Below are 70,581 nucleotides of genomic sequence, written 5' to 3'. Positions count from 1 at the left end.
TCCTGCTCCTTCATTCTTTAGAAAGAACCCAAGGTCCTTCAGGACCCCAGGGGGAGAGCCTCGGTGCAGGCAGGAAGGTCGTTCCAGGAGTGGGCCATGGCAGGGCCCTTCCAGGGAGCAAGGTTCCAGCTGAACCAAGGGCAAAGGTGTCTCCATGAAGAAGGAAAATGGAGTCCTTGTGTTAGTCAGGGTTCCCCAGGGAAACAGAGCCAGTAGGAGACAGATAAATAGATGATAAATTAGATAGATAGGTAGGTAGGTAGATAGACAGACAGACAGACAGACAAAGAGACAAAGAGACAGAGAGAGACACAGAGATTTGTGGCGAGGAATTGGCTCCTGTGATTCCAGGGGAGCAGAAGTCCCGCGATCTGCTGTCTGCACGCTGGAGACCCAGGAAAGACGCAGCCACGTAATTCAGTCCAAGTCCGAAGGCCTGCAAGCCACGGGAGCCGAGGAGGGAAGAGCTGAGACCTCTGCTCCGCAGTGAGGCAGAGAAGCAGGAAGCCTTCCTCCTCCCTCCTCCCGTGTGGGCTCAGGCCCTCCCCGCACCAGCAGGCGCCCACCTACCCGGAGGAGGGTGGTGGCCTTTACTGAGTCGGCCACTGCAGACCCTCATCTCATCGGAAGCACCCTCAGACACACCCAGAAAGAATGTTTAGTCCAGGGACCCGTGGCCAGTCACCATGACACATGAAATTAACCATCACTGCCCCTGAAGGGAAGCCTCGGGCTCCCGCGTATGAATTCCACCACCTCACAACTTTTGCAAAAGGGCTCTTAGAACGTGACGTTGAAACCATGCAAACAGAGGCTGGTGACTAACAGCAGTTCCTGAGCTGGCCTCACGCCGCGTTATAAGCCCCTCCTGCCGCCTCGTCGCCTGCCTGCGCTGCCTTAGCTATTTTGTTGCAAGTTGCATGTGCTTTCCACGCAGCCCAAACAGTAAGATGCTTGCGGGAGTTGCTGGCCAAGGACTTGGAACCAGCTGTGTCTAGTCTGAGCTCAAGCTGGCTGAGACCGGTTGGGACCACTGACCCTCAGGTGGGCCTGAGCAGCTGTCAGTGAATGACCTTTTGATGTCAGAGGACCAAACACTCCACCGTCCGGTCATGCCGAGCACCCCCATTTCTGAACAGACCTCCCATATTTGGGGGGAGGGGTTTTTTATTCAGACGTGAAATTTTCCTTCCTTCTCATTTAACTTTCCTAATCAAAATACTCATCCTAGTAGTCACCACAAAAAAGTAACCTAGAAAATTGTATGTACAGGGGAGAGGGTTTAGCTCAGCAGTAGAGTGTGTGCTTAGCATGCACGAGGTCCTGGGTTCAATCCCCAAGGCCTCCCTTAAAAAAACTTTTTTTAATTGTATTTACCTTTCGGGGCCAAATACAAATGAAGAACAAGATGATGAAAGCATGCAATTCATACACACCTGCTTGGAACACCGACTACCTCACCTTTCCCTGACCTCTGATCACCTTTCCCCACATCTAAGATCATCCTGCTTATTTAACCCCAAAACATCTCAGACCCCTGGCCTTTGAGCAGGCAGGGTGGAGACTGGCCCTCGCTCGGCTAGCCTCATGAATGAACCCTTTCTCTGCTGCAAACATCCCCGTCTCCGCATTCGGCTTGCTGCCTGTCGAGTAAACAATCTTGGTCCAGTAACAATGTCACCAGAAAAGAGGACTTCAGTTTCTTTTTTTAATTGAAGTGTGGTTGATTCCATGTTGCATTAGTTCCTGGTGCACAGCATAGTGATTCAATTATACGTATATATATTCTTTTTCATATTGTTTTTCATTATAGGCTATTACAAGACACTGACTATAGTTCCCTGTGCTAATATACATACAATGGAATACTACTCAGCCATGAAAAGGAATGAAATAATGTCATTTGCAGCAACATGGACGGACCTAGAGATGATCATACTAAGTGAAGTCAGACAGAGAAAGACAAATAATATATGACATCACTTATACGTGGAATCTAAAAACTGACACAAATGAACTTATTTACAAAATAGAGACAGACGGATAGACATAGAGGACACCATTTTTGAGGGCTTAGGACACAGAATTGGTCTCTGTCCTTTAAGGACACACATCCTCCCAAACAACACGACAAGGTCGACATCAACACACCCTCACCTGGCAGGTAAGGAAACCGAGCTGTGCGCTCACCTGGGCTGGCAGCTCTGTTGTGGCCCCAGTGATCTGCCCCTGTGACCATGCCCTCTGGTGGTCCCTCCCCCGGAGCGTGGGCAGCTGGTGACTTGCTCCTAGTGACGGACTATGACGAGGCGATGGGTTATCACTTCTGCGACTGGCTCACAGGGACCTTTGCTTCTGCCTTGCTGGCTCCCCTCTCTCTCCCTCGTACCTGCTTAGCTTTGACACACCTGTGCTGTGAACCACGGGGAGCCCGACAGCCAGCGAGGAACCCTGGCCCTTCGTGCAAGTCTCGAGGCCTCAGTGCCGAATGCGGCTGGAAGTGGACACCCACCTCCAGGCAGGCCTCCAGGTCAGACCCCAGCCTTGTACAACATCTATTTTTTTTAAATTGAAGTGCCGTCAGTTACAATGTGTCAGTTTCTGGTGTCTGGCACACTGTCTCAGTCATGCATACACACACATATATACATTTTCATATTTTTTTCATTCAAGGTTATTACAAGACATTGAACATAAATCCCTGTTCTATACAGAAGAAACTTTTTTAAAATCTATTTTTATATATAGTGGCTGACATTTGTAAATGTCAAGCTTCCAAACGTATCCCTTCCCCCACTTCCCCCAATAACCGTGAGGAAGAATCAGATGTCCAAGTACAGGAAGCACAGAGAGTCCCCAACAAGAAGCACCCAAACAGACCTACACTTGGACATCTTGACCGTGGCTGGTGAGAGACCCTGGAACGGGAGCCAGCTGCCCCAGGCCTGAACTCCTGACCTCAAACACAGCACCAGGACAAAGCTTGCGTGACCTTCGGGGGACCTGCTGCCCGGCTACAGTGCCCGACTCACGACCTGGGGCTACAGTCCACGTGGCCTGGCTCCAAAGCCACTTTCCTCGCGGTGCCCTCCCCACCTCCGCACCCTCAGAAACGCCCCAGTAAGTCCAAGAAGGCAGGTTACTGAGGGAAACCCGCACAGCCTCGGCCTGAAGTTCTGAGCGAGCTGGGACCACGTCCAACTTCTCACCCAGTGCGGGGCCCGGCTCGAGGTGAGGGCTCAGCAGAGGACCTGGACCTCCCGTGACGAACGCGAGCATGCAGTGATGCCACGTACCTGTAGACACTCTCCTTCCCAGAGGCCCAGGGTACACAGGCGCTATTAGCCTCTTCGTTCATTCATTTCTTCATTCGTTCCCTTAAAACGTGTTTTTCGGCACCTACTACTTGCTCATTATGAAGCACCGTGGCTGTGAGTCACTTCATTTCCGTCGGGTGAAGGATGTGAACTTGAAACAGTCCTGGAAGCGACCACAGGTGACCCACGTGCTCCTGTCCGCAGGAACAGGGGAGCTCGACGTCCAGGGGAGCTGCCTCGCTCAGGCCTCCCACCCGGGGCCAGGCTCCCGCTGCGGCCGCCGCCTCGGCCCCGCCCGCAGCAGCCTGCCCGGAAACGGGCCAGAGCTTTGCGTGGGGACGCGTCCGCTCCGAGCCCATTACTCACATTCAGTAACCAAATTATTTCTCTTTGGAGGCATTAAGGGTAAATAAAGGCTTAATGAATCAAGCCTTCGGAACTGCTGTTGCCGCTTTAATTTGTGGTTTACAAGGTTCCTGTAAATTAAAAATGGGAAAAGAAATCCCTTCCCCATCCCGCGTGCACCTCCTCGGGGCAGGAGCGATTTGGCTGCTTTGGTTTTCATGTCCCTGTGGCCCTTATCTCTTTGAAAAATTATTCCTTAATTTTTATGAGGTTGCCAGTAAGATGGGCGAAGTTGAGTGATGGTTCCATACCTCGCTCCCCGTCTCCTCCGGCTCGTGAGCGTGGTTATTGCTCCCTGGGTGGGAAGAAAGGTGGAGCGCTCACTTTTAATTTACTGTTTGCAATAAGCGGGGCTTTATCAACATCCCTCCAATCAATTATTTTTATTGCCCGCCTCATATTGCCGGGAGCAGGGGCCATGAAAACACTGGTACAAGGAAAACACAATCCCAGCAGCTTCCGCCGCAAGCCAGCAGGGACCGGTCAGGTGGGCGCGGAAGGAGGTGCTGGGTCTGGGGCGGGAGCCTTGGGGAGGAAGGACGGTGAGTCCTGTCGGCTTGCAGGCAGGAGGGAGGGAGCCAGCTGAGTGCAGCTCAGCCAAGCGGGCACCTGTCTGACCAGGGCTCACACGGCCTTGGAACCGCCCGCCTTCTGCCCTCTTGGTCTCAGTGTGGGATAAGTGCGCCAGGCCCTGTAAATCAGGACCCTCCCAAGCCAGGAGGACTCTGCGTCTTGTAAGTCAGCATGTGAATGCTCCACCCTCCCGAGCCTGCAAGTCACCATGGTGGGAAATTCTAGCAAAGTGATTAGCCCCCGTCTCTCGCTCTCCCTCCCTGTCTCTCTCTCTGGCACATCAGCCACTTAATAGAAGAGTCCGGGGTGAACACCACAGGAAAGCGACCCCACATTTTGAGCCTCTGGAATTGTTGCATCGAGAGTTGGGAGAGGAGACCTGCTCCCTCGCCAGGAAGGGGGCCCGGGAGCTCTGCTTTGTCCTGTGGTCTTCAGGGGGGTCCCGGGGAAGCGCCTTCTCCTCCTCCCAGACTGTGTGTGGCTGAGAACTTTCATATCAAGACCCAGCGTTGGCCGGGAGCCCCACACTGCACACCTCTGCTGTCCCCCGTGGTCTCGATTGGTTGAGAAGCATCTGCCACCCCAGAGGTGATGGGCCAGAGCGAACGGTTCGCACCAGCAGCATTCCTGTGACTCTCCCACGGTCAACAGTGGGCTTTGCTTTGAGAACACATCCACCAGGATCTCGCGTCTCCTCACTGGGTGGACGCAGTTCATCACCTGCTGAGTCATCGGGCTGATTAACATCACGTGAGGTGAGGTCCCTCAGGAGTGCGCTCACCCTGTTGACAGTGACATTTCTCCAGCCTCTCTGGAAGGGACCCCGTAACTGGTCCTCAGGCAGCGCCCCAGGCTAACCCTGCATCAGGCTCACCTGGTGGCACCTTAACACAAAGAGAGACGCCCGTCCCTGAGCAAGTGTGCTCCTGGGAACATGCTGTGGGACGGGCAGCCCTCGTCTCACCCCAGACGGCACGTTCCAGGCATGGAGCAGCCCAGCCCCGCAGGGGTGCCGGCACCTGCTGGCGCACAGTAGGTGCTCAACCGCTCTTCTTGAACGCAGCAGAAGCTGACCCCCGGGAGAGCGACTGTCTCTTTCCTGCAGGAAGCACAGTATTTACTCCATAAAGCGGGGAGGGAAAGAGGGTGTGGGAGTAACTCAGGATGCAGGGAGAGTCCCCCTTCGTCCTTGGTGCACGTGAAGGGCAGCATTGCTAAGGAATCTCCTGGGCCTGTCCCGGGAGGCGGCGAATGTGATGGGGGCTGGAATTGCAAAGCAGAGCCCGGGCGCGCATCACCACAGCCCCTGCCCCCCGCCTGCGGGCAGGTGCCAGCAGCGCGGCCACCCAGGGAGGCCGGACAGAGGGGACGCGGCCGCCTGCCCCCGTCCGAGCCCCCATGTCTGTTTACTCACTTTTGCGCTCGGTCCTCCCGCCCTCCTCCTGCTGCTCTGCAGTCAGTACCACACTGACTGTGACCACCACCTCGCGTCCAGCATGCCCTAGGGGAGGTTTTACAATGAGAAACCAAGGCTCAGACAGCACCACCTGCCCACGTCTACCTGGCGAGTGGGGGTCAGCCCCATCCGAAGCAGACACTCTGACCCCAGGGCCCCCCCCACCATGTGTCACATCACTTCATCACCCCCAGCAAAGAGGGATGCCCCGGCCTCATGGGCCCCTTCTGCAGGGGACAGAGCAAACCCCGGCCAGTCTTCCCCAACGCTCTGTGTCTTCCTGCCACCTTCTGTTCAGTGCCTCGTGGTGCCTCCTTCTGCTGGTGACATCACTTTCTTGGCACACACGGGGATACAGCACAGTGTTTGGCTTCCGGCCTCTCTTCTCAGTCCAGGAGCCCAGCTGTGAGAGTGTCTGTTCCTTCCTGACCTTCCAGTCTTGGGAAATCCTCCCCTCCCATCCAGCCAGGAGCTCCCACACATGGAAACAGCACAGGCATCGTTCACAAGGGCCTCACCTGTCTGCAAGACCACTGGTCCCCGAGGCTGTCACTGGGGCACAGGGTCCTCACAGGGCTGGGCTGGGCTTCTTCCCCCACTGGAGGGGCTCCGAGTGTCCCACAGGGGCCGGCCAGCCCTGGAGAGCCCCAGGCAGGCGCTCTGCCCTCGGGGACCCGGCGTCTGACCTTCTCCGGCTCAGAATGGCTGCAGAAGGGAGACGTCCCACTCTCATGCCCTCACACACACCTGCGCCCTCTGCATGCCGTCTCCAGAGCAGGGTAGAATGCCAGCCCCGCTGGTGACCAGCCTGAGGCCCTCGACACCTCCTCCCTGAGCCTCACTCTCCCTCCAGCTGCGAAGCTGAGAAGTGGCCCGTACCCATGGGACTGTGCTAAGGGAAGGGCCAAGGGAGCAGGCGTTAAACGTGCCAGGTGCCCGGCGAGGACTCAGCGGCGTCAGCGGTGAATACCATCAGCACCATCAGCACCGTCTGTGTTCTGAAGTTGGGCAAAGGCTCCCACAAGACCATCTCTCTGAAAATACGCCAACATTCCCCTGCGGTTCCACCCTCCCCCGTGGATACGCGGCCCCGTCCCTGCTGGGAACAGGGCTGGTTTGTGGGAAGCACATGCTGGAAGCGGGGAGGCTTCACAGCAACGCCTGTGTTGTGGTGGGCAGGGGGGCGGTGTCTGACAAGGACCAATGAGGAAGGTCTGCGTCCAGCTCATCATCAGCGGAACAGCTGGAGCCAGACCCCGGGACGGTCCCAACCTTCCTGCGCTCAGAGAATTCACGGGCTCAGCTGGTTACCCTCGAGGTGGCCAGATGGAGGAGTGCCCTGCAGCCTGCAGGAGCGCTGCTTCCTGAGATGGCAGCTGCGTCTCCCCAGCTCCATCCAGACCTGAGTGGGGCAGAGGGAGCCACAGAGACACCAAGACAATCAGGAGAAATGGTGAGAAAGGATTGAAATGTCAACCCAAAGAGCCAAGACTGAATTCACCTGCTACAAGCAGAAGGTCACCCACGAGCCAGAGTGAATGGTCACCTCCAGGCTGTCCCTGGTCCGGCGGACACTGCTGGAGGAGGTGCTGTCCAGAAGAGGCCATTGGAAGCACGTGGAGCCGGCTGGCGCTCTCTGAAGCCGCTCTGATGTCCATAAGGCCCCCACTCCTGGGCGCTCCGTGCGCCTGGAGCCGGCTGGCACCCTAAACCCCCACCCCCCACTTCAGGATAAAAACGTCTTCCCCGGATGTGTGTTTGCCATGACAAAACTAACTGCCCCCAGGAGATGGCTCATCTCCCAACACCCTGGGCAGCGGGCAGGCGTCACTGCAGCCCTGGGGGTGCTGTAAAGCCATCATTCTGTGAGCTGTCTGACCAGGACTCCAGAAACACTGTCACCAAGGTCACCAAGAACAAGGGAAGTCCGACAACCCGTCACAGCCAAGAGGACCCCAAGGAGATGTGATGACTAAATGGGGTCCTGGTTGGGGCCCTAGGACAGAAGAAGACATTAGGGGAAAACTAAAGAACATTTAAAAATGTCTATATAATGGACTTGAGTTAAAAATAGAGTATCTTTCTTGGCTCATTAATTGAGACAAATGCACCACAGTAACGTTGCTGACGGGGGAGCCGGGTGTGGGGTCAATGGGAACCCTCTGTACCATCTTCACAAGTTCTCTGTAAACCTAAACCTAATTTTAAATTTAAAATATATTAATCAAAGTGAAAATTTACTTGCGGATGTGGTCTAGGAGTGAAAAAAAAGAAGTGTGAAATGAGAAGCAGTGGCCCCAGCTCCAGGGTGGAACACAGGGAGGCCCGGCGGCCGCGGGGGGTCAGCGCTCCTGCGAGGGTGCCGCCCTCTCACTGGAGATTCTAGAGAAAGTCTCCTTTGAAAGAGTTCTTTGTTTTTAATAAAGCTCCAGAGACTTGTTCATCTTACAGAGATGCTGGAAATACTGGAGATTATATTAATAATAGGTGATAGAGGAGAAAAAGAAAGGAAATAAGAATCTCCAGGAAAAAAGAAATTGGTACAAAAAAGAGACTGCGATCGTAGCACTCCGTGCGGCTGTGCAGCAAGCAGGGCGCGCGGTTCCGACAGCGCGAACACGCTCACTGGCTTTTCCGCCTTTTAGGACGGACGCCCAGATGCGCTTGAAGACTCGGCTGTGGTTCGGGTGGATGTGCTGCGATGCGGGTCCTAGGAAGCCCTCTCGCAGCTGCAAGTTACTGGCGGGGGAAGAGCCTGGCTGCTTCCGCACTCGCCGCCCCCCGGGTGCCCAGTGGCTCTGCAGGGGGTGGAATGAGCCTGCAGGGAGCAGGGCTCTGACGTCTGCCAGTCCCCCCGACTCCTGGCTCTGATGCTTGCCCGGGGTGGGAGACCGAGCAAACATTCAGCTCCTCTCTGCCTGAAATGGCTCGTCTGCGCATCGCCCGGCTCGGACGCAGCAAGGGGCGAGACAGAACGTATCTGCCCAAGAGCACAGCGTCCAGACGCGGTAAACGCACGGCATAGACTAGCTGCCGCTGCCACCTCGTAAACTAAAAGGCGAAGGCAGTGCCTTCTTCTTTGCTAGGAGGCCAGGAGAAGGAAAAAACACCACTGGACATGCAATTCTTCAACCCAACCCAACAAGTTAAAAAAAAAACCAAACCAGCAATGCCTCTGAGGTTTGGCCACACTCAGGAGGGGGCGGGAAGCCTCCCCCTTGCACGATCCCCTCCCCTTACAGGGTGGCCGCCTTCTCGCTCCCAGAGCTTTGTGTGTCTGTTAGCTACAGGGCCGCAAAGACATCAGTGCCCACCTGGCACCTCTGCAGACCTCGGGGGGGATCACCCCTGCAGAGGGGCAGGAGGGGGGCTCCTGCCAGCACACACGGGACCGGCTTTCATTAAATCCGGAGACGGTACATCCAGCCTGAGCTCCACGGACAAACAGACACTCGAGGGGCCCAGAAACCCCTCCTGCGCCCACTGCAGGCGGGAAGCCCCGGGGTACACCCTGATGACTGATGGACATTGAATCATAAAATTAAGTGATTATTTGTGCCCGGCAAAATAATGCGGGAATGAGTTTTCATTAATTATAGCAACCGGAGAGCCGGGGCCCGGTCTGAGGTAGGGAAGTGTGGACGTCTCGGCAGCCTGGACCCGATGCACTCGGATAATTAGCTCATCCATAATTGAACGTCTCTGCCTGCCCGAAGTTTGTGCTCATTAGTCAAAATCACATCTTTCAGGACTCCACAGGTTGCTTTCCAACAAATTGGTTTTTTGCTCAAAGCTTTGTTTTCGTTTAAAAACATGTCTTTACACAACATGTCAGGGACAGGGACACTTTCAGTGAGATAAACAGAGCTGCTCTGTTTCTCCTTTTGAAGATTTGCAGCCTGTCTTCCCAGCACAAAGTGTCAGCAGCACCTTCCCTCCTTGGCAGACCCAAGGTCAAGGGTTCTCACTGGTCCTGCCGGGAAAGACCCCCATGGGTTCCCTGGGCACAGCCACCATCCAGAACCCCACGTGCTGGTGGAACCTCCAGCCTCCAGACTCTGCACCTGGTCCCTGTTTCCAAGCTTCAGAAAGGGCATGTTCCAGCCTGTCTGAGTCAGTTCAGGCTGCGTAACAAAACACCAGAGACTGAGGAGCTTGCACAGAAAACAGTTTGGAGTCTGGGAGGTCTGAGGTTGAGGTGTTGGCAGATTCGGTGTCCAGTGATGCCCTGCTTCCCTGCGATGTGTTCATGCGGCCCTTCCCAGGTACATGCATGTAGGAGGTGGGGGGGGAGATCTCCGGTCTCCCCTCTTCTTATAAAAGCATGGATCCCACCATGATGGCCCCACCCCATGACCTAATCACCCCCAAAGGTCCCACCTCCAACCAAGTGCCCGCACATTGTGGGTGAGAGCTTCAACGTGAATTTGAGGGGACAAGGTCAGTTCATAACACACCCCCTTCCTTGATATTACATCTTGCAGCTTAATATTCCTGTAACAGGATGGCTTCTTGGGGTCTATGTTTTTCTTGCTCTGCCTAAATGTTTCTCACTGGGTACAGAGGCCTGGGGTTGTGCTACGTGACGCCTTCTGGCCCAGCAGCCACGGGGCTGACACATGTTGGCCATGACCAGCAATGCCTCTCAACTCCTATTGTTGTTACTGGCCACACTTTCTGAATCCCTGAGTCCTCACCTAGCACCACGATGACCACCAGGCCACTGTGTGAACACACGAGCAGGATACCTGCCACCAACGAGGCTCCAGGACACCCCACGGTCCTGGAGGGCAGGCACCTTCGTCTCAAGACAGACATCCCCCTGAGCGATCGTCCATCAGTGCACGTCGACCATTCCCCTTCTGCCCCAGGCTCCCCCCAGCCTCTGCCCACGTGACATTTTTATATTGAAATATATAGTTGATTTACCATGTTGTGTGAGTTTCTGGCACGCAGCATAGTGATTCAGTTATACATATATACATTCTTTTTCATTATAGGTTATTACAAGATCCTGGCTGTAATTCCCTGTAGTAAACAGCGGGACCTTATTGTTTATCTACTTTATATGTAGTAGTTTGTATCTGTTAATCCCAAACCCCAGATTTATCCCTTCCCCTGCCGCCTGCTTTCCTCTTTGGTAACCAGAAGTTTGTTTTCTATGCCTGTAAGTCTGTTTCTGTTTTGTAAATAAGTTCATTTGTAACTTTTTCTTAGATTCCACATATGAGCGATCTCATATGGTTTTTTTTCTTTCTCTTTCTGGCTCACTTTGCTTAGAATGACATTCTCCAAGAACAGCCATGTTGCTGCAAATGGCATTATTTCGTTATTTTTTATGGCTGAGTAGTATTCCATGGTATATATACACCACATCTTCTTTCTCCAGCCATCTGTTGATGGACATGTTGCTTCAATGTTTTGGTGATTGTAAACAGTGCTGCTGTGAACAATTCAAATCTTTTTGAATCAGAGTTTTCTCCAGATAAATGCCCAGGAGTGGGACTGCTAGATCTCAGGGTAACTCTATTTTTAGGAAAACCTATTTTTCTATTTTTTAAGGCACCTCTGTACTGTTTTCCACAGTGGCTGCTCCAGACTACACCCCCACCAGCAGTGCAGGAGGGCTCCCTTTCCGCCACACCCTCTGCAGCATTTACCGTTTGTGGACTTTTGAATCATGGCCACTCTGACCGAGGTGAGGTGATGCCTCTTTGCAGTTTGAATTGCATTTCTCTGGTAATCAGCGATGTTGAGCGCCTTTCATGTGCCATTTCTGCCCGCATGACTTGATGCCCCCGGGAGCACACCCCTCCACACCCCTCTGCTGAACAAGCGATGGGTGACGGAGTGTGCGGGCGGCCCCGGCGGCCCTCCCAGGGTCTCTGCCTGCTCCGCTTGAGCGGCGCCCTCACTTCTTCCTCAGGAAACAGCGCCTCGAACTTCCTCACGCGGAACCATTCTTCCCCGTTTCGTGCAGCTGTCGGCCCGGTTGGTGAGGAGTGGCCTGGGCCGGCTCAGCCAGCCTGTCCCCGCCCGGGATTTGGACCTTGAGTAGAGGATGCCTGAAGCCAGTGCCCCTGGAGGCTGCTGCCCGGCCCACAGGGTCCCAGTCCTTCCTCTCTGCGGCCCCGTCCTTCCGCTGGCTCTTCCCTCCCCAAAGCCAGCCTGTCCTGCCAGTCAGTCCTGCCCACGCCCCCTCATGTCCTCAGCTGGTGACTAGCAGACATTGCTCCGATACAGGCGTACAGACAGCCAGAAAGTGCACAAAGAGATGCCCAATATAGGCCCCTGCGGGGGGCACAGCACTGCCCACCCCTCCTCCCACCACATCAGCCCCTCTGAACACGGGGCTGACGGGCCCGCTCCGGACCGGAACCCAAAACGGCCGTGCCCAGGGCCGAGGGACACGGCCCCCACAGCCGGCACGGCCCCGTCACCCTCAGCCCGGATTTCTGGGGAAAGGCCCCAAGTGCCCCAAAAGTGTCAAGCACCCACCGAGGAGAAGAGAAACAGCCCCATGGTGGTCCTTTCAATTCAGAGGGTGACGCTGAGGGAGCAATGCGCTTCTCCCGCCCCACGTGATTCATAGGGACGGCTCGGCAACCAGAAGCACAGTGTCTATTTTCAGCACCGGATTCTAACGAGTGAATATATTGCAATAACTTTATTAAAAAAAATCAATGCACATCAATTCAATTTCCAAGTTAATTGCCTTGCGAACGCAGCGGCGGGAGGGCCCTGGCAGCCACAATACGCCGCTGATTTATGCAGAGCGAGCAGCAAATAACTCACCCGCCACTTTGTTGCTTTCGGCCAGAAAGTGGCGGAAGTTGGGAGCAAGCGCCTCCCTGCCCAGCGCACCTGCCCGGCAACAGGTGAGGGCGGCCCCGGGCAGGGCCGGGGGCGCTCGGGGAGCAGGATGCTCGTCAGGGCGAGGACAGGTGCGGGGGTGCTCGCCGGACCACAGTGAGCGGGGGCGGAGTGGCCCTGAGGCCAGGGGCAGTGCCGGCCCTCTGCAGCCCCAGTGTCCCCACCTCCCAGGCGAGCGGTGACAACCCCAGGGCGCAGGTGTCCGTGCGGACCCACGACGCCTCACGTCACCATCATTGTCCTTGTCATCTCATTGTCACTGTCACTACATCGCCCTTGTTACAATCCCTAAGTAATTACAGCCCTTCTTCTGCCAAGGAGTCGTGAGATTCAGATGCAGTAATGTGCAACACTCAGCGAGGCGCTGAGAATTTACGCCCACAAGTCACCGCGTCCCCCCAGCGCTGCCAGGCGGGAGGGAAAAGTGCTCCTGACGAACGCTCCCTGAGAACCAGGCTCGCCCAGCAGGACAGGTGCCCCTCCTCTCCTGGAAACAGCGCACCCGCCTGTCTCCCCAGCACACGAGGGCTCGCAGCCCTGCCGGGCCAGAAGGGACAGGAGAGAGTCTCCCGCTGCCACAGCCTCGGGCTCCTCCACACCCCTGTCCTGACCGGGGCCCCCCCAGGACCGGGCTGCCCCCCCCCCACCTGCCAGCAAACCCTGTCTCCACAGCGAAGCTCCCTGGGTTCGGTCGGCGGTGCAGGAGCTGCTCAGCGCCCCGGTGTTGAGCCTTCGTTCCAGGGCCGATGTGAGGGGAGCGATGGGCTTTTTCCTAACTGTCTTACATCTGACAGGTTAATTATTTACTAAGGGACAGTGAGGTTTAATCTGAACAGGTACTTCCCACTGGAAACATGGAAGTCAGCTCAGCTGCCGCAGCGCCGTGCGCCCGGCCGGGCTCCAAGCCTGACCCTTCCTGCCGGCAGGAACTGGCCGGGAACAGGAGAGAGAGAGAACTACGCAGGGAGGGACCACCTTCACCATCCCGGGCCCTCATTGTGAGGCCCCAGATCCCGGGGGGTGGGCGTGTTCATCAGCCCCATTTACAGAAGGCGTGGTCAGCTCTGCTGTCAAACTGCAGACTCACAGAGGCTGGTGCAGGGGGGACCTTCCCAGCTCGCCCAGGTGCACCTTCATGGCTTCCAAGAGCATCACCCAGCCCTGCATCTCCAGGTCCCTGCCGTGGGTGCCCACAGCCCAGTGGGAAATACAGGGGTCTGTGCCGCTGTGGGGCTCCGGGACAGCGAATTCAAATGCCTCCTGTGCGCCTGGAGCCTGGACCGGACACGGATGGTGATTCCTCCTGTCCTCAGCGTTGTTATCAGCGATGATGTCAGTGCTCACCTGGCGGGAACAGACGGGTGAGGAGGAAACCGAGGTCCCACATGATAAACCCCAGGGTGGGGCACAGGCGGGGGCTGCAGAGTCCAACCCACGCAGGGGAGTCAGGGACGTCTTCCCAAGGCAAGGGTTTTCCATCTAAAACTTAAAAGATGTGCAGGAGTTGGCCAGGCAGGGCTGCCTGGGGAGTCCGGGAGGTGGGGGGAGGTGTGATAGGCAACAGCCAAAGGTTTGTTGTTCGGAACACAGAGGTGGGGGGGACAGAGGGTGAAGGCTCAGAGTGTGGAAGATGGGGACGGCATGACCAACAGGAGCCATGCTAAGAAATTTGCCCTGTTTCCTGAGAGCAATAGGGTTTAAAACCAGAAGTGATATTATTACAGCGGAGGCATTTTAAAAAGGTTTTGAAGAATGACTAGGAGTTCACAAGAAGTATTCCAGGAAGAGGAGGCAGAATGCACAAAGATGGAGGTTTATGAAAGATCATGAGAGCTTTATCGGGGCTGAGGTTGGGGGAGGGGGTCAGATCACAGAGAACTGCCAGGAAAACATCTGAGATGAAGGCAGGGGAGCGAGGGGCACGGAGCACCGGGCTCTGGAGCTCAGGGCTCTGCCCCAAGGAAGTGGGAGGTGAGCAGACGGGTTTGTGGGGTGCAGCTTTACTCCGCCAGGGTTAGATGCTCACCTTTGTGCATTAAAAAGTCGAAGCTGGTGGCCCCGTGGGAAATGACCTTGACATTGGCAAGTGGGGGTTGCACAATAGTCTAGAAGAGATGAAAAGGCCCTGAGAACAAATTTGCATTTAAATGTGCATCTTTAGGGGAGGAGGGTGTAGCCCAGGGGTAGAGCGCCTGCCTAGCACGCACCAGGTCCTGCGTTCAATCCCCAACACCTCCATTAAATAAGTAAATAAATGAACCTAATTACCTCCTCCCCGATAAAAAAGTAAAAAAAAATTAAATACCCTTTAAATGTGTATCTCTGTATTTATTGATTTTTTCCTTAATCACCAAAGCAGCACAGAAAGCAGCACAGAAGAAAACCAAAATTCCCCGTAATTCCACCACCAAGATGTCGCGGCTGCTGGCTTCTTGCTGTTTATCCTTCCAGGCTTCGGTCCTACGGGAAATTGCACAGCTTTCTAAAACTGGGATCCTTTTGAACCAGAATGTGTCCTCACCTGTGTGTTCACTGAATGCATTCTGAAACTGTGACGACCACCTCCCCCCGTAATCCCTCATGGAAACACCTGATGTTCTCAAGGAGTTTTAGACGTTACGCTGAGCGCCCTGGCTCTGAGATCCTGCTGCACATCCCAGACGATTTCTCAGAATGAGATCCCTGGACAGCAGATTGCTGGGTTCTGGGGGAAGGACGCGGGCAGCTTCTGATCCTGGCCACTGAGCTGTCTGGGAAGGCTGCCCCGTCACCCCACCCGCAGTCTGGAGCTGCCTGTTCCCAGCCCCTGTGACCTGGGCATCCTTGCTGCCTGTTGGCGGCCGATTTGGGAAACAACAAGCCGCGCCCCGTCCCAATCCGCATTTCTCCAGACGGCGAGCTCGCCCCTCTCTCGTAGCTCCTTGGCCGGCTGTATTCCCAGGTTTGCCAATCAGCCCTTCGTCCCTTTGTGCCTCAGGGCCCCCCACAGGCTGTTCCCCGCCTGGCACACTTGTCCCTGTCCCGTCACAGGGCTGGAGAGACAACCCCAGCCATTCCAGCTGTGCGGGCTCCCTGCCAACCCCCCCTCCCCCGTGCCAGCACCTCCCACCCCCACCCAGACCGTGAGCTCCAGGGGGTCCTACACCAGGGCACATGGCAGGTGCGCAGGAGAGATTTTGGAGGGAGATGGTAGAGCCAGCGAGTGAACGACATGGGGATTTGGCTTTTTGCTTTCTGATTTTAAAGACCTCTCTCTGTTGACTCTGCATTTTTAAGAAAAGCTAGTCTGTCTCATCGGTCTGCCTTCCTGGAGCGGCCGACCTGTGAGACACCCCCCGCCCCCACGTCCCCACCCTGCTGTCTGCTGTCTCCCCCCACCTTTCTGTCTATCTCTGTATCTCTCTCTGTCTGTCTCTGTCTCTCTCTCCCTCTCTTTCTCTCTTTCTGTCTCTCTCTGTCTCCCTCCCTCCCTTCCTGTCTCCCTCTCTCTGTCTCTCTCTATCTATCTCTGTCTCTGTCTCTCTCTGTCTCTGCCTCTCTCTGTCTCTCTGTCTCCTTCCCTGTCTCCCTCTCTCTCTGTCTCTGTCTCCCTCCCTCTCTCAGTCTCCCTCTTCCTTTTCTCCTATTTTCCCCTTTCCCACCCTGCTGCCCGTTCCCCCCTCCACAAGGCCCGACCCCCTTCTGGAGGCTCTGCCCAGAGCCCGCCCTGTGAGCAGGGGTCCCAGCCCCCAAGGCTCAGCTAAGGCCGCAGCAGCCCAGCCGGGGCACCGCCATTCTCTAGACGCTGTAGCCCGACCACTGCCCCAGCCAGTCACCCGCAAGCCGGTTCCCTCGAGCCCTACCTGAAAGGGTGGCCGGCCAGGCACTGACTAGAAACCAAGCTCCTCCGAGAAACCAGTGTGATTAGTGATTTGGCCCAAACCCCGCACTTTAACTGTGGGCCCAGCGTGGTACGATTATGAAATGATAGTGCGTCCACGAGCAATTAACTTCAGTAATCGTCTTTAAAGCAAAGGAGACGGAAATTCCTCTATGTGCGATGAACGCTCCCAGAGGAGAAGGGCCCCGCTTCCCGGCGCAGCAGCAGACGGGCCCGGGGCTCCGAGCGGCTGGAACGCTTGCCAGAGGCGCCCGCGAGGCCGTCCGCACACAGGGGCCGTTCCTGTGCGCTCTCAGCAAAGATCTTTGACCAGAAAACCTGTTCCAAGCGCTGGCCGGCTCCGGGGGACACCTGAGCCCAGAAGACAGGAAGGTGAGGGGGGCGCTCCCCTCTGTCCTGGAGACGCGGCAGGAGCGCCAGCAGCCGGAGGGAAGTAGGAGTCCTGTAGGTTTGTCACACTCTGAACAGTCACCTCGGGCCGCCTGCTCCCGGCCATCACCAGAGGCACGTAGTCCCCTGGCCCCGACCCTCGGCCTCACCACAGCCACCTGGGGAGGCCCAGGGAGGCCAGGACAGTGTTCTCCTTTTTCCCTGGAAAAGTCGAAAGTCACCCTCTGACCCCCAGCAGACTTGCCCCTGCAGCTTTGCAGGAAGTCCCAGCAGCCAGCTGTTCTGGAACGTGCTACGACAGTCGATACGGGAAAGGGACAAGCTGGAGCGGGCCCTGCCTGAAGCCGAGGCTGCCGGCACAGGAGGCGCTGCCTGGCCACCTCCCCGCGGTGGCCTGGATGCTGCCTGGGCCCCTAGAGCGTGTCACAACCCCCACTGGCTCCTTCCATGAAGTGTGTGGACACGTGTCCCCACCTCCCCACCCACAGAAGGGAAGCGAGGCTACCCCGGAGGCTGCTGTCAGTCTCGCCTGGCCTCCCCGCCTCTCTCCAGATGCCTGGTGGGCTACTGGCACGGAGAAAACCCAGATGCGATCCGATAGGTGAGGCTGCACGCGGCTGCGCGCCCACGAGTTTCTGCTTCAAAGAAGCCTTGCAGTCCGTTCGCCCGCCCAGCTCAGGAAGGGCCCTTGGGGCGGCCGCCCATTTGCAGCAAAATGCAGTTTCCTGGTTTGGAGGCTCGAGCCCCAGAACTGAACAGTTGTCTTGGGCACCTTGTGAGGCCGAGAATGGCTGAGCCAAGCTGACTGCCTCCAGGTAACCTCAGGCAGCACCGGTCTTGGTGGGAACCTGCCTGCAGCGGCGCTGAGGGCAGGGCTGGGCTTGAGGACACTCAGGAAACCCCACCAGGCCCTCCACTGCCGCCGTCCTTCCTGCAGGGGTCCTTCGTGCAGGGGTCCTTCCCAGGCTGGCTCCTGCCCCTCGGATCCTCCCCAGCCCTGTCTGTACCCCTTGGTGATGCTTGGAGAAGGAGAACTAAACCCGCATTAGCTTAATTCATCATAATGAGGAAGGCGGATCTGCTGCAAACGTGACCATGAGATTCATTTCAAGTCCAGATACAACTGGCTTTTGGATGACCCACTGTTTGGGATTATCCAAGCCACTGCCTTCCTCCCGCCATGTGGATCGTTCAGCCCCTGGAATGAGGCCCCATCTCCTGGCGGCTCCCTCGCCCTCCTACTGCAGAGGCACGTCTCCCCATTTTCTCCCCAGCTGCTCCAGTCTCTCTCTGCCTCCCCTCCCCCCTCCTCCCCCCTCCTCCTCCCCTCCCCGCCCCCACCTTGGTCCAGATCCTGATTCAGGAAACACACCCACCTCAAAATCTTCATGCTCCAGCCCTACCCTGGCCCAGGCTCCGCGCAGGGAGAGAAACCAGGCTCTGAGCATGGACGTGGCGGGGCTCTGAGTCTGTGCCCCTGAGCCCAGCGCCCCCTGCCCGGCTCCTGGCCCAAGGTACTAGCTGGGAGGGGCTAACGCACACCCGCCCTGAATGGGTTTGATGTAAAACTTCTCTTTCGATCTTGAGCTCGTGAAGAATTAAGAACCCAGCAAGGGCCGTGTACAGTACTGGGAGGGGTCCAGCTGAGGCGGGTGGGGGGGACTGATGGGCAGATGGAGAGCATCACCTGTATGCAGAGCCACACCTGAGATGAACCGTCTGCAGCCCCTTGTGGGGGGGGACAAGGAGCTGCCCCTCATGGTCCTAGAAGCCTGGTGCCCGGAGTAGGGGCGGGAGGGAGGCTCCCACACATGGCCTCGGCCACTCAGGAACCGCCGGTTCTGTGGCTGCAACTCAGAGGCCAGCCGGGGCCTCCTTGCCCTTTTAGGTGCAGACAAAGTGAACGTGAGGCCCTCGTCACGCTTCCGGGAAACTCCTTGCCCTCAAGTTCCTGCCGTGCCAGAGAGGCCCACCTGCTCGGACCTCGGAGCCACAAGAGGCCTGCACCCCCGAGTCCCTCCGTGGAGCAGAGCCGCCCTGGGCAGTCACCTGGGTCCATGGCCAGCCAATGTGCATGAGAAGTAAACCGTAGCTGCGTTAAACCCCTAGGATGTGGGGATCATTTGTCACTGCAGCACAGTGGGTTCATACAGACTAACACGTGTCAGGCTTGGGTCCCTGGGCTGAGCTAGTCCTGGCCCAAGAGAGAATTTGGCTCCCATTGCGTCTCAGACAGAGCAGCAGTGAGCGAGGGAAAGCCGGGGAGCCTGGGGTGGGCTGGGGAGGGGGCTTTTGTCCCAGGCCTCGTGGACAGGGGTGGGCAGGCTCCTCAGTATGGGGTCCCCACAGGGGCCCTGCTCACCAGGTTAGAGGTGACACCAAACATGTGCTCCATTAAAAAAACAATCAATGAACTGGGCTTCATCAAAATCGAAGCCTTTGCTCTCTAAAAGGTGCTTTTGAGAGAATAAAGAAAGAAGCCACAAAAAAAATAAATACAGTGCAAGGGGAAATCTTGAAACACTTGAAAAAAAAAAAAAGAAGCCACAGACTGGGAGGAAATATTTATAAATCACAAATCCAGCAAAACGTTTGTATCCAAAATATATAAAGAACCTCAAAACATGGGCGACTGTCTTACACACATATTTCACCAAGGAGGCCGCCTGGGAGGCAAGCAAGTGTAGGAAGAGGTGCTCGGCGTCATTCGTCACTAGGAAAATGCAAGTTAAAGCCCCAGTGAGATGCCACTGCACACCTGCCGGAAGGGCCAAAGCGAAAACACGGGCAACAAGAAACGGTCACGGGGACGCGGGGCAGCCGGCCCCCACGTGCGTTGTTGTGGGGATGCAAGATGGCACCGCCACTCAGGAAGACAGCGTGGCGGTTTCTTATGAAGTTAAGCAAGCGCTTACATTAGGACCCAGCCACCGCTCTCCTGGGCACGTACCCTGGGGAAGCAAACATTCAGGCTCACGCGAAGACCTGCACACAGATATTCAGGCAGCTCTCCTTAAAACCCAGATGCCCTTCGCCAGGTGAATGGCTGACTGTGGCTTAGCCACCCCGTGGAGGACTGGTCAGCGGTGAAAAGGAGTGAACGGCTGTCACACAAAGCAGCTTGGCTGGATCTCAAAGTCACTCAAAGTCAGTGAAAGAAGCCAGTCTCCGGGGGCCGCAGACTGCTGGACTCCGTTTCCATAATAATCCCCCAGAGAGGCCAGATCGGTGGGGACCTGGGGTGGGCGCGGTGAGGGGGGCACCACGCAAGGGTGGCATGCCTTCTGTGTCCTACTCAAGGTGGTGGTTGCATGAACTTACACGTGTGTAAAAATTCATGGGTCGGTTCACCAGAAAGAAGTGTCAGAAACAAAATTAAGGCACTTTAGTAACGAGTTTGACGTCCTTTATTCAAAGAGAAACAGTCCTTGGGTTGGGGGTGCTGAGCTCCGGGAGCAGCGAGACCCTCCCGGGGGAGCGTGGGCGACAGCCGCTTCTGTAGAGGGTCCAAGGGGCACCTCGGGGCAGGACGCGGCTGGCCGGAGGCCGGGGTCGGCCCGTCAGCTGCGGGACCTGATCAGCAGGTCAGGTGAGCCAGCTAAGCGGAGCTGGAGGACTGCTGCGGGCGTGTCCCTAAGCGCAGGCTGATTAAGTTTAGATTTTTGACAGTCTGGGCCGCAGGGGTGGCCTCCGCCTTGCAGGTCCCAATCTAGGAATTAAGTCTATTTTGCTATGTTAATTTTAAAATAGTTTCTTATTAAAGAAGGGATGAATTAAACATTTTTTTCTCTCCTGTAAGAAAAACCCCACCTCCAGAGTTTGGACACTTTCCTCCCATCTCACTGGCTCGTCCTTTGGGCACCTGCACGGGCCCTCGGCCAGTCCGGAGGAGGACGCCCAGTGCCCCAACGGTCAGCTGGGACCAATGTCAGACAGGGGTCCTTCACCGGTTCACAGGCTGGCTTGGGGACGGGAGGGGCTCACCTCATTGGAACCTTCGAGGTCGACCTTCCGGAGCTGCTGCTGTTCCTGGAGAGACAGCAGTGAAGTCGGCTCTTGCCCCTAATGTGGGAGGGCACGTGGCCCACGGCCTTGGCCAGGTTGATGGAGAGACATTTCAGGCCAGGCCAGGGGGAAGGGCTGCCTCAGGATGGGCCCCGGGGCCGGGAGGAAGATGAACAAACCGACTGCCCAGACCAGCCACCCACCCTCATCCAAGCCCCAGGCGGGCTCTCCAGGCACACGGCACGTGGTCAGGTCGACACACCGCGGGACGGGGGTCCCCTGTGGACGCGCGTGCCCGGGCCCAGGACGCTGCGCCAGCTCCACCGACACCCTAAGGTACGGTCCTTCTAGGCTAAGTTCGCCTCACCCTCGGGCACTCCTGGAGGTGCGGTATGGATGGGGGTCCCCAGAGCATCCACAAGCCCTTTGGAAAGACCTGTGGGGCATAAACACGGCAGGGAGGTAAAAACCAGGAGCTAAACCGGCTGAACCTTGCCCTGCCTCTTCGCCACCGGCCCAAGCCCTCCAGGCGGCGCGGGGCCGCGTCCTCTCCAGGCCGCGCCTGAAGGGCCCCCGTCGGCTGTCCCCAAGGCCAGGCTCCAGTCTGATTAAGCTCCTTTCTCATACTTTCTTCTCTGCCCAAGCCCGTCTCGCTGAGGCAACGGAATAAAGGACAGGATGCAGGTTCGTTCACTCGCAGGGAAACGATTTTCCCAACAAGGGCTGAGGGCGATTTCCCTTCACAAGGTCCCCGATCCCACTTGCTGGACTTCGGAGGGTTTTTCAGAGACTCAGCGGAGGTGTCTCGGATGTGCGGCGCTCCAGCTGTGTGTGTTACGACAGCAAGCGAGAGTGTGACGGGTTTCTGTCTCCGTGGGGAACAGGAGGCACGTGCCGCTCCTCCCCGGAGCCCTGCAGACTTAAACGCATCAGGGGCGACAGCAAGACGTGGGCTCACACCTGGACGACAGCCAGGGCCAGGGCGCCAGGGCCAGGGCGACCCCCAGCAGGAAGCAGAGCCGGAGATTTTGAATTCATTTCAGATAAAAATGCCCCTGGTACCCCAAGGTGGGCACATGGCACAGTGGAGGAGCAACTCTGGTCCAGGGGGAGGGAGGAAGGTTCGGGACCGATGCCCAGCCTCCCATCTGGTGGCCCTGCTTCCAGGATCACACCTCTTGAGGCCACCCTCCACATCACCCCAATGAGCTCTCCAAAGTCACGTCCTTGCTTAGAAACTCAGTGGTTCCCCATGGTCCCCTAAAGAGAAGCCCAAACCCCATGGAAAACCACAGACATGCTGTCCTCAGCCACTCCCAGCCTCCCCCCAAACCCCACTCTCAGTACAACACCTGCTCCTACCACCCAGGCTTTGTTCAAACGTCCCCTCTGCTGGGAACGCCTTCTCTCCCACCTCCTTCCCAGCCCCCCTAAGCCTCCTTGCCACGTGTGACTTTGCTCGCGGCCTGTTTTCTCACAACTGCGTGGCACCATACATATTTGCTCATGTCCTCCTTCTTCCCGACTGAACTGGAAGCTCTTTGGGGGCCAAAAACCACCTTGCTGTATCCCAGGTCTGAATCAGTGCCCCCCGAAAGCTTGTCAAGAAGTAGAAAAGAGAGAAAGCTCGGACTTACAAAGATTGCCTGTGAATTCCCTGTCAGAGCAGCGGCCCAGCGCCGGCGTCCTTACCCCCAGCCACCTGTGTGTGGGCTTCCTCCTCTGCTAAACTGGCGTCCTCTTCTCTGTCTTCCTTTGTAACTCTTCTTTCGTGGTGCAATGCGGGCTTCGACCACGTCATTAAATAGCCTACTATTTCATGGCTACCCAAGGATTCATTTATGTGACCACTGTCCTAGTTTGGACATTTCAGTTGTTTATTTTCCAGTATTAAGGACCACGCTGTGACCAGCACCCGGGGCAGAAATCTCGGTGCCTGTCTCTGAGCACGGCTTTAGGGTAAATAAATTCCTAGGAGAGGGGTTTCTGGGTCAAAGATGCACGCATTTTCAAGGCCTTGCGATAGATAAATAGACAGACAGACCGACAGTTTGATATTGAGAACCAAATTGCCAAGAAAGCCGGCCTCACTGTCTCAGTCAGCTCCAGTTTCTATAACGAAACGCATGGAGTGTGTGGTTTAAGGAACAGACATTCACGTCTCCCAGCTCTGGAGGCTGGAAGTCCAAGATCAAGGTAACAGTAAATTTGGTTCCCGGTGAGACCCACCCCCTGTTTTGCAGAGGGACAGCGGGGGCGGGGGAGCTCTCTGGTGTCTCTTTTGATCAGGGCACTAGTCCCATCATGGGACCCCCACCCTCACAACCTCATCGAACCCCCGTCACCTCCCGAAGGCCTCATTTCCAAATGCCATCACGTTGGAGTTAGGGCTTCAAGAGACAGATGTTGAGGGTCACAGACATTCTATCCAGCTCTCCGGACAGCTGGGGGCGGGGTGTGTGGGGTCAGTGCGCTCCCTTTCAGCTCCACTTCAGGCCGCACTTCCTTCTCCCTGGACCAAAGATGCTGTGTCTTCATCAGGGACCCTCCTCCCAGGGCGTGGTGAGAATTGATCGGTGGCCTCAAAGTGACACGTCCAAGTCCTAATCCCTGCAACCTGTGACTGTGACCTGACGTGGAAAACGTGGCCTCACTCTGCAGCTGTGACTAGGTTAAGGGTCTCAAGACGAGGTCATCCTGGATTCTCCAGGTGGGCCCTCTTTCCACTGACAAATGTCCTTCCAAGACACGGAGGAGAGACAGAGAGAAGCGGGCAACTTGATGATGGAGGCAGAGACTGGAGAGGTAGGACCTCAAGCCAAGGGCCTCCTGGAGCCCCCGGAGCTGGAAGAGGTGAGGAGGTCTCCCCCCAGAGCCCTCAGAGGGAGCGTGGCCCCAGGGACAGCTTGACTTCGGACCTCTGCCCTTTCAAACAGTGGGAGAGTCACCGTCTGTAGTTTTGAGCCTTTCAGTTGTGGTGGTTTACACGGCAGCCCCAGGTCACGGACACGGGTGGGCCCGGGGCTGGGGGAGGCCTGGACCAGCGCCACAGAGCCGAGCCCACCTCCCTTCCTGCCTCTCTGCGGAGAATCAAGGCGTGTGCTCGACAGAGCTGAATACGGAACAGCCGTGAGATAGGAATTGAGGTTAATTTTCTGAGGAAACCTTGTTTGAGAGAGTTTAAATCTGTTTGTTTTGGTTCCTTTGGGAAAAACAAGAAACCAGATTTCCCCATCCCAGGCAGGGAAGTGCGCCTCCCGGCAAACGGCAGATGCTTAATTTGTCCCCACTCTGCACCATTTTATCATTCTCGGCTATTAAAATTTTTAATCAAAGTTTTTGCTTATTAAAATGCCCGAGGTTGGCAAAGGTTTGCTGTTATTTTACGTTAAAATCCATCATGATCCAAATAAAATGAAGTTAATTTGAGATGCCAGCAGAAACTCAAGTCAATAGAGCATTAATATTTCAAGCTGGAGGAGTCGGCGCGTGGCCGATGCCAGGAGCGGGGGTCCCTCCTCCCCACCCCCGTCTCCCCCCAGGGCCCGGGGGCTGCTGGGCGCACAGACAGGCGGACGCTGGAGTCCACACAGGACCGTGGAGGCCAGGAGCCGGCCGAGCCCGGGCGGGTGCCGGACCAGCGCGGGCGGAGCCGCCTCTCCCGCTCGAGGATGTGTCCAGAGCGTGTTCATGTTCGGGCACCCTCACCAAAGGGCTTTCCTTCTCCTCTGCATCCCCATGACGCACAGGGTGACCCGTGGGGGCCGTTCCTCCCGTTCCTCCTCGGTCCCTCAGCACCCTAAGGCCACGTTCTCCCCTGCCTCCTTCCACAGGTCACCCAGGGCCCGCCCCCAGCACCCCGGGCCCCCGTCGCCTGAAAGCCAGCTGCTCGGCAGATGGAGCCGCATGAGAGCAGAAGCATCCTGAATTCCAAAAACAGCAACTTTAGTTTTGTCTTGGTGGACGGAGCAAGCAAGGCCTTCCCAGCCCAAGGAGGAAGCTCCCCAGTTACAGCCCAGCACGTACAGGAAACCGGAACCAGGTGGGCCTGCTCTATATTCACAGCACCTGTCTGCTCAGCGGGCCAGAGCCTGTGTGCACCTTAGGACACGTCCGGGCTGAGTCAGGATGTGTACGGGCACCAGGCCCCTCCGGGGCACCCACCTGCCCACACAGTGTGCCCCCAGCAACGTCTGTCTCTGCTGGAATTTCCTGTGGCTTCTGAGCCGCCCTGGGCTGGCGCTTGTCTAAACAGTTCCTCCTCCTGCTCGGGGACAGGGCAAAATTCTGCTGCCTCCCAGTTCCCCCACACACACACCTACGCTGGGCACCACAGCTTCCCAGATGCAAAGGAGCTACCCCCGAGGACCTCGCCCTCTCTAGAGTGGCCACCACCAGCATTCTGAAGCTGGACTGTGGCCAAGGCTGGGGAAGGGGATCTGCCTCCTGGGGGCTCTGCTCACAGGCCCCCCATGAGCCCCTGAGCCCCTCTCCTTGACTCCACACTCCCCGTGGAGATCAGCAGAACGTCCTGCCCGCACCCAGGAGGCCACCGCCAAGACCAGAGTCGCTGTCTGCAGGGCTGCGGCCCCCGAGGTGAGGCCCTCTGTGACAAGGAGGCGAACCCTCAAGCCACAGCCGCCCCGGCTCGGGCCACGAGGGCCAAGGAGCAGCAGCCTCTGTCCCAGAGCCGCTCACCCGCCCAGCCCCTGAGCACCCGCCACGTGCTTCTGGGCAGCTGGCGCCTGCTCGCCCCAGGCCCCCCCCACTGACGTCGGCTGAGCCCCTGCCCAGAGGCCCCGACCAGGGGAGGGCGCACAGTCTGATGAGGGAGACGGCAGTGACCGACGAAACAGGAACAGAAAAGAAGTGGAGACCCAGAAGCGCTGGCCAGGGAGCCCGCGCGCAGGCGGCCGCGGTGACGGCGGGGGAGCCCCTCCCGCGAGGAGGGACAGTGAGCCGACCTGAGGCGGCGGCGGGGAGCCAGCCCCGGCGACCACAGCGGGCAGAGGGAGGAGCCCCGGGAATTCAGGTCGGGCACCGGGGGTGCACAGGACAACGCAGCATGCGGAACGTGGTGGCCCGGGAGGGGGAAGGGCGGGGGGCGGCCCCGCAGGACCTGCAGGCTGGCGTGAGCAGCGGGAAGCCACAGAGGCAGAGAAGAGGCTGCATGTGAGCTCCCGGGGCCGGTGGGCCCTGTGTGCACAGCAGGGCTGAGGGGGGCAGGAGGGAGCGGGCGGAGGCTGCTCGGGAGGTCCCTCTGGAGAGAGGGGAGCTGGGGGAGGGGGCAGTGCTGGAGAGGAGACGTCAGACCCACCACTCACCTGGACGGATGGGCCGCACGGCCACCCCATCAAGGCAGCACCCTGGCTGGGGCCGCAGCTGGCAGGGGCCCTCCTGTCCTGACTATTTAGACCTCGACATGTGAAGAAGGTTGAACAGAGAGGGTCAGACGTGGCAGGAGCCCAGGGGGTCCCTGTGCAGCTGTGGTGATGCAGGCACAACTTCCGGTGATGGGAAGACAGGGAGGGACAGGTGGAGGGAGCCAAAGTTCGGTGGGGTCTGTTGCATTTAGGGCTCTTAGGAGACCCCCCCAGGGAGAGGCCAGGCTGGCACCCCTGTGCTGGAGGCTGGCTCTCCGAGGAGAGGCTGGCCGTCTGTGACAAGCTCTCCATTTCGGAGTTGTTGGCATAGAAATACATTTGAAGTCACGGGGAAGGAGAGGTCAGGTTTGGAAAACCAGGATTTTCACAATTAAAAAAGGAAAGAAAGAAAGTTCAGGACACGTAGACTCACTGATGGGCAGTAGTGAAGGCGGTGGAGCAGTTCAGGCTGAAGGATCGGGCCGGAGTCCGGAAGGGAGGTGAGATTTGGGAAGAAGGCGGGAGGGGAGGGCCGGCTGAACTGGACCGCTAGTGACCGGCACGGGGCAGCGCGAGCCCATCCGACCTTGCTGGCTGGTGCGCGTGGGTGACGGGGGTGGGAGAGGGCACTGGCAGCCGGACGTGCAAGAACAGGCCTGTTTGTGGGAGGGACCCCCCTGCAATGGGGGTGATGGTGGGAGGATGTTCCTGGAAGGCCACGCATAAGGGCACACATGGGGACTGCGGGGAGATACCAGGGTGTCTAGTTGGGAGGGTGGGGGGCCCTCAAGGATGGGCAGAGGAAGCCTAGGACCGGCTGGCTGTGGCCCCAGGACTGTTGCAAAGGACATGAGCAACTGGCCCGACGCCACCCTTGCTCCAGCTTCCCGCTGCTCCAGCTTCTTCCTGCCTCCGATTTCTTCTCAGCTCAGGGAGGCATTGTGGACCGACTGGAACAGAGGCCCTGGCTGTCCCTGAAATGCTGGGTGTCACGCTCTGGCTCCCATGGACCCACAGCAATAATCCACCTAAGAGAGCCTCCCTGGGCCAGCAATGGCGCATCCCAACAAGAGAAGAGCATGGAAGTGGCATCTTTCCACACGCCCAGCGCTCAGCCCACCACTCACCTGCCAACGCCTTTCAAGTCGCTCTGCAAACATTCTTTCAGCCCAAGGCAAATACCATCCCTGCACGAGGCCCTAACCAGAAATTCATCATTTGCAAAGATGCTTTTTGGATAATGAGTGTGCATCTGTGAGCCTGCGGCTCCCAGAGAAATGAAACCTTGGCGGGAATCAGAGACGGAAGATATCTCTGCAGGCGTGGAGGAGAGCTGGTGACCTTTGAAAGGAAAATAAGGCCTGGTGGCACCTGTGTGTTTAATTTAGGGCAGCCCCACAGCTGGATGCAGCTGTCTGAATGATCGGAGGCAAGCCCCCATTTTAATAATTCATCTTGGGATTTGTTGGGCTTGATCAAAGATACTAAATTTAATAAGAGAATTTAACCAGGTTATCTCATCTCAGCACAAAAAAAAAAAAAAAGAGCAAGACCTCTGAATCCTGCCCACCCCAACCCCAAGCTGAGGGAGGCGCGCCCGCGTTTGTGTGCGTCCACGTCTGTCTGTACAGACGTGCACACAGTGACGCTCCTGGTTTCTAGCCAGCAGCCGTTCCAATGCCCGAGTCTGGCAGGAACTCACGGAATGCTCGTTGTGGAACTAAAACATGCCCAGTCTCCCCAGAGGGGTGCCACAGCACCGCAGTTAAGAATGTGGGGGCGGCCACCGCTTTGCAGGGGCCATGTCTTTCTCCAAGTCCCTGGACAAGCAAACAAAGAGACCTCGGGTGCAGAGGGTGGAGTTAACCCCTTTATCACCTGGTAGCATGTCTTCATCCCCGATCTATGCAAGGTCCCCACCGCTCCTTAGTGCCTGGGCACTGACTCCCTTTAATTCCCATGCCCTCCGCCCCAGAGGCAACAATTTTGCTTTGCTCACAACATAGTTTCCTGTACGTTGGTGTTCTTACAAAATCGGCGTGTGTATCTCGTTTGTGTGAGTGATGCTGTGTCACAGGTCTCCCTTTTAAGTCCATCGTGTTCCTCTGTGCACATCCAGTCTGCGGTTTCTGTTGCCTGCCCAGCCCTGCACGGTGTGCATCTGCAGAATATCACCTTGTGCCCTCCCTCTGATGGCCGGGCACCCAGGGTGCTCTCCCGCCGTACACCCACCCCAGAGGACACTTGTGCGGGTCCCTGAGAACGTCTCTGGGCTGGATCCGCAGTGGCAAAACTGTTGGGTCCCAAGATGTGCAGATGCAGAGTTGGCGGCTACGGTCCCCCCATGGCTGTAGCACCACATCCAGCGGCAGCCCACGTCCGTGCCAACATTTGGCTTAACCCCTTTGCAGACGTTTCCCGTAGACGTAAAGCGGTATCTTGCCCTAATTTTTAAGAGTGTGATGATTAATAACTTTGAGCTTTTCTTTTTATGCTTATTAGCCTTGGGCTCTCCCCTTTTCCAATATTCCCTTCATCCGCCTTGCCCATTCTTCCACTGGGGTTGCGGTCCTCAACTTAATGATTCTCAGCTCCTTGTAAATTCTAGGTCTTAATCCCTTGTCAGTTTTTAACGTTGCAACTATCTTTTCTCCTTTGCTCAGCTGTGTATTAAATTTGTCCTGTTGTCTTTCACTGAACAAAAATCTCTAACCCTGATGAAATGAAATGTATCGATTTGTTGCCTTACGGTTTGTGGTTCTGAATTGTTACTTAAGGCATCCCTGCTCCAAAGCCACAGATTTTTTTTTTCTGCATTCTGTTTAACTTCTGCTTTCCCTGCTACTTGGACCCACCCAGAACCCAGGAATCTATGTGGCATTAAGTAGAGATTCAGGGTTGGGTTTGGGGGTTTTTCTTTCCGTATCTTATTACAAAGAGGCACTGAGCTTTATCAAATAAATGCTTTTTTTACGTTGATTAAGATACAACCATGATATATTTTCTTTAGCCTGCTGCTATAATGAACTACAGTGAGAGATGTTCAGGTGTTCCTGGATAAGTCCTACTTCATCATGTGTCATTTTTTTTAATACACTATTTGATTCAGGTAATTAATATTTTACTTAGGATTTCTGCAACTTTGTTCATAAATAAAATGAGCCTGTAATTTCTTTCACTCGTATTAGCTTTATTTGATTACAAAATGCAGATTATACCAGCCTCACAAAATGAGCCAGGCAAATTTCACTCATTTGCTACTTCCCACATATCATGTATAAAACAGAGGAATAACTGTTCCTATAAAATATTGTAGAAATCTCTCAAAAAATTTTCTGGACTTTGGGGTTTTGTTTGTTTGTTTGTTTGTTTGGTGAAGGAAGTTGGTGACTACCATCTAACGTCCTTGATATGCATCTGTCTGTCCAAGTTGTCTGTTTTATCTCATACCAGCTTTTGAATTTTATACTTTTTTATAAGAATTTATCTATTCCATTGAAGTCTCAAGTTTAGTAAAATATTCCTGTTCATGACCCTAATTTCTTATCTTACTTATTTTCAACTTCTCAATCTTCTTCTTGATTGGTCTTCCCAGAAGTCCAGCGTGTTAATTTTTTCTAACTAGATTGTGGTTCGGGGCATCCACTCTGCAGGTTTTTTCTATTCCCTTGATTTCTGCCTTTACCTTTTTCAGTCCCTTCCTTACTTTGGGAGGGAGGCGGGGTGCATGGTGCAGAGTCGCTGTCTTGCTCTTTTTCCAACAGCTCAGGACCAGTTCCCGGCTTTTTAATTGTTAACATCTGTTGCTTCCTGATAAACGCAGGAAGGACTCTTCAGCTTCTCTCCAAGAGTGGCTTCGGCTTTGTCCTGCTGACTTGGACGCGTGAAGTTCTTCTGTCACTTATTCTGCGTCTTTCTTATTTTCCTTGATCGTTTCCATGAGTTATTCAGAGACATGTTTATTACTTGCCCCACAATCGGGGTTTCTAAAAAACTATTATTTTGCTAATTTGAATGTCATTTGTTTGTGGTTACAGAATGTAGCTTATTTTACATTAATTCTCAGAAGCAGAGTGAGACTGCCTCTTCATGGCCTCCCACGTGCGTCTCCGTGTGCTGGGGGAAGGGCCCGCCCTCCGTCTGTTGCGTGCTCTGCTCCCTGCCCACCTTACAGCTCCAGCTTGAGGAGTCTTCTCAGGCCTTCACTAGCTCTGCTTTCTTTTGTCTGCTTGATCGATCATTAAAAACTCCATTGAAATTTCTCCCTGGATTTCTGTTAGTATTGCTTGATTTTTTTTGAAGCTATGTAGTTAGGCACATATATGTGTGTGATGAATGCGTCTTCTTTATTTATGATAGCATAATATCCTTTTTGTGCTTTGTGATTTTTTTAATTCTTAAGTCCTGTTTTGTGTCTTTCTTTCTTGATTTCAAAATGGTGATGCTAAAACCCCCTGCGTCATAGCATTGACACGGGGATTAAATGTGTTCATCTACATGATGCACTTAAAACTGGGTCTAGAATAGCAAAGCCCTGTTAAGTGGTAACGTTCTCCTTTCTTTTCCAGTTTTTAATATACCATGAGTCTCAACAATTTTGGTGGCCAGGGCACCTCAGCACCATGGTACCCACCCCACTGAGCAGAAGGGGCATACATGGCCCAGGGAGGGGAGAGGAGCTGACAGGGTCCCCGCCTGGCAGAAGTTAGAGGACAAGTGGCCCTGCAAACCTGGATGGATGAGCAGGCCATCCAGGGAGGATAATCCAGATAGAGGGGAGACTTTGTCTAAATAGATGCCCGGGGAGTGACGGAACGCACCAGAGAGGCCGGTCAATGCGACAGATGGCTGCAGCCAAGAGCCCTGGGGAGGGGGCGATGGAGAAGCAGCCCAGCCCCCCACAGGGAGGGGTTTCCAGAAGGACCAGAGGGACTGCGCCGCCCTGTTGCTTAGACAGCAGAGAGGCGGAGCGCCTGCCGGGGCCTCACCTCTGCTCTGAGGTCTCCGTCCGTGCCTGTGAAGCCAAATGACCCAGGAGAGCGGTGGACAATTGGCATCCCAGAGACGCCTGAGGCGGCCCTGGCTGCGGCATCAGTCTCTCCCCGCCTCCACGCCCGGCAGGGACGGAGGCGGAGGGCTCTGCTGCTGAGAGTGTAACTCAATTACCGCCTGGAAGGCCGGCCTCTTAAACGCTGTTATCCATCTGAATTAGACTGAGAGTTTTAATAACTTGCTCCTTCCAGTTGCCTCTCTCCCCAGCTTTATCATCTCCACTGCCAGCTCGCTTCCAAAAGAAAAAAATAAGCCAAGGGGATAACAAGAAATTTTTTTAAGTGTGTTTTGTTCCCGGTGGTTTACGTGTAAGAAGAGTGACAGCCTCTGACAAGCCTTCCCAGGCAGGTTCTGGACCCAAACCCGGGGCTGGGAAGGGGTCAGGGTGACCAGGTGCCGCCGGCAGCAGAACCAGAGCTCCCCAAACCCCACCGGCCGGTGGGCAGAATCACCTGGGAGCCCGTAGGACACGCAGCTCCCTGGGCCCCTGCTGGCCCTGCTGCCCTGGACGTCTGGGGAGAGGCCTGGGGATCTGCATTCTCAAACCTGTCCGGTCACTCTGACGCCCAGCCCAGGCCACCGTGTCCTGCCTGCCCCTGCCACTGAGTCTTTCAGGCTGTCCTCACACAGTGGCCGCAGCCAATGAGACCACACCCTTGTCCCCTGGTTAAAGCACTGCCCTGGATGTGTTCCCGAGGCGCTTTTTACGCGTGGCTGCGGTGCCGTGATTTGTGGTAAGAGATGTGTGCTTGGTCTTCATCCCAGGCCCTGGCACTGAGCTCCTCAACACCCTTGGAATTTCCTAAGTGATGAGACTGACAAAGGCATCTTGCCTTCTCTTAATGAGGTGACTTTCAGGAAGCACTGAAGGATGGCGGCCGGATGCCAGTGGAGCCATCCAGGTGATTAGAGGGTTGGAACTTTCAGTCCCGTCTGGGAGGGGCGCGGGGGTGGAGGACGAACCCGTCCCCAGCGGCCAGCGCGCTACTCAGTCCCGCCTGTGCAATGAAAGCTCCAGGGCCGAGAAAGCTTCCGGGCTGGTGAACCGGTTCGGATCTGGGGGAGTGGCCCGCCTGGAGGCTCCGAGCCCCTTTCTCCGTGCCCTGCCCTGCACATCTCTTCCGTCTGGCTGTTCCTGAGTTGTATTCCTTTATAACAAACTGGTCCTCTATAAACAGAATGTTTCTCTAAGTTTTGAGAGCCTCTCTAGCAAATTAATCACATCCGAGGAGGAGGTCACTGTGACCTCCAGTCTACAGCCGTTCGGTCGGATGGGCGGGGAGAGGCGCAGGTCTCTGGGGCCTTCAGAGCTCGGGGGCCGGCTTACTGCTGGCGCGGGACAAGCACGGAATCTCTTGGATCCGCCCACCCGCCCGCCACAGAAGCCCTGTCTCGCTCAGCCGCCTCCTGCAGTCACGTGACCTCCCGCTGGCGTCCTCCCGGCAGGTGTCATCGTTCCCACTGTGCAGAAAGCCCAGCTGGGTGCACTCACGTTCCGCAGCCTGTCCCAGGGCACCCAGATGTCCTGACCCCTGTCCATCGCTTCCTGGTCACCTCACCCATCGGGCCGGCCCCACCACCCATCCAAAGGGCCTCCCTGCCCACGACCTCAGTCAGTGGGACCAGGTGGAGGCTGGATGGCTCCCTCACCTGAACACGAGAGCCACACGTATGCCAGCCCCTCCAGGGCAGCGACATTCAGAGATGTTTAAGCACAAAGCAGCACGTTAACCAGAGCATTAGATGAAAACCTGCATGGGGGAGGGGCGGGTAGCGCTCAGTGGCAGACCCCCTGCTTAGCATGCACAGGGTCCTGGGTTCAGTCCCCAGCACCTCCATTAAATAAATGAATTAAATAAAAACCTGAGACAAATGAACTTGTTCACAAAACAGAAACAAACTCAGTCACAGAAAACAAACTTGTGGTGAATGAGGACACTTGGTCGATTCACGCTGGTCACAGCCTGACCTTGGAGGCGTGGCGTCCACCGTGCTCTGGTGACCAGGGGCCCCACGCCCAGGCTTCTCCGAGTCCCCCAGGCTCCCCTCCCCAGGCACGGACCTGGACCCTCACCTCCCTCTGTCTTTGCAAAAGGCTCCCACTGGGCCCTCCTGGACCCACCCTCCCTCCCAAACCCCGGAATGGCCTAGGTGAACGTCCCTCCTTCGCAACTGGTACTTCATGGGGCTGCCACAGACGTAAATGAGTTAGAACACGAAGCACGTGTGTAATTGGGCCTGGCGTGGGGCCACGGCTCAACGTGGTATTTTACTTAGAATATTTCGTTGAATTTAAGGCGCTGTCAATGGCAGAATGCTGTGTTACTTTATGTACCACTAAGAAAGAAAAAACGCCACCAATTAAACCGACAAGAGGCTTTCTTATCACTTACAACTTTTATTTTACACTTATAGAAGGAGCTCTTCTGGACTTAATTAGACGCAGATTTTTATTGACTGTGCACACATGAAAAGACAGATAGACGCAAAATAAACTGGTTCAGGTTTTCCTAAAACTGCCACGTGCTGGAGTCCAGCCCTGTTTGATTTTTCTGCTGGAGCCCCCGAGGCCTGCGCCCACGTCAGCAGCCTGGGAGCTGGCAGGAGCACCCAGCCCACCCGGGGCCCGCCTGAGGACGGCGGAGTGGGCCTCTGCCTCCCGCTCCGGGACCGCGTGCTGAACCCCCGACCCGCCCCACAGCCTGCTGTCTCTGGGGGCCTGCACGCCTCACTGCCGCCCCCAGGATTGTGCCCCGGGCTGTCGTGTGCAGGCACGAGAACGCGGGCCACACGGTGACGGCGACGGTGGGCTGGCGCCTGTGGTATCAAGACCCATCCTGATTCAGAGACCTTCATGCGTGAAGGACTGAGCGTCCTAGGGTCCACGAGCAGGGCCCCCAAGGTGGAAGCTCCGTGAAGGCGGGGGGCCTCTCGCCTGCTTCACTCACCATGTGTCCACTGTGCCTGGAGCCCAGGGCAGCGTCCTGCTGGCCGGCTTGGCCCACCTCCCTCTGCAGAGCTTGTCCTCGGGGATGGGACCAGCTGGGCTGAGCCCAGCCCCACTCGGCCGCTGTCCTGGGGCCTGAGGCTGGACCCTGGAGCTGGACACTGCAGGCTGGCAGGGTCCCACCCAGAAGATCCCCACCCAGAGAACTGCCAGCCCTCAGCTCCCACTGCTCCCCTCCGGCCTTTGCAGGGGTGGCCGAGGACATCGCCGGCTCCTTTTGCTTCCCAGGGCTGCCCGCAGACCTCCGTCTTCTCAGTCTGGAGGCTGGACTTCCAAGAGCGAGGTGTCAGCAGGTGGTCCCCTCTGGCGGCTTTAAGGGAGAATCTGTCCCCCTCTCTCCATCTTCCGGTGACGACCGACCATCCCTGGCTTACAGGTGCAGCCCTCTCACCCCTGCCTCTTTCGTCACGTGGCCTTCTCCCCATGGGCTTCTGCTTTCTCTTCTCATGAGGACACCCGTCACTGGACTTAGGGCCCACCCTGATCTGTTGTGGCCCCATCTTAACTTGACAACCCCTGCAAAGACAACCTGCTGCCAAGACGATCCCGTTCTGAGGTTCCCGGTAGATGTGAATTTGGGGGGACACTGTTCAACCCACTACAAGGGAATCAGCAAGAGGGACGGTCGGGGCTGCAGGTCCCAGGCTCATGTGCACACGGCTCACACGCCTCGAAGCCTCATCTCTGTCACCTGCAACTTCGAGCCCAGCCCTGCCTGCTTCAGAGCTGAGAGGATGCTGAGGGGTTGTGGGAAGGTGCCCGGCCTGCAGGAGGTGTGGAGTAGAGAAATGAACGAATGAATGAAAGAATGGGTGGGTGGGTGAATGGCCCCACCTGCACCACCGGCCAGGTCCCGGCCCCGCAGAGCCGGGCACAGCGTCTCCGCCGGGACCTGACCCGCAGCACCACCGCGCAGGCTCCGTTGCAGGGCGCGGTGGGGAGGGGGACGAGCGGGAAAGAGAGACGACCCGTGTTATGTAGACACGTTCGCGTGTTTGCAAATCTCTTCCCAGGAGGGATTTGATTCTTCGAGTGCCGATAAGACGTTTGAGCAAACGCCACTCCCGTCCAGACCGTCACTATTAAGCTGCAGTTGGCGTAGCGCGGGCTGAGGAAGAGGATCTATTTTCCCGGCTAATAAGGTTTATTTTTACTCCAGCTGAATAATACATGATCAGTGTCAAAATAAATTACAATCCTTCCGTCATAAACCACCTCGCTGTCCTCTGCCCGCGCCGCGTCGGCCTTCCCGCTTCCCTGCTCGGGCTCCCGGGAAGGCGCCCGTCTCTTCCCAACCCCGCCCTGCCATTCACTCTCTGCAGCAGAGGACGGAATATAAACCGGGCACCTCGGGGACCTGCAGAACTTAACAGCACGTTGCATTAGGATTTGGTTTTGTGGCCATAAATTATGTAAGAGCTCCAATCCCAAGCAAGCTAGGATTTTCACGTACGGTATAAACACAAACATTAAATGATTTCTCTAAGTGTTTGATTTTTCACCTGTGGTTTACCCCCCTAACAAGTTTCTGTAAAGACCCATTTATTCAGCTTTGGAAAAAATATATTAAGCAGCTGTCCCACGGGGCAGCAATGGGGAGGGGGAGCTGCTGACCGCACCTGCCTGCTGACCGCAGGCTTCGCTCCCAAGCCTCCTGGCCTTAGTTCCCCCCCCCAAAATAAACACACACGCACATGCACACACACACAAAGGGAAGCAGAATCACCGTTTCCCAAAGGGCTCCTTTCCAAGTTGGAAACAAGGGCACAGGAACGGCCCGAGATGGAGCAAGGCTGGTCACCGCAGAGTTTGACACGTATGAAAAGTCAGTGCAGTTACAGCGCTGACACCTGTGGACCACGGCACCAGGAGGCATCGCTTCAGTTAGGATGACTCTAACAAGTGCTTAGGAGCCACCCAAAAACAAAAAGCATTTCCCTTGAAGGGCAAAGGAGTTTTCCTTCATCCTGAGACCCAGAGAGAACTTTGCTGGAAATTCCCTTGTCTGACACTCAAAGGCTTCGTGGGTCTCGACCCATCTCAGTCCCCCAGGCTGTACACCTGCCAGGTGTCAGCCAGATGGTGCCCTCCAGCCTAAACACACTCACCCGCCCATCCATCCCCCGTGCATCCAGCCAAGCTGACAGGCTCTAAGGGCAGATGGTCCTGGGTCCAAGTCTGGACTCTGAAACTTACTGGTTCTCAGTCTCTTTGGTGAAGGACCTGGACCAGGGACCCCTCACCCAACGTCCCACCTCCCCCGGAGGCCCTGGGAGGCCCGGACCAGCACCCAGCCCTGGTGTCTTCACTTTGCTGGAGCCGTGACTGGGCGCAACCTGCGGCAGACCCTGCCCGCTCCTCCTGGGACCTCCCGCCGGGACTCAGGAGGCACTCGGTGGCCCGACGTGTTGTACCTGCCATCCACGGGGACATCTGCATCCTCAGGGCTCCGTGCACTCACATGGGGTCTTCAAATGCCAGGAGCGCCGTGGTGTCGGCCCCCCGCCGTGAAACTGCCTGGAGACTCGCACAGAAGACGCCCCCGCCTCCCCCCTGCAGAGCGCTGCCGGCTCCACGGCAGGCTCCAGCACTCGGCCGGGCTCGCAGTGGGGCCGGGGAGCGCCCGGGCTGTCTTCCCCCTAAACGCCGTGGTGTTTTCTTGGATACGGCCAGTGTTTGAGGCTGGATTCAGACGGTGAGGATCTCCGTCCGTCTCGTTCCATTTGTTGGACAAGAATTAGTTACTGAGGTTCTAAGGGAGCCGGGTGGAGCTACCTGGCCACGTGTGACCTCGTTTGCTTGACCTGGCCACAAACCGGCAGGTCTGCGCCGTCACCGTCTGCGACGGACATCATGTGTGCACTGTGTCCCTGCCTCCACTCTGCTGTTATTTGTAAATTATTACCTATTATTAATGAGAAGCTCCCCAAGCCAGGAAGGATGCTGGAAACACTGGTGCCAGGCAAGGAGGAAGGATCCCTTCCCTCCCTCACCTCCCCCCACCACACCAAAGGTAACAAGGCAAAAGGGGCCGCCGACTTTGCCCCCATCAGGCAAGGCTGACTCACGGGGCAAGTCAAAACGTCTTTTGGGATTAGAGTAACCTCACTTCTTTGGAACTGAGTGAATGGCTCTGAGACAGGACCCTCCATCCTGTGCTCAGCTGAGCTCTCCAGGGGAGGCTCGGAAACAGGAGGAAGGCCTGGGCCTCCACCGGCAAGGCTGAGCGTGCCGCCAAAACCCACTGCGCACAGCTTGCTGACCGCAGAGCCCCACCCCGCAGCAGGGCGCCTCCCGCCCCCGCCCCCAGGGCCCCACGGCGCCCACCACCATCCAGCCCAGGGCAGGTCACGCCGGGATCCAGGCCTGCAGGGCTGCTGACCCTTCATGGACTCGTAGCATCTGGGTTTCCATGGCAACCGCTTCCTCTGGCATCCTGTTCTCTTCCTCAACCTCCAGGCACAGGACGAACCTTCGCTGTTACAGACTTGAACCTGTGCCAGGCTGGGAGGGCCACCCTTTTAAGTGCTGAGTTACCAAAGGTCTTTAAGAGAAACTTTCTGAGCCCAGCAGAGGGGCCACGAGGTCAGAGGCTGGTGCGTGAAACACCACAGGGAGGGTTATCCAAGAAGGAGAGCCCGGGGGTCACAGCCAGGTCCTGCAACAGAGGCAGAGACCCTGGGCTGGGGAGCCTCCCACACACCCCGAGGAGGCCGGGCCCCCTGTCTACCCTCCACACTCCTCCCGCCTCGGCAACTTTTCAGCTGTCGCCCTCCTCTCTCCTGGACGCACATCACCCACGCCTCCAGACTGGTTCCAGCCACGCCTCAGAGGGAGCCTTCCTCTGAGCCTCCCCTGTAACCTCCAGCCCCCCAGGAGTCCATGCTGAGCCCCCACCCACACAGTGAGGCCTCCCCGTCAAGATCCCGGAGGCAGAGCTCACAGCAGGCGCACACAGGCGTGCGCAGACTCACCCCTGACAGACTCGGAAGCCAGAGGTGTGGTGGGAGGCCCACAGCTCAGGCTGCATCGGAGAGGAACTCTGGGGGGATCTGACCTTGCACGACCCCACACGAGGTGCTGCCTCCACGTGCAGGCAACGTCCCCCCCCCCACCATGGCCAGCCCGCCAGGGGCCCCTGAAGTGGATCAGCCGCAGAACTCTAAGGGGGACCCCACTGACACACGGCCTCGTATAACGCCCTCCTCCGACTATGGAGAGACCTGCGTACGCGGGGAGATCCCCTGGATTATGTCACGTTACAAAAGGGAAGCTGGAGATGAGATTAGGGCCCCTAACCACCAGCATTCGTCAGAAGGAAGTTTCCTCCACGGGCCTGCCCTACCCGGGTGAGCTCTGAAAGGGGATCTGAAGTCCAAGACAAGAGGGCTCGGGAAGACACGCCCCTGAGGGCCCGGAAGGACGCAAACACCCACGCAGGCCAGGGGCCGCCGCTGGAGCAGGCGGCACGGAGCGCGAGCGGCCCCTCGGAGCCTAGAGCAGCCCTTGCCGACAGCTGGGAAAGGAGGACCTGAATCCTACAACCACGAGGAACAGGAATCTGACAACGGCAAATGCGCTCAGGAGAGGAGTCCGAGCTCCAGAAGGGGACAGGCCCCGGCCGACACTCTGGTGGCAGCCTCGTGGGACCCTCAGCGGAGCACCCAGCCCAGACCTCTGACCCACGGACACCATGAGGTAAGAGACAGGTGTTGACTTGAGACACTAACTTGGGCATTTCGGTAGGCAGCGTAGATAACCAACTCAGGGGAGCCAGAGCTCCCGGCACCCCCTCCTACGGGCCAGAGAGCGTGGACTTTGCAGGATGAAGTGTGGTGCTGCGGAGAATCTTTAATACGTTCAGTCAGGTGCTTTTAATTGAGAGTGTGCCGCTCCGCCCGGTTTGGAGAAAGGATTCGAGGCAGAACCTCTACAGAACGTGTTGTACGTCTTAACCTCAAACAAGAAATGAGCGTTCGAGTCTGAGCGAACTGCAGACCCGGGGGCCGACTGACGCACCTTCCCTTCGCGGGAGCACTTCGTTTCCGCTCCTCGGCCCCCGGGTCAGTGACGCTTTTCCTCTGTAGCGTTGCCTCTGCCCTGAGCGTGTGGACTTTGCTCCACACACCGCAGGGGTGGGCTGAGGGGGTGATTCTAACTGATACTCAATCCAAGGACACATCAGAAAAGTCACATGGCCACCTGTCCGACACACGCGCGCGTGAGACACACAGGATTCTTTTTGGCACAAGCTGCTTTAAAACTCAGAGCTCAAGGAATGCTAGGCCCTAAAGTTAAGATGACGCAGCAATGGAGGCCTCTGATGAGCCTCTGGACAAAGGCACCGCCGTGTTCTCTGGTTTTAAAGCCGTCGCCTCCCGGGAGCTTCGCTTGGGTCTTGGGAGCGTGTTGCACGAGCTCCAGAAGAGACAGCGGGGGGCGGGGGCGGGACCTCCAGCAGGCTTCTCGAGGAAAGGGAAATCACTTGAAAGGTTTGGTTTCCTGTGGGTCTTTTTGATTTTTGGTTTTGTTTTTGGATTAAAAAAAAAAAGCTCACAGAGCAGTTCTCACTGTTCTTACAAGGTCCCTGGCAGCTCAGATGTTTCACTGCTTCGGGCCAAATAGACGGACGCTGGAGGCCGGCGGGGGCCTGGCTGTTGAAGGCCTGCGTGCAGAAAGCTGAAGATGGCTCGACAGCAGGAATGTGATAATGAGCCTCCCTGTCAGAGGTGGGGATAAGTGACGGCCACGGGAAGTGGGGACCCAGATTGCGGACTCGCACCGCCCCGGTCTTCTGGGAAGGCGCAGGGGCGGGCGTTCCCGGGTGGCACCAGGGCCGGCGTCCCCTGACCTCGGTGGCATGCCTGCTCACGGGTGCTCCCTGGGCCTCAGAGTCATGTTGGTCGACCCCACCTCCCCAAAACACACACAAACTTTGTTCCCAGAGGCTCGGGCAGGGACACCTACGTCCTCTTCCTCAGCTGGGCTTGCAGCGTCCAGTCCCGGCGCCGGCCTCTGAGACACAGCCGACGCGGCCTCAGGATGGCCCCAGGACGGGCCGGCGTCTCCTCTCCGCCGCGGCCCCCGGACCCACTTCCACGAGAAGGAAGGACACGCTCCCTAGTAAAGGAAGACGGGGATTTGCCCCTCGAGTTTCACCGAGAAGTGAACCAGCAAGATTGTCACAGACTTCACCCCCGAGCGACGCTTCTGGCGGAGAACAGCTGTGACGGTAACCAGAGCGCGCGCCCCCGCAACTGTTCGGCCGCGGCGTCCCCGTGGCCCTTCCGTGAGTCTCCGGACAAGGCGCCGTTCCCTCACTTCCCAGATGCGGGAGCCAGGCCGCAGAGGATGTGGCCGGCGGTCCCCACTGGCTGAAGGGGCAAGGAGCCCGGGCGGCAGAGCCAAGGGGCCCGTCCCTCTGTCACTGTCTCTACCCGAGGGAAGCAAGCTGGCTTTTCTCTTCATTTTATCCTTATTACTAAAATAACATGTTTGCTTTAGATCATTTTAAAAATGGAGCAGAGATTAAACCCTTCAACTCGCCCACCTCTCCGCTGTCTGGCGGAACCTGTCCCTGAGAACAATCACGGTGGTTCCTTGGAGCGCCTCCTTCCAATAGTTCCCACGTTTGTTTTTACAGAAATGGGACTGGATACTGCACGTGCTTTTTTTGTTCCTGGTCTTTATTCTTTTCCAGATGGACTGGGTTCCACCTGGACCGAGCGCCCGTGGACCCAGTGGGTCTTCCTTCTCTTCTCTTCTGTTAGGCACCAGGGAACAGGGTCTGAGGACCACCCAGAGTGGACACGGGGAGGGGAGATGGAATCACACCCAGAAGCTTGTTGTCTTCCCCCCAAGGGTGCTCTGACCTTCAGAGTCAAAAATCATCTTAATACAGGAATAAAAAATAAGCAGAACAAGAAAATGGGGAGAAACCAAGCCTGGTCCACACGTGGGGGTTGGCTAGTGGCCTGTTCACCTCGCTGGGCCTCCTCTCGTGTCTGCTGTCCAGCAGACTGTCAGCCCAGGGCTGACCCCTCGGTCCCCTGGCAGAGCTCACCTCCCAGAGGCTTGACTCACTCTGCCTTTCTGCCCTGTTTTAAGGTTAGAGATAGTGCTTCTCAGTTCCGTGTTTAACCTACAGCTGACACTTGGGCTAAATGAGCAGATGTTTCCTGCCAACTGTGATACAACCACAGTGGGTGGTCAGGCCGCCAGAGCTACTGGTGTCGGAAGCTGTGGGTTGCTCCGTATTCACTCCCCAAGTCTCCCCGGATGCTGTGGGGAACGTGTTCCCCAGAAATGTGCCTAACGCCCAGACAGCACTGTTAGTGGAGCCTCTGAACCCGGGGGAAAGGACACATTCCTTGCAAAGGGAATCGCAAACCTGTAGGGTTGAGAACTTACCACTAGTTAAGTCCTCGGCATTGCAGCCAATGTGGATATGCACATGGACTCTGGAGCCCAAACCCCGGCTCTGCCGTTCACCCTCATTGCGCCTCTCTGAGCCTCAGACTTCCAGTCTGTAAAATGGGCTGATAATAGTGGTCACCTACCTTACAGATTGTTGTGAGGAGTAAATGGGTTGCTGCATATAAAATGGGTTAATGCATGTCAAACTGTACTTGGCACATAGAAGCATTTGCAACTATTATTTCAGAAACTCGGGAGGAGATGGATCAGGGTGGGATCTGCCACCAGGTGACCAAGTTTTCCAACCAGTTTGGTGCCCAGAGACAGTATTCTCAGTTCTCACCAGCTAGTTACTAGGACTTTCAACCCAAACCTCTACAGGGTACTGACCAGCAGGAAGGGGTGATGCTGCCAAGAGCTGGCTCCTTTTTGATCTTTATTTAAAAGGGATTAGGAAATCCTGCAGAACCAAAAAGCCTAAAGTGAGTCTACTGTAAGGATAGGATTTTTAAAGCAGACAGATCAAAGAGGCAGCTCCTGGTGCTTCCAACATCTGAAGCCATCATTTTAATCACCCTTCAGAGTGCCCGGAGGTCAGCAGACGATGGTGTGGCCCATCTTTCCCGAACCCTTGTGCTTTCCAGGCAGCGGAGCCATGCGCTTCTCCCTACAACGAGGGAGAGGGAAAGGAGGAAACTTCCACTGAGTGCTGGGCTCTGTGCCCTCCGCAGGGCAGGGCCAGTGTGCTGCCTGTGTCCCCTCATTTATCCCCATGACAACTCTGTGAGCTGAAGAATGTTGTGCCCTTTGTTCAGATGAAGAAGCCGGCGCTCAGAGAGGCTTAATAACTTGCTCAAGGTCACACCACTTGACAAATGGGCAGCCAAGATTCAAATCCAGGTCTGCCCCCAGCACACACTCTCCTCCCACTGCCCACTGGGGAAATCACCTCGGGTCTGAGATCTCAGAAAAGTCTAAGACAATCTGGCAATTATTTATATCCTCAAAACTTGTGTCGCCTTGTATTTCCTCACTGGTACCCTCGGGACTCTAGAGTGTGAAAACCATGACCGACTGCCCCCGAGATGCTCCGGAGGTCACACCCCAGGGGACCACCTGCTCACTAGCTTCCCCTCCACCTCCACAGTCCTCACATCCTCCCACAGCTGGGATGCTCGGTCCCCTCTGATGGGGCTTCTGCAGATAGCAAGGTCAAAGCCATGGCACATTTGTCAGAGAGCCGTATGAAGCCCTTGGCAAGTGCTCCTGGTTTTCTCACTCATGAAAGGTGAACATTATGTCTCTTTTATGGCTGGGGAGACCCATAACTCAAGGGGGCAGCCAGCAGAAGAGAAAACTAGGGCGGACTTCAGAAGTGGGAGGAAAAGTAATGCCCTTCATAGGTGAGCCGTTCAAACTGTCCCACAGGGGACCTTTGTTTTTGATGAAACAGCTGACATTTGTTTCCAGGAGCCCAAACTGAGAAAAATGGGGCAGGCACTATTTATCCCCGCCAGAGATTATGATGTCCTGACCTGACACCCCCTGAGGTTCTAGCAGACTACTCGACCAAAATACAAAAACAGAGAGCAACAGGATGTTTCTCCACGCACCAGTGCAACAGCTGGTTGTCTGGTTTTTTCCTGCGCAAACAAGAGCTGACAAACAAGTTGTCACCAGGCACTCAGCTGGTGCGCTGCCCCCTGCTCTCCTGGCACAGATGCTGTGTGCCCCCATTAAGTAAATCCACAGGGATACAGGAGGTTAGCTGAAGTGTCCAGAGAGTAGGTAAAGAAAATTAGGTTTTTGGAACAAATGCATGGAGTATGGAAGGCAGGGTTTGAGGCTGATGAGGCCCTGAAGAGTTTGGGAAGCATTCTGGATCTGAATCTGTCTGTGGGTGTGGGACATGGTGGTATTCCACTCCTCAGCCCCGCGGCCCCCCTGGCTTCAGCACCGTGGCCGTGGACAGTTCCCACACCTGGCGCACACTGCATCACGGCTTCTTCTGCATCACGACGTTCCCGGAAATGATGGAGGCCCCGCTGCCCTTGCACAGGCACAGCCCAGAGGTGTGGGGAAGATTAACAACCTCAGAAGCACCCTGAAAACACAGGCTGTGGGAGTTGGTGGATAAACGGCCCAGCCTCACTTCCTTCATGGATACAATAATGAGAGGCTTTCTGCACGGTGCTTACAGGGTCCCCGTGGGACTGCAGCTCAGTTGAACACAGCGGTAATCATCTCCATGGCAAATCCTTTCCCTGAGCCTTCCTCCTGCCCTATACCACCCACACTACCGCTCTCCTGCTCCCTGGGAGCACATCCCCATTAAAGCACCCAGCCCCTTGCCTCAGGCTCTGCTTCTGTGGAATCCAAGCCAAACTTAGAAAGCTGACCCTCAGGACGGAATCCTGGAACTGCCTTGTTCCCTGTACGACAGCAACAAAGACCCCATTCCTGGGGATAAACAGAGTGACAATAATCCCTGGTGAGCAGCAGCATCAGAGCTGTCAAAACTCTCCCCTGCAGTGCGTGGGGTGGGGGGCAGGTGAAAGGAAAGCCTTGCTCCAGGTGGTAGCCAGCCCTTGAAGTGCGTGGAAGCAGTGGTAGTTAGAAGGTTGGAGAGTTCACTGGCTTTTTATTAACTGCCTTAGACTGGTTGGAAGAGAATGACAAGCTCAGAGCAGCCAATTATCAGCTAAGGGTATGCAGTCAAAGCCAAAATGCCTCCATGGCAGCATTTAAAGTCACTGTCATCTCCTGCAGCCAGAGGGAAGATGGTGCTGAAAGCTGTAATTAAATATAAGGGTGGGAAAACTACAAAAGACTCTGAATTCACAGCCTTGACAGGTGTCCAAGGCTCATGTGAAGGGCTGATAGAGAAGGAGTGGGACCCTGGGTCAAGGGGTGAGATATTTGGGTGAATGCATCTGAGAATCTTGAGCCTTACCCTCTGAACACTCCAGGTGGGAACAAGAAGCTTCCTCCCCTTTTCTAGAGGAGAGGAAGCTTCTCTAAACTGGTGACTATGAAAAGACAAGGCTTCCTGTTATCCTGCCCCATAAGGTGATGCTTTTCCTTGTTGCTTCCAGACCAATAAGTAGAGCCAGTTATCAGCACAGGCCGGGAGAAATCCATAATGAGTGATGGAGGGAAGAGATGATGGATTTTAGGACCAGCTCAGCAGTAAAGCTAGCTGAGTTTCACAAATCCCTAGGGCTTGAGATTTTTCTTGAGAGTCCTACCTGGAATGTAAAGTCAGGCAGGGGACTGAAGCAGACGTCGCCGTGGCCCATCGGCTTTCAGCACTGCTCTCCTGGACAGCTCTGTGCACACTGCCGGGCTCTCACCTCACGCCTCTGCCGCCTTGATTCCCTGCCTTTCCGCACCACGGCTTCCGCCAGCGCTGCAGAATGTCCCACGTGCAGGACCAACCTCAAATTAGGGAGATTAGGAGTCGGTGAATAAATGCATCTATCTTGCACCCTTTGGAGAACAATTCTGAAGTGCACTCTTCTACAAAATTCCTCAGAGAGTCCCCAGCTGAACTGAGATCCAGTTGCCCACAGTGGTAACTGGGTCAACAGTGAATCCTTTATTGATTTCCACCCCCATCCTTCTACTCCCCTCCCATTGATCCACCCTCCTGCTGCCTGTGAACATAGTCTCAGTCAGCCTTCCTGCCGGGAAGCCCTTGCCTCAGGCTCTACAGGTGAGGAACCCAGAGACACCAGGAGGCGTTTCTGCTTTGTCCATTGGGCAGGGGCCACTCTCAATATGCAAGGTTCCTTCTAAGGTGGAGGAGAGGTGGGAACCCACGAGGAGCTTACACTCTCCTTGGTTAGGCCGGATGAGGACAGGTGAATGGGTCACGAAATAACCAGTTTTCATTAACCGGCTTTAACCGTCAGTGATTTAAAGCATGGGAGGACATTAAATCATGGTAATGATCGACTTCTCCCATTTTCTGTGGGTAGGATCCTTGGCTTGCCTTGGTTTGCCTCAGCCTACAAGGTCCCCCATGAAGTGGCTCCTCCTGACCTCTGTGGCTTCGTGTCTGCTCCCTAGTCCCATGCTGGCACTCCACGCCCCATGCCGGGGAGCCCTCAGTCCTTGTCACGTCTCACACTCTCTCTCACCTTCTGGTCTGAGCCCCAGTCTCACCTTCCTGGAGAAACTCTCCCCTGACCTTGTGCCCCCCCAGAGGCTCCTCTCACTAGTCACCCCAGCCGGAACGTGCCAGGCACCCTCCTGGGGCTTCTGGGGCTATTCACGCTTGGTCTGCCTGCTGCAATTATGACACTCTCCCGGCATTGCCTACTGACTTGGGTGTGAAAACCAGAGGACAAGCTTTATGAGAAAGACTGTCCCACCCATTCTTATAATCCCCAAACCTGGCACATTTCAGTAAGTGTTTGTTAAGGAAATGAGGTTGAGGCAAAACACAGTCCCATCTACAGAGTATCCTAATAGTCAGTTCATGAACGTGTTCATTTCCTAGGGCTGCTGTGTAACAAAGTAACACCAGCTGAGTAGCCTAAAACAAAGAAATTTACACTCCTACGATTCTGGCAGCTAGAGGTCCCCGGCACGGCGTTGGCAGGGCAGTGCGCCCTCTGAGGTTCTGGATAGAATCCTGGATCTTGGTGATGGTATCGACCTTTGGTGTTCCCTGGCTCACAGGTACATCACCCATGTCTCTTCCTGTCATCACATGGCGTCTCCCTTACGTCTCTGTCCTCACATGGCACTTTCCTCTACTTAGAAGGATACTGGCTGCTATGGAAATGTGTCTCCCAAAATCCCTATGTCGAAGCCCTAACCCCCAATGCAACTGTATTTGGAGATGAGGTCTTTAGGAAGTGTTCAATGAGGTCATAAGGGTGGGGCCCTAGTCTGGTAAGACTGGTGGCCTTCTAAGAAGGGGGAGAGATCTCTCACTCTCCACCGGTGCTCAGAAGAAAAGCCACGTGAAGACTCAGAGAGAAGGTGGCCGTACGCAAGCTAGGAAGGTAGACTTCACCACAAACCAAACCCCACAGGAAACTTGATCTTGGACTTCCAGCCTCCAGAATTGTGAGAAAATAACTTTCTGTTATCTAAGCCACAGTCTGGGGTATTTTGCTTTGGTGGTCCTACCAAACCAAGATACCAGACATATTCATCAAGGCCCACCCTAATGACCCCATCTTAACTTGATTTACATCTGCAAGGACCCTGTTTCCAAATAAGATTGTATTCACAGGCACTTGGAAGGTATCCTTTTGGAGGACGCAATTCAACCCATAGTGATGCTATTAAGTCAAAAACTAGTCAATTTGGAGACGTGACTGAATAATGGAAGAGAAAGACACACAAATATATTGAAACACTATTAATGCCATTCTCACTGCCATCACGGCCAGAAGTAAGACAAAATTCCTGGCATGTTATCAAGTGTTGAGTAAAAATGTGTACTCTCCCTGCAGGCAGGAGAGGAAGGCACAGGTCAATAGGGCTGTGTGTCGTCTGCTCCAGCCTCAAGGTTGTCACCTGCAGCAGCCAGACTTGCATGTAGGGTGGCCGTGTCATCATGACTTCCCAACAGAATGTGCACCTATCGCTTCCAGGAAAATGCTGTTGAGAGTGGTCTCAGCTTTCTTTCCTCTCACTTCTGCTGAAAGGTGCAGACAATGGGGAGGGCTTAGGGCTGGATTTGCAGCCCAGGGGCCATGAATTTGGGTGGGAAGTAAATTACATGCTTATTTTCACTATCCTCCCGCAGACACACAGAACCTCCCCCAGTTACACACGCGGCAGCCCATGAGCAGACCCACGGCTCCGTCTCAAACTGAACTCACAGGTGTCTCCACATCACGATGGAGCGATCACAGATGCGTGAACTACTTCACTCCTCGCTGCTTCAGGGCTTTGGAGCCACTAGACCGGCTGCCGTGGTTTGATGTGTTAATAAAAAAAAAAAAATTGAGGACACTACGGTAAATTTGTTTTTGAATATTTTGATAACTACATTCCATCATCATTTACTTCCTTTTTAAGATTACACATTTCACATTGTTCATTTTAAAACCTTATTTTGACAGGGGTCTACAGACTTCATCAGGCTTCCTAATGTGTCCAAGACACAAAAACCAGTGAAGAACCCCTGACCCGGGGAGTGCGGCCCGGAGGCTGAGGAGCTGGGGCCCTGAATCACCCTGTGGAGGAGAGCCGCCACTGGCCAGCACCACCCACGCCGGGTGGTTATACAGGGAAAACAACAGCAAGCCTGTGTGAAGTCACCGGTGATGTCAGGACTCACTCGCTACAGCAGCCAGCCCTCCCGAACCTAACTGGTACATCACCAGACACAATTCCCACCCACGGTGAGAAGTCACCCCATGTTTCCCCCTGGGGGAGGCTCTGGTGCCCAGTGCACCAGCTCCACTCCTCCAGGACCCAATCCCAGAGGCCACACCTGTTCCAATGTCTGAAGGGCTTTCTGAGCTGCTCCCAGGTTGCCAAAGCCAACTCTTCCCCAGAGCCGAGGGTGAGGCCAGCAGCCCTAAATGACCAAGGGCTGAAGCTCAGAATGAGGAAAAGACCCCTTGCAAGTTTCAACATCACCCTCAGATGCTCTCCTGAGGGCTCTCCCAGTGGGGAGAGCTCCCTGTCTGAAGAGCCTCTGGGAAGGCCGTGACCCTGACCCTTGACCCCTGAGCCCGGCCCGAGTGAGAAGGCCACACAGTCCCTAGAGAGAGCATCCAGGGCTGGGCTGCTGTGCGGCAGGTCTCCTGTGTGAATGTCTCTGCTCCCCTGGTCCCCACATCTCCCCGTGGGGAAGGGACTCATCCCCGTGAAAGGATTAGGACATGTCACCCCGAGAGATGCTGCTTTGGGAGAGGATTGGCATTGTTTTGAGCTGAAGGCCATTAACCAGCAGAAACCCAGGAGGAGCTGTGTGCTGTCCCTCCTCCTGCCTAAAAGCAGGACAAAAATCTCCCTCTTGTACAGGAAATTTCTAGTTTTAAAGGGGTCCGTCTCTCATATCAGGAAGGAAAGAAGGACTCTGGGGACAACTCTTACACAAGACAGCTTGAGTCTGCACAACATTACTAAATACCATACATACCCCAATGCCTTCCCACAGCTTAACCACCCCGGAAGTCCAAACCCCCTTTTCCTTTTCCTAGTCTCTTCTCCACAATGTATCAGCCTTTGTCAAATTAAAAGTGTTAAGCATGGGTCTATCTGCCTCTTGAGGTTTTCACTTCTTTTCTGGGAAGCACCCACGTGCATGCATGTTAAGCCTTTTCTCCTCTTAATTTATCTTTTTGTCAGTTTAATTTGCAGGCCCTGTCACTGAACATAAGAGGGTAAAGGAAAGGATTTTGTTTTTTCCTCCTCCACCTGCTTTGCAGATGGGAAAGTAAGGCTTGAGAAGGGTCAACGATGTGCTCAGGGTAGACAGCAAGCATAAGAGGCTGGCGTCAAACTCTCATCCCAGACGTCCGTGTTCTCAGCCACTCTAGTTTGCTCAAGGACGCCTTCTCCTCTGAATTGCAGCAACAATTCAGCATTTATTTATAAGCCGTCTTGTGCCAAACACTTCAGTTTCTGAAGAGTGCCTCCCAAACTCAAGTGTGAGTTCCTGGGGGCAGGAACCAGGATTGCATCTTCTTCCAACTCCCCTGCTGCTCTGTGTGTGGAGCAGAGGCTGCCAGGGGCACCCGACAAGGTACCACGTCCGGTGTCTCGAGAGCCCTGCTTTCCTGCCCCCGTCCCTACGTGCTGTTGCCGCAGGGCTGCCCCCAGCAGGGTCTCCCAAAGGCTGGGGTACATGTCCCTGCTGATCCCGAAGGAGATTTTAGGTGGTCCCCACTGAACGCTTTTATTTTAAAATCTGAAGATTTATTTTAACACGTGTTAGAAAGAGCACATAATATGTACTATCACTATTAATACTATCACTATTATATTACTGTTACTTGGTCAGTCCTGTGATTTCAAGGGCGCTGCTGAGGACGAGGCTAAGTGGAAGAGGGGAGGTGGGGAGGAGTCGGTAGAAGCTGATGTAAAGAAAAGCACAAGCTAACCAGCAGGACAGGTGAACGCGGACGCGCAGAGCCCTGGACGTGGGACAGGGAGCCGAGGCCGGAAGGCCAGGCTGCCAGACAGACCCCATCGGCCCCAGCGTCCCACATCGCCTAGTCTGTCACTAACCGGAGGAGTTTCGTGCGAGAAGCCGGGGCCTGCTCTGACCCCTCCTGCGTGTAGGCTGGAACCCACCACACGACTGAGATGAAGGCGCAGGGGGAAGAGAAGTGCTGAGGGAGACAGGCATGAAGAGCACCTTACATCTGATAACGGCAAGCGGGGATCCGCCCGGAGCGCCCGTCCTGATGGGGCCCAGTGCGGCCAGAGGCCCCGGGCCCGCTGCTCCAGGAGGGCGTCTGCACCCGGGCTCTGCTCACCGGGGGCCCAGGCGGGTCCCCGAGGCTGGCGTGTGGCCTAGCGGCCTGAGGGCTGCAGGCAGGGCTGCCCACAGCTCCTCCCAGGACCCGGGTCCTCAGCACAGGTCTCTTGCTTCACCGTCAGGGTTGCCGGCCTCGCTTCCCTGTTCGCTCCGACCGTGGCGGGGTCGTGCCGTCTTCATTCCAAGTTGCGCGTTGGAAGCTGAAGGCGGCAGGGGCTGTCGTGTCTCAGCCCCTGGAGGGGTGTTCAGAGCCCGGGCTGGCAGGTCCAGCCCCGGGCAGTGCCGGGCTAGCCTCTGGGGTGAGTGACTCCGAGGCAGTGCTGGTTGTGCAGGCCACACCTTGCAGAGAGGGTCGCGGGGAGGGGCAGGGGTCTCTGGCCTGCTGGGTTAACTGGAGAAATAACCCAGACGTGCATCCTGCCTTCCTTCCTAGCAGCCCACCTGGCTCACCCACCCCTTCCCTCCTGCCGAGGAGCCCCCTCCTGACTGAATCCTGCCAGCAAGCCTCAGCAGCCCCGCAGTCACCCCAGCCGCCGCGCCTTGCAGGGGCCTGGGAGCTGCCCCCGGCTTTCCTCTCTGAACTGCTGCCTCCAACCTGGAAACAGGAGACACTTGAAGAGGCCGAGAGCAGAGCTAAACCTCCTCTCGCTCCTCACCCTCCGCACTGTCTCCTCCTGCCTGCAAAGGAGTTACGTTCTCACCCGCTGGCGCATCCATCGTGGACAGAGCACAGCCACTGCAGGCCCTTGGACCCGGGGTCTAAGAGGGTGCCGCCCAGCTAGGGTGCCCGAGGCCAACGCCTGCAGCTCCCTCGCCCCCGTTTCCTGTGTCTGCCTGGCGCGTCTGCAGTCGTTCGTCGTTCCACCCTCACCATAAACGTACAAGACAGGAACTAATGTCATCCCATTTTTCAGATGAGGAAAATGAGACCAGGAAGTGAAAGAAGAGGCAGGAGCTAAACACAGGTGCGGGGCTGCCCAGCCCCCAAGAAAGCGGCCTAAGGCAGAGCCCCTGAGCCGTCTGGGCCGCGGACAGCGCTGGCCCCGGCTGCTCCCCTGCGTTGCCTGCCGTGTCACTTCCCACTGTCAACTTTAGGGTCCGTCTGGGCCCACTCGTGCCAAGCTTTGCCCTGGGAGGCCCTAGGATGCCCGGAGTCTGCATTCCCAGCCCCAGGAGAGACGGAGCCGTGCTGGAGAAGAGAGTGGTGAACCTCACAGAGGTGAGCGTGGGAGTCGAGGAGCCTGGTGACCGTCCCAGGCCGGGCCTGCGGGGAGAGGCGGCTACTCCCCGCCCCCGGGCCTGTGCTTCCCTCATCACGCTTCTCACCGTGTGAGCAACTGACCCATCAATCCCGTGATGAGTTGTGCAGACTCTTCCTGCCTGGTAGACCCAGAGATCCAGGAAGACAGGAGCCACATCCGCCCTGTGAATCACTGGATTCCCAGCACCGAGGACAATGCCTGGAGCATGGAAGGCACTCAATCAATACGTCAGAACCGATGGATGGATGGATGGACGGATGACAGATGATGGATGGATGGATGGACGGATGACAGATGATGGATGGATGGATGGATGGATGGATGGGTGGTTGGATGTGGATAGAGAGATGAATATGGATGCAGGTAGTTGAATAGACAGACAGATGGATAGATGAAGGATAGGTGGATGGTAGACGGATGGATGCATGAAGGATGATGACACTCCACTCTCAGCTCTCCACTCTCAGTCTTTTATGGAGGTGAATTGTGTCCCCCAAAGATTCATATGTTGAAGTTCTAACCCCCAGTATCTCAGGATGTGACCTTATTCGGAAATACGGTCACTGCAGAAGTAATTAGTTAAGACGAAGCCGTACTGGTGGCCCGACTCCACTGTGACTGGTGTCTTCACAGGAAGAGGGAAACGCCATGTGAAGACACAGAGACACAGAGGGAAGAGGCCGTGTGAAGGCAGAGGCAGAGATGGGTGTGGTGCGTCCACAAGCCGGGAACATGCGGATTGCCAGCAAACCACAGGAGGCTGGGGAAGACGAGGAAGGAGTCCCCTACAGGTTCCAGAGGGAGCATGGCCCTGATGACGCCTTGATCGTGGACTTCCAGCCACTAGAACTGAGAAAAAATAAGTTCTGTTTTTTTAAGCCACCCAGTTTATGGTGCCTCGTTACAGCAGCCCCAGGAGGTGGTCCCCACTGCCACCCCAGAGCCTAGGAACTGACCAACCAGCGCCAGCCCCCGTCTGCAGGAGCCTCGCGAGCAGTAGCAGTAACACCAGTACGGGCACCAGCACTGACGGCCCGCAGCCCCGCACCGGCTGGAGTGCCTCAGCCCCATGACCTCATTCACAGTCTCACTCCCTGCAGCTCCTGAGCTCCAGGTACCTGCCAGGCCCTGCTCACGTCATCGGCAGACTGGTGAAGACCAGGCGTAAGTCTCTGTGGTTCCCCTTTTCGTCTTACTGAGCAACATGAAAAAAGAAAGAAGAAGAAAAGAAAGCACGTGCCGACACACATGTCAGAACCACAGCCACTCGCCAGTGGCAAGCGTTGGTTGGCGATGGCAGATACAGGGTTTGGCAGAAGTCAACAAAAGCAGTCTGCAAGAATCCACTGACCGTGTGGAATTTACAGTCAGGACTGTTGTATATTCCACTGTCACTTGTAAACCGTGTGCTGCCGTAGGCTTAATAGCAGTAAAATGGACAAGGACTCACGTGCACCGTCAGGGAGCTGGCTGGGGGCATCCCCGGCTACCATGGGCTCCGAGCACCGGCTACCTTGACCTTCTGAACCCCTCGGCCTTTCCCATGCCTTTGCTCCTGGTGGCCAAGCCCAGCTTTGCTCCTGGAAAATGTCCCCTTGACCTTGACCGCACAGGGCCCAGCATGGTTAGGCATGCGCTCCGGGGGGTGGTGGGGGAAGACCCCGGGGTCCTGCAGGAGGGAGGAATGTGTCTTTAGTACCAGTTGCCAAAAGGAAGCATCATTTCCGCCGGAATGCCGACCCGCCTGTTTCTGCGGCTCGTTCCCCAGCAGGCCGGCAGGTTTAGGCTGACCCAGCCCGCAAATCAGGAAGCCCCTTCACAGGCCTCAGTCTTGGTGAAGACGCTCCTTCAATAAGGGCTTGCCCTCCCTCTAGGCTTTGACCTTGGCATCATCCTCGTGGGCTTGCATCATCCGCTGCAACAGGAATTCCACCACAGCAACTCAGACAGAACCCCCACCCTGGATATCCAGTCAGGTCCCCCCACCACCCCCAGGTGATGCCTGACCACCCGTCCCCCCGCCTTACTCCTGACATCTCCTCATGGTCACTTCCATCCACCGCTTCCCCGCTCCTCAGCTATAAATTCCCATTTGTCCTTGTTGTGTTCCAAGCTGAGACCAGTTCTACACCGAGGTCTCTTTTCCCCGACGGCAAGAGCCCTAAATACCATCTGATTTTACCGCTTCAGCTGCTGCCTGGCTCTGGTTCTCTCTGACAGGCTCCACTCTCGCCCCCGCCCCAGGGTCCAGGGTGGGTGCCAGCAACCCACCGGTAGGCTGACTGGCCAAGGAAATTTGGCTTTTGTTAATTGTGATAAAATTTATGTACCATAACATTTACCGTCTTAACTGCTTTAAGGGCACAGCTCAGTGGCATCCAGCATCTCCAAACTGTGGTGCAACCACCACCACCATCTCGCTCCCTCTCTTCCTGCAAAACTGAAGCTCTGTCCCCATTAAACACTGGCTCCCCACTCACCCTCCTCCCAGCCCTGGCCCCCACCACCCTCACTTTCTGTCTCTGAGTTTGACTACTCCCATGTACCTCATACAAATGGATTCATACAATATTTGTCCTTTTGTGACTGGCTTATTGCACGTGGCATAATGTCCCCAAGGTCCTTCCATGTGGTGGCAGGTGTCAGAATTTCCTTCCTTGTTCAGGTGGAATAATATTGCACCGTATGGATGGACCACATTGTGTTTATCCAACATGTTCATCCATCCATGGACACTTGGGTTGTTTCCACCTTTTGGTGACTGTGAATGTTGCTGCTGTGAACACAGGTGTACAGCTATCTCCTCGAGACCCTGCTCTCAATTCTTTTGGATAAATACCCAGATGTGGGATTGCTGGATCACAAGGTAGTTCTATTTTTAATTTTTTGAGGAATCGTTGTATTGTTTTTCACGGCAGCTACCACTTCACATTCCCACCACCTGCACACAAGAGCTCCCGTTTCTCCACGTCTTCGTCAGCACTTGTTGTTTTCTGTATTGCTGTATTTTTGTGTGTTTTTGATAGGAACCATTCTAATCAGTGTGAGGTGGTATCTTACTGTGGCTTTGGTCTGCGTTTCCCTGATGATTAGTGACGTTTCATGTGCTTGTTGGCCATTTCTCTATCTTCTTTGCAAATATTTTCTATTCAAGTCCTTTGCCCTTTTTTTTTTAACATTTTTTGTTGTTACAGTCATTTTATGATGTTGTGTCAAATTCCAGCGTAGGCACAATTTTTCAGTTATACATGAACATACATATTTTCATTGTCACATTTTTTTTCTCTGTGAGCTACCACAAGATCTTGTATATATTTCCCTGTGCTACCCAGTATAATCTTGTTTATCTATTCTGCATATGCCTGTCACTACCTACAAATTTTGAAATCCCAGTCTGTCCCTTCCCACCCCCCACCCCCTTGGCAACCACAAGTTTGTATTCTGTGTCTATGAGTCTGTTTCCATTTTGTATTTATGTTCTTTTTTTTTTTAAAGATTCCACATATGAGTGATCTCATATGATATTTTTCTTTCTCTTTCTGGCTTACTTCACTTAGAATGACATTCTCCAGGGACATCCATGTTGCTGCAAATGGTGTTATGTTGTCATTTTTATGGCTGAGTAGTACTCCATTGTATAAATATAGCACATCTTCTTTATCCAGTCATCTGTTGATGGGCATTTAGGCTGTTTCCATATCTTGGCTATTGTAAATAGTGCTGCTATGAACATTGGGGTGCAGATGTCATCCTGAAGTAGGGTTCCTTCTGGATATATGCCCAGGAGAGGGATTCCTGGGTCACATGGTAAGTCTATTCCTAGTCTTAAGGAGTCTCCATCCTGTTTTCCACAGTGGCTGCACCAAACTGCATTCCCACCAGCAGTGTAGGAGGGTTCCCCTTTCTCCATAGCCTCTACAGCATTTGTCATTTATGGACTTTTGAATGATGGCCATTCTGACTGAGGTGAGGTGATACCTCATTGTAGTTTTGATTTGCATTTCTCTGATAATTAGTGATATTGAGCATTTTTTCATGTGCCTATTGGTCATTTGTATGTCTTCCTTGGAGAATTGCTTGTTTAGGTCTTCTGCCCATTTTTGGATTGGGTTGTTTGTTTCTTTCTTATTAAGTCGTATGAGCTGTTTATATATTTGGGAGATCAAGCCTTTGTCAGTTTCATCGTTTGCAAAAATTTTCTCCCATTCCATAGGTTGTCGTTTTGTTTTACTTATGGTTTCCTTTGCTGTGCAGAAGCTTGTAAGTTTAATTAGGTCCCATGCCCATTTTTTTTAATTGGATTGTTTTCTTGTTGTTGTTGAGCTGTGGGAGTTCTTTATATATTCTGGATATTAACTTCATATTCAATATATGATTTGCAAATATTTTTCTTCACTCCACTAGGCTACCTTTCTATTCTGTTGATAATATCTCTTGATGCACAGAAGTTTTTCATTTTGATGTAGCCCAGATAACCTGGCTTTGAATTTCAAAGCCCAGTTTTTTCTCTTTTCTTTAAATTGAAGGCTAGTCAGTTTACAATGTTGTGTCAGTTTCTGGTGTACAGCATGTTTCAGTCGTATGTACACACACAGATACTCGTTTTTATATTCTTTTTTCATTATAGGTTACTACAAGATATTGAATATAATTCCCTGTGCTGTACAGTAGGACCTTGTTGTTTATCTATTGTGTATATAGTAGTTAGTGTCTGCAATTCTCGAACTCCCAATTTATCCCTTCCCACCCCCTTCCCCTCGGTAACCATGAGTTCGTTTTCTCTGTCTGTGAGTCTGTTTCCATTTTGTAAATAAGTTCATTTGTGTCTTTTTTTTTTTTTTTTTTTTTTTTGGCTTCCACATACAAGTGATATCATATGGCATTTTTCTTTCTCTTTCTGGCAACAAGCCTTCGATTCCAACCAGGGCCAGCCTCATATGCAGTCCTGGGGACACAAAGAAAGACCCAGAGCTGCCCTCAGTGTGCAGGGTGGACAGACCCACAAAGAGACGAGAATGAACGGTCACACCTCGGTTGCAGCACCTACACAAAGCTCTCTGGGAAACACACAGGCACATGTGCACATGACAAAGGAAACCATGAGGAAAGCTGTCTCGTGACGGAGGAGATGTTGGGTCCTCTGAGGGCAAAATACTGCAGCCATATCAGCACAGAAAGGATGCTGCGGCCATCAAGTCATCAGCCACTACACCGCCCCCCAATGGTGAGCAGAGGGAACTCAGGGCGCAGACAAGCAGGCAGCCCTCCCGCCCTCTGCTGCCACCCCCAGCGGTGCCCCCTGAGGACTCAGGATGGGAGAGCACAGGACACCGGCCCTGGACAGCGAGGTGCACATCAAAGGAATGGCTTCAATGAGCCCAGACCTTTGCACCTTCCCAGACATAGAAAAGAGCTTAATTCCTTAACTTGAGCTGTTGGTTCTCTTTAATTAACAGTAATCTTTTGATGTTCCGACTACCTGGTCTTTGTTACAAAAACTCATAGATCCTGGCTCCTCCCTTGTCACTTCGGAGCAGTCCCTCAGAGCCATCTGAGAGGCTGTCATCCTGGTTTGAGTCCTCAGAAAGTCCGCCGAATAAAACATAACTTTCAACTTTCAGGTTGTGCATTTTATTTCAGTCAACAGCCCTGCGTACAAAGGGTCAGCCCAGGTCCCCGGGCAAAGGGTGGCTCCCTCAGCCCGACTGAAAGACAAGTGACAGTAGAAGGCCCCCAGCTTAAGAGGCAGGACCCCAGAGGAGTGGGCTGGGGACTCTCTCCCTCCCCGACACTGAACCCCAGAACCTCACTAAGGCCCAGGGCCCGTCCTCCCCTGCGGCCCCACGACCTGCCGGGGACCTGACCGGACCTGGAGGTGCAATTCTCCACTGTCTGTGGACGAGTGATGGCCCATTTGTGTGCGCAAGACTAGTGCTCAGAAGATTAATTAAGGGCAAGGGTGTTTCTAACCATCTGAACTAATTGCGGGCATCAACTTAGAAATGGACCAGTCTCACCTGTAACGCAGGAATCCCACCCACCCCTCCTGGAATCAGAGTGCGAACACGTCTCTCCAAGAGACTCAGCAACACCAGGAAATCACTGCTGCCCATTCAATGAGGCTAATTTTAAATGTTGGGCTGGGTGGGGGAGGGGCAACTGTCAGCCACCAGCAAGGAGAAGAGGGGGCCTTCCCCTCAAGTTTGGGGGAAGCGCGTCTCCGTCTACCGTCAGGCAGAAGCCTGGCCCCTCTGCTGCTGCGGCCCCCTCCCCACCCCCCGCGGGCCTGGGCCACTGCTCATGCTGGGACGCAAGCCTGAGGGGGCGGCATGGATGTTCTGGGCGTAACTAATGCAATGGGGAAATCAGGTCAGCCACTGAGCACTGGAGGGAGGTGTTTAGAGACGCAGCCCCGGGCCAGCATCCACTCACTTCTGCCTGAGCTGCGTGAAAAAGACGGGACCCGGGCAGCCTGTCTGGGGGGACCTGGGCTCAGCAGGCAAAAGCCAGACCCCCTCTATCGGGCAGGGTCAGGAGAGGGCTTGGACCCTCCCACGTTACCAAATTGTGTCACCCGAAACGTACCCAAAACTCAGCGAGCCAGTGTAAACTGGGAGTACGGGGGGCAGGGAGGGGGAGGACTGGCAGGATGAGAGCAAAGAGGAAGCTGTTAAGATGGAACTGGAAATGAATTATTGCCCAAAACGCGCGCAGAGACCGCCTTGGCACTGGCTAGGGAGGGTCCGCAAAATTAGCTCCCAGTGTGCGCATGAAGATACCAGGAAGCAAAGCAACTGCTCTGCTTTATCCCCACCGCTCACTGAGCGCTTACTACGGGCCAGATGCTACCATGCATCTACCAAAATCCATCAAATTGCACCTCTGAAATACGCGTAGTTTACTGCACAGAAATTATACCACAGTAAAGCTGTTAAAATAATAAAAAAAATTAAAGCCACACACACAGGATGCGGTCCAACCCCCGCTTATCCCCACGTTGCAGAAAAGGAGATGCCGCCCCAGCGGCACGTCTGAGGTCACCCCGCCGGCCAGCAGCCCGGCCAGGATTCACACCAGATCCGTCCACCGCGACACTCCCCCTTTTGAGCATCCTTCTGAAACGAGCCCGAGCGGGAGCCTGGGTGGTGGAGCGCTGCACTGTGCTGCTCGAGACTCGCACTTCCCAGCGCTGACTCGAGTTCATCAGAGACAAACAAGGAGGTTTTTTCCCATGAGGTTTTGCCCCGATCTCACACGGTCGGTCCCAACGCCCCATCTGGAGCCTCTGCCCCGCCTGGCAGTGCGGACTCGTCCTTCCCGGGAGGAGAGACGCCACCTGGGGGAAGACAGGCGGCTGCGCAGGAGCGACAGGAGCGCCCGGGGCTGAGATTAACTCCGTGATGGCACACGATGGAGAAGGATGCGTGGGTTTCGGGAGCTAAATCATGCCCTGTGCACAGCCTATCGATTTTTGCTTTTCGTCGGCGGCTGCAGTTGGGAAGGCTGCCTTCGTGTGAGATTTCTGGTGGCTCTCACCCCAGGGGAGACCGTGAGGGTCCTGTGTTTGCTGAAATAAGAGCGCTGGCCCAGAAAGCACACGTGGGAGGAGGAAGTGGGGAGCGGGTGGGAGATGCTGGGGGCGTCAATGGGGGAGACAGACGGGAAGGGAACTGGGCAAAGGCACGTGGAGCTGGGGGTCGGGCGGGGAGTGGGGCTTATAGTGAGCAGGGGCGCCTTGCCTTGAATCCCGTCAGGGACACAGAGACCCTCACGCTCAGGAACCCCACGGGCCCCGCTGGACAAACTGCTCCGGGTTCCCCGGCCCGTCTCGCCTTTGCCCTTGGCGTCGGGCCAAGACTCAGGCTCTAAGTCATTGCTCCTGGGGTTGCAGGCTCCCAGACCCCACCCTCCACCCGAGGGGCCTGGGAGTAACCCTGGCTCGCCCAGGCTCCCCCTGGCCGGGGACGAAGCCCTCCCCCCACCAGGGGCACCAGGTGCCCTCGCCTTTGCTTCTGCCCCCGGCCTGGCCGTGGGTAAGAGGTTTCCTGGTTCCTCTGGAGGATGGCGTTCATGTGGCCCAAAAGAGACGCCCCCTCGCCAGTGGGCCTGTGGCCCCACGTGCCCAGATCCTGGCCCCCTGAGTTCAAGCCCCTGAGGCTTAACTGAGTGGGTGGCAGCTCTCGTGTGCCCCTTGCTTCACACACATCACGAAACTCACCCTCCTCTGGGACTGGCACTGACACCACCTCTGGCCGTCTGTCTGTCTGTTGTCACCACTCCTGTCCCTGCGCTACACAGCGTAACGTGGCAGAAACAGCAGGTGTGTGCACTGAAGCAGGAAGCACTGATGTGTGTGACCTCGGGAGTCACTGCCCTTCCCAGAGCCTCCGTTCCCTTCTCTGCGCATTAGATCCATGAGTGCTTCTGGGACCTTGGTCGCAGGGCCACCCCCACCCAGACGAGCAGCAGGAGAGGTGGACGCGAAAGGGCTTTGTAACCGGTTGGCAGAGCACCAGACCCAGGTGTGGCCTGGACGCTGGTGCATCCGGGCTGACAGACGCAAGAACTAGGGACGATTCCAGGCAAGGCACGGCCGCCCCACCCTGCTCCACGCCATGCAGACAGAGACCCCACTGCGAGCTCGGTGTAAAAGGGGAGAGACAGAGACCCTGGAACGTCCTCCAGCGACCACCGACCACACAGCAGTGCCGCATCCTGGGGCCAGGGCCGGCTGTGTGAGGTCCAGCAGTCAGGGACACTGAGTGGGGTTTGAATGAGAGGGGGCTGAGCCTGAGGAAGGTGTGGGGAAGAAGGTTCCATCCGGGCAGAGGGGCAGAGACCTGCAGTGTCATATTGTGGTGCCCTGGGTATTAAACTGTGTCCCTGGATTCCTACGTTGCAGCCCTGACCCCCAGTGTGACGGGGTGCAGAGGTGGGGCCTGGGGGAGGCGATCAGAGTGAGATGAGGGCTTGAGGGTGGGGCCCCAGGACGGGATGAGTGCCCCTGCAGCAAGAGGAAGAGGGACCAGAGCTCGGCCTCTCTCACACGAGGACACACTAAGAAGGTGGCCGTCTGCAAACCAGGAAGAGATGCCCACGAAGACCCAGCTCCTCAGCCGGCCGGCCTGCAGCACCCCGAGGAGTGAAGTCTGCATTATCCACTCCCCCATCCCCACTATTTCTTTCGGCAGCCGGAGCTGAGACAGGGGTCTCTGCCCGGCTTTGGCATCAGGGTCACACTGGCCTCGCAGACTGTCAGGAAGTGTTTCCTCATCTTCTATTTTTTGGAAGAGTTTCTGAAAGTCCTGGTAATGATTCTTCTTTAAATGCCTGGCAGAATTTAGCAGTGGAGCCACCGGGGCAAAGGCCTGCAGAGCATGTGTCTGGCGTGTTCAGGGCCCAGTCAGGAGCAAGTTGGTGTCACTGGGGGAAGAGATGGGGAAGGGCAGAGGGAGCCACTGCATGCAGGGCCCTGTGGCAGCGATGAAAAACATGGGGATGTGCAGGCACAGGTGGCAAGATCCGCCTTGCGCACGAAGGAGCCCTGTGTCTGTGGGCATGGTGGACAGGCCCCGGCGGGGCAGCGAGGGAGGCCGGGAGGCCCGGGGCCTGGGCGGTGGCTCTCAGCGCACCGCACACGTGAGCTCATCGGAGTGGATGCCGATCTGGTTCCCGTCCTGGAGCCCAGGGCAGTGGGGAGTCAGCTGGGGCTCACCTCCCAGCCTGCCCACCTGGCATCCCCCGCCCACCCCGGCCCCATGAGTGGGTCCCAGGACGGTGAGGACTCCAGAGAGTGTGTCTCCTGCCCCCTGGAAAGCAAGCCACACTTGCTGCAAACCATGACAGCCCCTGACGTGTCATCAGAGCCACCGCATGAAGCAAAGAAGGGAAAAAAAGACAATTTACAATTGCAAATTGGGACTCCTCATTCCAGCCCGCGCAGTAGGTAATCCAGCACACGGGACAGATGGCGAGGACGCGTTCCAGGAACGTGTTAGGACACATCACTGAGCAGCGGAGAGCAGACGGCTCCGGAAGGGACGGGCTGCCTGTCACCCTCCTTGAAGGGCTCCTGGAGGAACGCTGGGGACGGGGGCTGGGACAGACGCAGGAGCCCCGTCCCTCTGTGTCAACTACCGCCCGGGGGGCAGAACCTCGAGGCACAGAGACCCGAGAGTCACAGAAACACAGATCACACATCGTGCGGTGTTTTGGGGACCAGACGCTCCCTCTGCCACATTTTAAATCCAGGACAAGGACACAGCGCCTCCAGGAGTTGTGCCCAAACCTACCCCAGTCAGTGTCTCAGCAAAGAGCCCGGCTCAGGGTGGGGCCCCGGGGTGCGGGAGAGAGGCCCTCACGGAGAGGAGAGGGAGGGGGGCCCCCAGCAGCCTCTCCAACTTATGCAAATGAGAACAAGTGTGCGCCAACCCGGCCCTGCTGCCATCGCAGATGCACAGCCTAGGTCTCACCAATGCCACCAGCAAGGCCTTCCTCACTCCCAAACGCTGCTCATTTTAGGAAAAATAACTGTCCCCACATGAATGGGTTTTCTTAGTGACTGTATTGTCTGCCGTTCCTGCTCCCCATCTCCCCGGAGCTCATTCACGTCCGTGGGGATCTGAAGGCCTGTCACCCGCAAAGGCCAAGGGTGACGGCAAAGCAGGTCCAGTGGGGACCCTTGGAGGGAGGCCGAGCTCAGAGACCCGGCCCCGGGAGGCAGGTGGGGGACAGTCAGGGCCAGATGACAGCCAGACGACGCAGTGCTCCGGCCTGAGGCCAGGGGCGGGGGAGCCCAGGTGACACAGGACAGCGAGCCAGGCAGGTGGGACCCCACGGCCCGGGCCAGCCCCGGAGTCAAGGGGAGATGGGGGTGCGGAGGGAAAGGAGATTCCCTGGAGGTGGAAGGCCGACACCAGACGTGGCCAGGGGACAGCTCAGGGCTCAGTCAGACCCAAGCGACCCCGGGAATGTCTGTGTCTGAGTCCTCAGTGCCAACTGGAGCTTTCAATGAGCAGCTACCGAACTGTCCGCAGGCAGGAAGAAGGAAACACAGACAAGACTTGGCGGGGGAGGGGCGCCAACCGGCAGAGGGGTGCGATGGGGTGGGGGGCTCCAGCCCCTTCTCAGGATCTCTTTACTCCAGGCCTGAAGGCGGGGAGAACGGACGCACGAGGGTCCGGAGGGCTCTCGGGGCCGGCTGCGCCTCTGTGAGGCGGTGAATGTTTTCAGCATGAAGCCCATGAATCTCACAGAGTTTTCTGGATGCTCCGCCTACACCTCCCTCAGAGAAAACAAGTGATTGATAATGCTGACAGCGGAAACGGGAGGTCCCTGAAAGGTCATCTGAGGCCATGCCGGGCCACCCGGGGACTTGCGCCAGGCCGGTGGGCCTCGCTGACACACGGGGAAGGCCCTGGAGGGAACTTGAGTCCACGGCCAGCCGGCCGCAGCGCAGGCAGAGTATCCCCGGCTGTCCTCTCCCTGCGGAACCCGCTCCCGGCCCCGGGACTCCAGGAGGGCAGGACCCCACCTGGTTCCCAGAGGCTGAGCCCTCTCGGCCTCGCCCCGCAGTGCAGAGGAGCGGGAGGCCTGTGGGCAGCTCCGCGGGGGCTCCAGACACATGGTCTGTCACTGTCACCAAACACGCAGCGGGGCCTTGGGGCGTCACCCTGGAGAGTGGGGATCCCTCGCTTATTCATGTGTGAATTGTGCAACTAACTCCACAAACGTTTACGGAAAGCTCTTCAAAGGGAGAAACGAAGGCGCAGGCAGGCTTCCTGCTTAAGCCTCTGTCTTGCTAACTCCCAGGCGTCATGAAAGGCCTTAGGGCCACTTTGCAAAGCTGCTCCCAGTTCATCCAACCTAAGGCCCAGCAGGCTGGTCACAGCGGCCATGGGTTCAAACCCTGAGGTGCTGTCTTTGAGCCTCGAGAAGTCACTTCATCGCTGGGTGAACTTGCTCAGGCTGCCAGAATAAACCAGCAGAGGCCAGCGGGCCTCAACAGCAGGGGTGCGTTTTCTCTCAGCTCTGGAGGCGGGAAGTCGGAGATCAGGCTATCTTCGGCTTTGGGTCCTCCTGAGGCCTCTCTCCCAGGCCTTCAGACGGTGCGCTCCTGTCTGCACGTCTGTGTCTAAGTGTCCCCTTCTCGTAAGGACACCAGTCATCGGGTCAGGGCGCCCCCAGTGGTCTCGTTCGATCACGTCTGTAAAGACCTATTTCCAAATAAGGTCACACTCACAGGTCCTGGGGCTGACACTTCCCATTCGGGTTTGGGGGACGAGGGAGCTTGGCCCACGACTGTCTCTGAGCCTCGTTCTTCCCTCTACTGCCCAACTCTCCCCCAGGTTGGGGCCTGAGGGGGCCTGGAAGGGCTCGATCAATGGGAGAAACGGGTCTCCCTCTCCAAAGACAGGCGGCGGGAGACGGGCCTGGGTCTCCACCGCCCCTGGAAAACATGCCTCTTGGCGGGCACCAGAGGACATTAGCACTCGAGCTGCCAGCAGAGAAAATCCTCTAAGAAAAGCCAAGCTGCCTTGAAAAGACGCAAGCACAGGGTCAGAATCATGGCACCGGCCCATTCATTTCTCCCTGATAATTATGCCACCTGCCTGGCCAGCGGGTTGGATGCTAACCGGGACCGGCTCTTCAGAGGTAACAGAAAAAAATAAGAGCAAAAAAGGTCGCCCCTGGCTGGGAGGGTTTTTGGCATTTCAGCTGAATTCCATAATGAATAATTTATATAAAGGCTTTCCGGGAGCCCCGCACGCCGCAGTAAATGCTCCGTGAGAGCGCACGGGCAAGTATCTCAACGTCGAGTCCTCTCTGGTGGGTCCGCTGGCAGCCCAAACCAGATTCCTTGTGTGTGAAAACCAGCATAATCTTACTTCTATTTGCATTTTCCCAGGCGTCGGGGGCGATGAATTTGAGGGCCACAGGCAGAAAATGCTGCTCCTGTCAGACCCAGGGGGGAATTCAGGAATCCCCCTGAATTTGGGAGCAAGAGGTGAGGAGAGGGGGCTCAGGTGGCCGCGCCTCCTCACCTGCCAAGAGCAGTGAGAAGAGAGTGTTGGGGGGAAGAGGCCCCTGGTTCCCAGGGCGCGAGCTCCGGGCCGTCCTGGGCCAGGCGGGGTGCGGGCACAGGGGCTGGAGAAGTCCCCAGTTGTCCAGCTTGGGAAGAGGGGTCCAGAGTGCAGGCTTGGGGTCAGAAAGGTGGATTTAAATCCCCTCCCTCGTGGGCTCCTTGGCCTCTCCCAGGCTTCACGGTCTCACTTACCAAACAGGGAAGAGGGCCAACGCTCAGGACTTGGCGCAGGCATGAGGGTCTGATGACGTGCTGTGGGCAGCCAGCCTGGCCCGCACGCTGTCCCTCACGCACCACGAACGCTGGCCCAGCAGACAGGTGCGTGGGGGCGGCGGCTCGGCCCACGCCCTGAGCAGGCGCCACTGAGGACCGCCGCCCTCCGTGTGCTTCTGACATTACTGCTCCCGCGGCAGCAGGGAGGGCGGTCCTGACTCAGCAGCAGCCTCCCCCTCGCCGCCCCCACCCCAGGGAGGGGCTCACAGAGCCTCAGCATCAATGCCCTCTTGATCTTTGATCCTCCTCTTCCGTGGCGTCACCTCTTTCTGCTGGTGGACGGCCTGTGCGTGCTCAGTGGGACTTCAGCACCAGCAGATGCACACGTCCCCCTGCGGGCTCATGGCCCCCTGCCCTGTGCAGGTCCAGAGGGGCGGGACTGGGGGCCAGGGGAGGGGATGGGGAAGAGGACACCCCGGGCTGCAGCTCTGCCTTTCCCGCCGTTGCCAGGTAGGTGATGGTCCTGGCTTCCAGGATTCCACGCCACCTGCCTTTCAGGGACTCTGGGAAGGGCCAAGGGTGCATGAGCAGCCCGTGCTTTCTGCCCGCTGAGGATGCCAGGCCCTGGAGGGAGAGGGCAGAGATGCAGGCAGAGGGAAGGTAGGATGGGGAGGGACCCGGTGCCCTGGGTACCACGGAGAACATCCCATCTTGAAAAGACCTTGCTGGTCATCCTTAGGCATCCTTGGATCTCAGTAGCCTGTCCTGTAGATGCAGGCATCAGCCCCCAGCCCCATCACTGACCAGCTGGGCAATTTTGGACAAGTTTCTTAATTTCTCTGCACCTCTGTTCTCTCAGCTCTGCAATGGAGTGATTGCAATCCCTTCCCAGAGGAAGGGGGTCCCGATGGGACTGTGCCCATGCAGCTCGAGGTACAGAGCCCACGTCACTCCAAGTGTGCACCCAAGAAATGTGGGTTGTCACGTATAACCCACTCACTTGGGGGAAAGAGGGGGAGACGTGGGGTGGGGGGGCGTCCCATCGTCCCTCAGTGGGTCACTGCCACACAGGTTACCTCTCCACTCCATCTTTCCCCCAGGACCCTGTTTTGGCCTGGTGCCCACTCTCCTCTCCTCCATACTCGCTATGAACTCAGGAGGCCATGGATGAATGCCGCTTGGCCAGTCACAGTTTGCCGCCCTCCCCACCGGTTAATATCTCAGCCCGTCGGCACACAGATGCCCCCGGTGACTGGTGCAGGCTCAGGAGCAGACGCGTGACCTAGGCTGGCCAACCAGACGGGCGAGAAGGACTGTCACTCTGCCGTCTTTCTCCCTCTGGGCATGAATGAGCGGCTTGTCCCATCAACAGCTGGCAGCGCCCACCTCGAAGCCATGAGAGGGGTGCCTGAGGACAGAGAGGCAGAGCCCAGGGGACCACAGAACCGGGGAGCTGGGGCCCTGACGGCGCCGTGCCTGCCGCCCACCTCGCCCCAGAAGCTTACCCGAGACGACGCATCTCGTCAGGGTTAAGCCGCCTGGACTTGGCTCCTCCGTTACTCACGACCCGAGGCGTCCTCACCGGCACGAGTCTCAGGCTCATTCATGTGTTCGTCATTCATTCATAATGTCTTCACTGAAAACTCAGTGCAGCTGGGCACTGTCTCCCTAGTGCAAGGAATAAAAACCCCAACTAGGAAAAGCCCTGTGTCCCAAGTGCTCACAGCCCAGGAGGGGAGACAGACAGACAGACACGCACCATCCAGCGAGCATAGCACAATGAGGGAGGGTCTTGCCGGCACCTGAACAAGCCTGGCTGGGGGAGGGGTGGGGCTGGGGAGGGCTGGGGGCTGGGGGGACCCGGCTCAGGGAAGGCCCCGGTGGAGGCGGCGCTGGCTTCCGCTGCTCCAGTCGTCTCGCGAGACCCGTGCCCCTTGGTTTGGCTGCTTCCCTCGTGGTTCCTTGGAGGGGCCCTCTGACTACTGAGAAAGGACCCCTGTCTACAGAGTGAGGGGGTCTAGACCTCCGGGGCCCTCAAATGTCCATGCCCGGGCAGAATTCGCATCAGCAGAGGAGCACACAGTGGGATAAAAGAGAAAAAAAGTCACGGCCAAATGAGGGTTTCACCAGAGTTCTATTCAAAGCTTTCTGAGAAAGGTCACCTCCAGTTTTGAAGACCCACACAAAGTACTGTCAAATTTAACGCAAACACAGCCCTCACTGTCCTAGAAAAGCCCTTGAGAAGAGCCTTCTGGAACTCCCTGCTGAAGCATGATGGCCACAATGCCTCTAATGGGGCAGGGTGACAGCGGGGTGGCCGCGCCCCACTGCCTCGGCTCGACCTCACCGCTCACGGCCAGGTGACCACCACAAGGCTCCGGCACCTCCTGAGAAAAACAGGATAACAGTGCTGCCTACTTCTGAGAATGAATGTGAAAACTGTACAGATAGGAGAAGGTAATTCCTGAGACGCAAGGAATAAACACGGTGAGCCCAGAGATCAGCCCCACCGGCTAAGCTGGGCAGGTTCTCAGGCTGCAGCGCAGGGGCACGGACCCAGGCAGAGAGGGGAGGGGTAGCTCGGTGGGAGAGCACACGCTTGGCACGCGTGGGGTCCTGGGTTCAAGCCCCAGCACCTCCTCTATAAATCAATCAAGCAAGCAAGCAAACAAACAAATAAACAAACAAACCTAATTACCACCCTCCCAAAAAAAGTTTAAAATTTTGTAAAACAACCCAGGCAGAGCCCAGGGGACCCCAAGAGGAGGAGACAGAGCTGAGAATCCAGCGCGACCAAGGCACGCAGAGTTGACAGGACAGAGCACTGGCAGGAGGGAACTGCAGGCAGAACTTTGAAGGGCTGCGGGAGGCCCCCTTCAAGTGTCCGGCAAAGGAATTCCCAGTGCACGTGGGTGAGGAGACTGCCCGCCAGCGCAGGAAGAAGCCGCCAAAAGGGTTAGTGGGAACAGTGCCCAATGGTCATGCGGGGCTGCAAACTGCTACCATTACCCACCATCGGACTGTAAGCTCCCATCCTTCGTGAGACGCTGGGTAGAGCGCTTAGCGGGGTCTGGTCTCAGCCATCTGGATTTCTTATCCCCAGGCCACACACTGATCTGGTCCGGGAACAGTTGCCAGGGGTAGTTGCTGCTGATGTGCTGGTCCCACCTAACCAATCTTAAAAGCAATACCTGAGAGGATCAGAATGCTCCCAAATAATGTGACCGCATCTCAGAACAAAGCTCAGGACTGCTTCAGATCTATAAATGAACATCCAGCAGCCAGCAATGTAAAATGTAAAGTTCCAGCGTCTGGCAGCCAGTCAAAAATGTCTGGGCATGCAAAGAGGCTTGAAAACAGAACCTACAATAAGAAGAGAAATCCATCAAGTCAGAACTGACGTAGATGTCAGACTTAGCAGGCAAGAACTTTTTTTTTTTTTTTTTTTGAGTTATTGAGGTCAGCGCAATACTGAAGGAGAAGGACGAAGTTGGAGAACTGATGCTGCCTTCAAGACTTACTATAAAGCTATTGTGATCGAGACAATGTGGGTCAAGACCAGTAGGTGAAAAATAGACAAACAGGTCAATGGAACAGAATAGAGCCCAGAAATAGACCCACAAAAATATAGTCAACTGATCTTTGACAAAGGAGCCCAGGGACTACAACAGAGCAAAGACAGCCTCCTTGACAAACGATGCTGGAACCACTGAACGTCCACAGGCCAAAACAAAGGGGTAACTGCGGGACTTACAGGCTCCACAGAAATTAGCTCAAAATGGATCACAGACCAAAATGTAAAGCACAAAGCCATAGGCCCCGAGAAGGTAACATAGGGCAGACTCTAGAGGGGACCCTTCAGCTACGACACCAAAAGCGTGCACCGTGAAGTAACTGGCGGGTAACCGGACTTCATCAAAACTGAAAACGTCTGCTCTGCGAAAGACAGCGTCAAGAGAATTGAAAGGCCAGCTCAGACGACAGAAAACACTCGCAAGAGGCACACTGGGCAAAAGGCTGTTACCCAAGGTACACAAGGAACTCCTAAAACTCAATAATAAGGGGAAAAAATTAATTAAAAAAAAATGGGCAAAAGACCTGAACAGACACTGCGCCAGAGAAAAGGTGCAGATGGAAAGTAATCATGTGGAAAGATGTTCCACAGTGTATGTTATTAGAAAAACTCAAATTAAAACAATAACGAGAAACCACTGCACTCCTATTAGAATGGCACAAAAAAGGAAAAAGTCTGTAACACTGGCAACACTGAACGCTGGTGAGGAAGCGGAGCAACAGAAGCTCTCATTCATTGCTGGTGGGAACACAACATGGGACAGCCACTGTAGAAGACAGTTGGGTTGTTTCTTACAAAACTAAGCATAGTCTTACCGTGCGAGGCAGCAAGCGTGCTCCTTGGCCTTTACCCAAGTGGGCTGAAAACTTACGTTCACACAGAAGCCTGCACATGGCTATGTATAGCAGCTTTGTTCATAACCGCCAGAACGTGGAAGCAACCGTGATGTCCCTCAGCAGGTGAATGCATAAATAAAGTAGGTCGTCTGAATGGAGTAATATTTAGAGCTAAAAAGATATGAGGTATCAAGCCATGAAAAGACACGGAGGAGACTTCACATGAGATTACTCAGTAAAAGAAGCCGATCTGAAAAGATGACATAGGTAGGATTCCAGCTCTGTGACACTGAGGCACAGGAGGCAAATGGGACAACGAAGGCTCAGTGTTTGCCGGGTGTGGAGGAGGAAGGGATGAGAAGGCAGAGTGCGGGGGCTTGTTGGGACGGTGAGAACACTCTGCGTGAGCTCACGGCGACGGGGAGAGCACACAGCTCAGTGGTAGAGGCATGCACTTAGCACGCACGAGGTCCTGGGTTCAATCTCCAGCACCTCCACTAAAAAATTAATAAAATAAAATAAAATAACATGAGATCACTGTGACAGATACATGTCATTATACGTTTGTCCAAACCCATAGGATGTGCACCACCAAGAAGGAACACTAAGGTGAACTGTGGACTCTGGGTGATAAAGACGTGTTGATGTAGGTCCTTCCTTGGTGAAAAACGTACCAGCCTGGTGAGTGATGCTGATCGTGCAGGGGGCTGTGCGTGTGGGGGGCACAGAGTACATGGGAAAGCTCTGTACTTTCCTCTCAATCCACTGTGTAGCCCACCCTCTGGGGTTAATGCCTTTTCCTGCCCACGAGCTCAGGAAAAGGGGCTTTCGTGGAATAAGACAGGACCAATTATGAAGGACAGGGTGGCCTCAGCGTGACTGTAACAGAGCTTCTGGTGTCTGGTGCCCCCAAAATGGCCTTGTGTGTGTATTTCTCGCTCCACTGGCAGGTGGAGGGGGAAGACCAGTCCTTTGCAGTTGTGGCTCTTGTGCCTGTAGATTTGGGAAGAAACAAAGCAGATGGTGACATGGAGAGCCAGCAATGGGTGTCCTGTGTCCAGGCACCTCTGCAGACAGCAGATCCAGACACACTACACCCGGGGTTCAGGGGGCTCCCCCACCAGCAGCAGCCCACCGCCAGCCACAGAGCCCCGCCAGCCACAGAGCCCTGCCAGCGTTGCACACGTGCGAGGGGGTGCAGGGTAGAAGCTGAGTTCCCAAGTTGTCTGGGTCGCATTTCCCACCCCCAGAAGAACAACATTGATCAACAGACACACATGACGATATATAAAACAGGTAAACAACAAGGCCCTACTGTAGCTCAGGGAACTATATGCAATTTCTTGTAAGAACATAAAATGGAAAAGAATCTGAAAAGAAAATATGTATGCATGTACAACTGAATCACTTTGCTGCA

General features: G+C 55.8%; 1 long non-coding RNA gene across 3 annotated transcripts; it reads right to left on the bottom strand.

Annotated features, from left to right (window-relative positions):
- Positions 1-61,675: 61,675 nt before the first annotated feature.
- Positions 61,676-69,268, bottom strand: LOC116668230. Of its 3 annotated transcripts, none has more exons than XR_004325298.1 (3): positions 67,768-69,268; positions 64,501-66,422; positions 61,676-64,411 (listed from the first exon to the last, which is right to left on the bottom strand). It is a non-coding gene; the product is annotated as an uncharacterized LOC116668230 (long non-coding RNA). The 3 variants fall into 3 exon arrangements; XR_004325297.1 differs by having other exon boundaries at positions 61,676-64,654; positions 64,734-66,422; XR_004325299.1 differs by having other exon boundaries at positions 61,676-64,627; positions 64,734-66,422.
- Positions 69,269-70,581: the final 1,313 nt, after the last annotated feature.

Source organism: Camelus ferus, chromosome 13, assembly GCF_009834535.1.
Source record: "Camelus ferus isolate YT-003-E chromosome 13, BCGSAC_Cfer_1.0, whole genome shotgun sequence".
In the NCBI taxonomy this organism is placed as follows: Eukaryota; Metazoa; Chordata; class Mammalia; order Artiodactyla; family Camelidae; genus Camelus; species Camelus ferus.
Note: the sequence above shows the minus strand (reverse complement) of the source record. Positions and strands in the feature narration are given on the sequence as shown.